At 43.9% G+C, this 60948-nt stretch overlaps 2 protein-coding genes across 2 annotated transcripts; one reads left to right on the forward strand and one right to left on the reverse strand.

Moving 5' to 3' along the window:
- Nucleotides 1-18671: 18671 nt before the first annotated feature.
- atp5pb (ATP synthase peripheral stalk-membrane subunit b) lies at nt 18672-30285 on the reverse strand. The gene is made up of 7 exons (XM_072278961.1): nt 29809-30285; nt 24729-24765; nt 24277-24422; nt 23271-23434; nt 22819-22944; nt 20256-20435; nt 18672-18884 (listed from the first exon to the last, which is right to left on the reverse strand). The coding sequence occupies exons 1-7, from the start codon at nt 30254-30256 to the stop codon at nt 18813-18815; spliced, it is 1173 nt and encodes a 390-aa protein (XP_072135062.1). The 5' UTR covers nt 30257-30285; the 3' UTR covers nt 18672-18812.
- Nucleotides 30126-52542, forward strand: LOC140210118 (methylosome protein WDR77-like). The gene is made up of 10 exons (XM_072278962.1): nt 30126-30291; nt 33366-33551; nt 37535-37676; nt 39871-39920; nt 42624-42694; nt 46335-46389; nt 47892-47963; nt 50492-50603; nt 51718-51786; nt 51882-52542. The coding sequence occupies exons 1-10, from the start codon at nt 30225-30227 to the stop codon at nt 52021-52023; spliced, it is 966 nt and encodes a 321-aa protein (XP_072135063.1). The 5' UTR covers nt 30126-30224; the 3' UTR covers nt 52024-52542.
- Nucleotides 52543-60948: the final 8406 nt, after the last annotated feature.

Raw genomic sequence — 60948 nt, forward strand, 5'->3', positions numbered from 1 at the left:
GGGCAACACATGTATATACAGGGAATGGAGGGATATGGCCAATGTACAGGCACATGGAATTTAGTTTAATTTAGCATCGTGGTCAGCACTGATATTTTGGGCTGAAAGGCCCGATCACATACTGTACTGTTCTGGGTTCTATGAACGTTTACCCATTGTATATCGGGAAAGCTAATCACCAGCTCCAATTTTGCCTCGACAGCAAGCTGAAGATGAAACAGACGACATCAGGCTTCTGAGCAGATCTATCTTCCACAGCATCCAGGTGAGTTTTGTCTGACTGTAACTTTAGTACCCATTCACCTGCCATTCCTTCTTCCTGTGACCGAGGCATCATCTGCTTCACGATGTTGGAATGACTGAGATTTTAGCTCCCTCACCCCATTTGTCTGCTCCACCCCAGGCTCAGGAGAGCTGCTGTTTCCTGCGCCATGTGCTGAGGTTCTACGTGGAGACCGTGTTCAAGCACCACACCCCATCCAGCACCCTCATCGAGAGGAGGACCAGCAGCCTGGCCAACTACTTCCTCAGCATGAAGATCCTGGTGCGACAGTGTGTAAGTACCGACAGCAACCCCCACGCTCTTTCGTATTCGGGGGCAGTGTCATATCTTCCATATCATGAAGGTTGCTGGAGTTGGGGATGGTGGAGAAGGCTGTCATAGATTGCAACAGAATATTGATAAGATGGGCTGAAAAGTGACAGATGGAGTTGAACCCATTCAAGTTTGAAGTGATGCACTTTGGAAGGTCGAACTTGAAGGCAGAATGCAAGGTGAGTGGCAGGAATTTTAGTTGTGCGGAGGCAGAGAGACATCTTGGAGCCCATGTCCATAAATCCCTCAAGGTTGCCATGCAAGCTGATGGAGTTGTTGAGAAGGCATCTGGTGTATTAGTTAGGGGATTGAGTTCAAGAGCTGTGAACTCTGTGATGCCGCACCTCAATAAAACTCTGGTCAGAACGCATTTGTGTTAACTTCAGGTTGTCTCATTATAGGAAGGATGTGGAAGCTTTAGAGAGGGCGCAGAGAGATTTATCAGGATACTGCCTGAATTAGAGAGCATGTCTTATGAGGAAATGTTGGGTGAGCTAAGATTGTTCTCTTTGCAGAGAAGGAGGATGAAAAGTGAATTCAAACTTCAAAGTAAATTTATTATCAAAGTACATTTATTTCACCATATGCAACCCTGAGATTCATCTTCTTATGGGCATCTATAGAATAATAGAATCAACAAAAGACTGCACCCAACAGAGCGGACAGATAACCAACGTGCAAAAGGTAGCAAACTGTGCAAACGGAAAAGAGAAAAAATAATAAATAGATAAATAAGCAATAAGTATTGAGAACATGAGATGAAGAATCCTTCAAAGTGAGTCCATAGGTTGTGGGAAGAGTTCAGTGATGGGGCGAGCGAAGTTGAGTGAAGTTACTGTACCTCCACCGGTTCAAGAGCCTGATGGCTGATTGGTAATAATTGTTCCTGAACCTGGTGGTGTGGGTGCTGAGGCTCCTGTACCTTCTTCCTGATGGTAGTAGTGACAGTGTTTTGTGTAGTTGTGCTCAATGAAGAGGGGGGTGTTTACCTATGACTTTACCATGACCTGATGGATGAGTACAAGATAATAAGAGGCATCGAACAAGTGGATAGCGTGAGACTTTTTCCCCGGGCAGAAATGGCAAATACGAGGGGGCATAATTTTGAGGTGACTGGAGGAAAGTACAGAGAAAAGTATGGAGTTAAGTTTTTAGCACGGACAGTGGTGGGTGTTTGGAACGTGCTGCCAGGAATGGTGCTAGAGGCAGATGCATTAGGGAAACTTAAGAAACAATTAGCTGGGCACGTATATGGGATCAAAAAATGTAGGGCTAAGTGGGAAGGAAGGGTTAGATTAATCTTGGAGTAAGTTAAAAGGTCGGCACAACATTGTGGGCTGAAGGGCCTGTACTGTTCTATGTTCTATGCTATATGTTGCTGTGATATTATTAGTATTGTCATTTTCGGGGTGCTTGCTGGTGGGCAGACCTTTCATTCACTCTCATCTTCACCGGGCAGCACGAGGAGATGAAATGTCATTGTGGAGAAGAAACTCGAGAGAAGATAAAACTGATCCACAACACCTTTGAAAAGGTTCGTTGCTGTCGCTTGTTCTCATCAAGATGGCAACGGCAGTTTTGTTTTGTAACTTGCAGTAATTTTATGTCTGACACTGAACTGTTTCTGTAATATCTCGACTTCACCGCAGCTTGTCCCCATTCCAAACTCACTCCTTCGGAACGCTCTGCTCTCCACTCCCTCCGCACTAATCCTAACCTTATTATTAAACCCGCCGATAAGGGGGGTGCTGTTGTAGTCTGGCGTACTGACCTCTACCTTGCCGAGGCACAGCGACAACTCGCGGATACCTCCTCTTATTTACCCCTCGATCGTGACCCCAGTAAGGAGCACCAGGCCATTGTCTCCCACACCATCACCGACTTTATCCGCTCAGGGGATCTTCCATCCACTGCTACGAACCTTATAGTTTCCACACCCCGCACTTCCCGTTTCTACCTCCTACCCAAGATCCACAAACCTGCCTGTCCTGGCCGACCTATTGTCTCAGTTTGCTCCTGCCCCACCGAACTCATTTCTGCATACCTCGACACTGTTTTATCACCCCTTGTTCAATCCCTTCCGACCTATGTTCGTGACACTTCTCACGCTCTTAAACTTTTCGATGATTTTAAATTCCCTGGCCCCCACCGCTTTATTTTCACCATGGATATCCAGTCCTTATATACTTCCATCCCCCATCAGGAAGGTCTCAAAGCTCTACGCTTCTTTTTGGATTCCAGACCTAATCAGTTCCCCTCTACCACCACTCTGCTCCGTCTAACGGAATTAGTCCTTACTCTTAATAATTTCTCCTTTGGCTCCTCCCACTTCCTCCAAACTAAAGATGTAGCTATGGGCACCCGTATGGGTCCTAGCTATGCCTGCCTTTTTGTTGGGTTTGTGGAACAATCTATGCTCCGTGCCTATTCTGGTATCTGTCCCCCACCTTTCCTTCGCTACATCGACGACTGCATTGGTGCTGCTTCCTGCACGCATGCAGAACTCGTTGACTTTATTAACTTTGCCTCCAACTTTCACCCTGCCCTCAAGTTTACCTGGTCCATTTCCGACACCTCCCTCTCCTTTCTAGATCTTTCTGTCTCTGTTTCTGGAGACAGTTTATCCACTGATGTCTACTATAAGCCTACTGGCTCTCACAGCTATCTGGACTATTTCTCTTTTCACCCTGTCTCTTGCAAAAACGCCATCCCCTTCTCGCAATTCCTCCGTCTCCGCCGCATCTGCTCTCAGGATGAGGCTTTTCATTCTAGGACGAGGGAGATGTCTTCCTTTTTTAAAGAAAGGGGCTTCCCTTCCTCCACTATCAACTCTGCTCTTAAACGCATCTCCCCCATTTCACGTACATCTGCTCTCACTCCATCCTCCCGCCACCCCACTAGGAATAGGGTTCCCCTGGTCCTCACCTGCCAACCCACCAGCCTCCGGGTCCAACATATTATTCTCCGTAACTTCCGCCACCTCCAACGGGATCCCACCACTAAGCACATCTTTCCCTTCCCACCTCTCTCTGCCTTCCGCAGGGATTGCTCCCTACACAACTCCCTTGTCCATTCGTCCCCCCCATCCCTCCCCACTGATCTCCCTCCTGGCACTTATCCGTGTAAGCGGAACAAGTGCTACACATGCCCTTACACTTCCTCCCTTACCACCATTCAGGGACCCAAACAGTCCTTCCAGGTGAGGCAACACTTGACCTGTGAGTCGACTGGGGTGATATACTGCGTCCGGTGCTCCCGATGTGGCCTTTTATATACTGGCGAGACCCGACGCAGACTGGGAGACCGCTTTGCTGAACATCTACGCTCTGTCCGCCAGAGGAAGCAGGATCTCCCAGTGGCCACACGTTTTAATTCCACATCCCATTCCCATTCTGACATGTCTATCCACGGCCTCCTCTACTGTAAAGATGAAGCCACACTCAGGTTGGAGGGACAAGACCTTATATTCCGTCTGGGTAGCCTCCAACCTGATGGCATGAACATCGACTTCTCTAACTTCCGCTAATGCCCCACCTCCCCCTCATACCCCATCTGTTACTCATTTTTATGCACACATTCTTTCTCTCACTCTCCTTTTTCTCCCTCTGTCCCTCTGAATATACCTCTTGCCCATCCTCTGGATCCCCCCTCCTTGTCTTTCTTCCCGGACCTCCTGTCCCATGATCCTCTCATATCCCCTTTGCCAATCACCTGTCCAGCTCTTGGCTCTATCCCTCCCCCTCCTGTCTTCTCCTATCATTTTGGATCTCCCCCTCCCCCTCCAACTTTCAAATCCCTTACTCACTCTTCCTTCAGTTAGTCCTGACGAAGGGTCTCGGCCTGAAACGTTGACTGCACCTCTTCCTACAGATGCTGCTTGGCCTGCTGCATTCACCAGAAACTTTGATGTGTGTTGCTTGAATTTCCAGCATCTGCAGAATTCCTGTTGTTTTTGTTTCTGTAATATAATGTCTGTCTGTGATAATACACAATTATGAGGGGTATAGATAGGGTAAATGCAAACAGGCTGAGGTTGGGTGAGACAAGAACAAGAGGTCATATATTAAGTGTGAAAGATGAAATATTTAAGGGGAACCTGAGGGGAATTCCTTCACTCAGAGGATAGTACAAGTGTGGAATGAGATACCAGCAGACATGCTGGATGGGGTTTCAGACATGCTGGATGGGGTTTCATTTCAACACTTAAGAGAGGTTTGGATAAGTACATGGATGGGAGGGGTATCGAGGGTTATGGTCCACAATGCAGACATCCCACCTCCCCTGGAAGTTCCAGGAGTCTCCCGCATATTAATAGTGGCTCCCTGATGCCCGCAAATTATATACAATATCCCGGAAATCAATTTTTTTGAGAGCGAGCGAGAGAGAGAAAGCAAGAGAGAGCAACCACGAGAGAGAGAGAGAGAGAGAGAGAGAGAGCAACAGTGCACCATGGCAGAGCGTTCCAAAAAAAGAAAATATAAAACGTATGTCACCCCAGTCTACACTAAAGTGTAACCCTGCTTAATAGGGGTCAAAAATAATGAAAGTATTGCTCGCTGCACTGTTTGCAACAGTGACTTTTCTATTGCCCATGGTGGGTTAAGACTGTAAAAGACATGCTGAGGTGAGTTTAACAGGTGTCGTTCATTCATTAGCATAGCTAATGTTATTTAAACTAGCTGGCCAGCTGCTAAGGAGCTACTCTATTGCAGACATCCCACCTCTCCCAGAAGTCTCCCGCAAATTGATGGTGCTACCTCCCTGAGATGAGTTTTTGCAGGGTGGGATGTCTGACATTGGGACAAGGCAGAATAACAGTGTAGCATGGACAGGATGGGCTGAAGGGCTATTTGCTGAAAATTAAAGAAAAAAAGTATTAAAAGAGAAAGGACACTAGTATGAATCTTTCACAACTCTTGGGAATGCCTCACACTGCTTCCCAACTAAATCAGTATTACTATTGAAGAAACTCAGCAACAGATTCGTACCCAGAAAGCTGTGACAATCAGCAAGGCAATAGAACACTGTAGTAAGGGGACAGGCTGCCTTGCCTGAGGTGACTAGAGTGTGCGTCCCGTACTAACCAACAGATCTGTCCACTTGCAGATGCAATTAAACGCTGCGGCTGTTAAAGCAATTGGTGAAATAGACATTCTGATCAATTGGATGCAACAGCACCACCACAACTAAGCCGAGATTTGGGCCAGCAATTGCCAAGATCCTCCCATGGAGCTCTTATGTCATCATTAGTTTGAAATAGTATTTTTGTAAGTTCTTCATTCCCCAGTCTTAAGGGTAGAATCAAATGTTTTACATGCGAATTATTTTATGTCCAGTTTTGCTACGTTACCTACAGTCTGCACATTGTGATGTGCTCAGTGTAATGGACAGCAAGCATTCTTTGAATGATCAGTAAGATGTTGAATTTTTAATGCAACATATTTGTGACATTGAAACATAAAATATACACAGCAGATGCTGGATATCTGAACTTAAATTGCAGAAAATGCAGAAAACTCTCTGCAGGTCAGTCCCAGCATCTGCGGAAAGAGAATCTAAGTTAATTCTTTAATGAACTGTGAAAGGGTTTTCGACCCTGCAGTTAACTCTTTCTACATTGGTCACATGTATTGATACTGAATGTGATGTATATTGATTTCTGCAGACACTCCTTATTGAATTAATGAGAACATGTTTAACACATTGTATCTCATGTCTACACATGAGTAGGTACCCAGTAAGTACATATTGTACTGCTTATTATCTGTCAGATTGTTGCAGTCAGTAACTGTCAGCATAAACATATCGTTTCAGACCTCAATATGTTACAGTTTGTGATATTCATATTGAAATAAAGTGAAGTTAATTTTTCAAATGTTGTGTTGGTTAGCATACTTTCAACAAGGCACTTTACATTTAGACACTGATTTAATATTGTCACATGTTTAATGGTTCAGTTGTTCAGTTTATTATCAGAGAATGTATACAGTATACAACTTGTAATTCTTACTCGTCCAGACATCCCAGAAACAGAAAAACTCCAAAGAATGAGTGACAGAAAACGTGGGTGCAGAGAAGGTTTACAAGGATGTTGCCGGGACTTGAGAAACTCAGTTACAGAGAAAGGTTGAATAGGTTAGGACTTTATTCCCTGGAGCGTAGAAGAATGAGGGGAGATTTGATAGAGGTATATAAAATTATGATGGGTATAGATAGAGTGAATACAAGCAGGCTTTTTCCACTGAGGCTGGGGGAGAAAAAACCAGAGGACATGGGTTAAGGGTGAAGGGGGAAAAGTTTAAAGAGAACATTAGACAGGGCTTCTTCACACAGAGAGTGGTGGGAGTGTGGAATCAGTTGCCAGATGAAGTGGTAAATGTGGGCTCACTTTTAACATTTAAGAAAAACTTGGACAGGTACATAGATGAGAGGTGTATGGAAGGATATGGTCCAGGTGCAGGTCAGCGGGACGAGGCAGAAAAATCGTTCGGCACAGACAAGAAGGGCCAAAAGGCCTGTTTCTGTGCTGTAATGTTCTATGGTTCAAACCCCAAAGCCCCCTTCCTCCCTCCCATGCACATGCAGCAGCAAAAACATCAACCCCCCCCACCACTTGCTCTAGCAAAAGCCACCCACCATGAAAGCAGTAGCAAAGCCCCCTGAGACCATGATCTAGACAGCATTGAAAACTTCTTCCCATCCCAACCCTTCGGCATCTCAGACAGGCTCTCTCTCTCTCTCTCTTTCTCTCACAAGCGAGGGAGAGAGTGATATCACTCCGTCAACAATGAAATCATGTGTACAATGTACAAATGCACAGGCTCCTTCCAGACAGTGACAGGAATTGAACCGGAGTCACCAGTGCTGTAAAAGTGTTATGCTAACCACAATGCTACAATGCCACTGACATTACCATGACAATTGCAGAAAATAAATATGTAGAAAATTGATGTTATAGGATGTAGAACACAGAATACTGCAGCAGAGTACAGGCCCTTTGGCCCATGATATTGCGCTGACCTTTTAACCTACTTCAAATTCAATCTAACCCTTCCCTCGTACATTAGACATGCTCTCTAATCCAGGCAATGTCCTGGTAAATCTCCTCTGCACCCTGTCTAAAACTTCCACATCTTTCCTATAATGATGCGACCAGAACTGAACACAGTACTCTAATTGTAGTCCAACCAAGGTCGGGTTTCAATTGTCACTGCTGTCTATAAGAAGCTTGCATGTTTTCCCCATGAGCGCAAGTTTTTGTTGTTTAGAAGATTTATGTAATTGAAAGTTCTTGCAACTTTCCCCTCTTTTTTCGAGACTATTTTAATGCAACAGCTGAGGGCAGCTTTTTCCAGATAGACAACACACACGATGCCGGAGGACCTCAGCAGGGAAATGGACAGTCAACGTTTCTGGTTGAGACCGTTCATCAGGACTGATAATCAGAGGGAAGGTAGGCAGTAGAAAGAGGTGGAGGAAGAGCTGGCAGGTGATGGGTGGATTCATGTGAGGAAGGTGATAGGCAGATGGGGGGGGAGAGTGAGAATAGTGATTGAGGCTGGTGGTGATGGGTGGATCCAGGTGTGGAGGAGTGATAGGCAAATGGATGTGGGGGGAGTGGGAATGAAGTCAGAGACTGAGAGGTGGATCTAGGTGGGGAGGAGTTATAGTCATATGGAGGAGGGGAGGTGAGAACAGCAACAGAGGCTGGGAGGTGGTGAGTGGAAGTGACAAAGGGCTGCAGATGGTGGGATCTGATAGGAGAGAAACCAAATGAGGGAGGTGAAGAGGGCAGATGGGATCTGAAGAGAGAGCAGAACTATAAATGTAAAACTGAGAATATAGAACTGTTCAGGTCAAGAACGGGCCCTTCAGCCCACAGTACTGTGCAGAACCAATTTAGCTAATGGCACAGTATTCCTTCAGTTTGCACATGGTCCCTATCACTCCATTCTCTGTATATTCATCCACCCATGAAAGAGCTTCTCAAACCTCCTCATCCGCCTCTACCTCCACCCGATAACATTTTCCAGGTCCTGACCCCTCCCTATGCAAAAAAAGACTTGCCCTGCCCACCTCCCCAGAACTTCTCCCCCTTCATCTTAAACACACACTCTCTAGTATTAGACTTTTCAACTCTGGGAAATAGATACCAGCTTTTCACTCTACCTGTGCCTTGTATAGTTTTATAAACTTCAATCAGATCACCCCTCAGCCCCCCATGCTCCAGAGGAAACAACCCAAGTTCATCCAACCCTCGCTCACAGTGCACGGTAGACGTGCGCTACAGATGGTTATCTGTGCTTCAAACTCTAGCATCTGTAGTCACATATGTCTCTCTGTGGACACCTTCAGGGCTTAAACATTACCCCTTCGCTCTTTTATACGGTAGGTGGAAGAAATGATTTGTTGAAGCAAATTATTTTCTCAATGCTCCACAATGGACAACGTGCATTCTCCTCAGAACTTTAAAATGTCGCCTTGGGTACAGAACCAAGTTTTGGAATGGCACAGTAGCATAGCGGTCAGCGTTAAGGCTTTACATGGCCAGCGACCACTCGTTGGATTTCAATTGTCACTGCTGTCTATAAGAAGTTTTCATGTTCTCCCCGTGAGCGCACGAGTTTCCTCCGGGTGCTCTGGTTTCCTCCCATATTCCAAGAGCCGTGGCCATGCTATGTTGGCACCGGAAGCACAGTGACACTGTATCCCCAGCACATCCCCGACCATGTTGGTCATTGACACCAACCATGTATGTTTCAATGCACATGTGACAAATAGAGCCAACCTAATTCACTGTTTACAATTCAGTGGAGGCATCTGCCATCTGAGAGAGTAAAAATAGATTATTTAAACAGAGGATACAGCAGTTCTCCTAGATGGATATAAAAATTCCCACAACACTACTTCAAAGACCAGTCAGGGCAGCAATCCAGGAGGGAAATATATTCTTCATGGGTTGTCACAGGAAGAAAGAAATACAGGAATGCGAACTGAAAGTGGGCAACGAAATAATTAAACAAACATGGAAGTTCAGTTAGTTGAGGAGCACGAACACACCTGATGGTAGGGCTGATGTTGAAATTAGAAGGATTGGGATTGCTGAATGCACTTTCAACCGTTTGAGAAAGATAATAAGAATAACATAATTTCTACGGGTACGAGACTCAGAGTGTTGCGATGCTATGCTCATTCCACACTAACGTACGGAAGCAAACATTGGACAATATCGAAGCAAACTGAAGGAAGACCCAACGCTGCAGAAATACGGTTTTTGAGAAGAATGATGCAAATATCAGGGAAGGACAGCGTAACAAATGAGGGAGTGTTGCGAACATTTGGAATAAGAGAAGAGCTGATATCATCAATCAGGAAATGGAAGCTGGGATTTCTGGGACGTGTATTGAGGAAAGAGAAGCTCAAACATCTTGCAGTGACGGAAAAACTGATGGAAGAAAAAGTCACAGTCAACAGCACATGATGCCCATGACCAACATCAAGGGATAGACACACAAAAGTTTTGAAGAGCTTAGTAGATCTCCTCTGATCGCCCATGTCATAGACAGCGCATAGAGATGATGATGTTGGTGATGATTCAGGAGCTGTGTAGGGACTCTGCTGGGCAAAAATCAACTGCTGTATTTTCCATATTGCAGTCCCAACACTTCAAAGAATTTCATCGTCTGCAGAGTATCTTCAGGTGTTGAGTTGCACTTTGGAAATACAGGACCTTTGGAAATCCCTTGCAGCGTGCGCACATTGTCATGGAAATCACATCTGCCCACAGCACCTCTTACAGGAAGGAAGAAACGAGTTTTATAATGTGCTGTGGGAAGGGTCATTGATAAATTCTCAAGGAAATGGGACATGGCCTTGACTGCTTACTGGCAATGTTGCAAGAATTAAAATATAAAAAGGCATATTATCTCTTGATGACGTAATACCTGCAGGAGAAAGATTTTGTAGTCACATGACAGGAACTTGCCTTGCCGCCATCGATGGAAGACACTGTTTTCCAACTTGCCAGGGACAAGGAACAGATTTGTCACTCAGCTATCCAAGAACACCTGACATAACCTCATAACTGGCTTACTAAACCTCACTGACAACTTTTTATTGCCATGGGTGTTTCTGCTGAATTATCAATGCAAATTTGTGACCTATCCCGTTGCTGTCACTCCCAAATGCAGGATGTTAACATTGGGAATGTCCCACATTTCTACAGTCCCAATCAGAATCAGGTTGAATATCACCAGCATGTCGTGAAATATGTAGTTTTGTGGAAGCAGTAAATTTTGATGCTTAATTTTTTTGAAAACTGTAAGTTACAATAGAAATATGTATGCAAAAAATTAATTAAGTAGTGCAAAAAAAGAAAATAGTGAAGTAGTGTTCATGGGTTTATTGTCCATTTGGAAATCTGATAGAGAAGGGCAAGAAGCTATTCCTAAAACATTGACTGTGTACCTTCAGGTTCCTGGACCTCCTCCTTGTTGAGAAGAGGGTATGTCCTGGGTGATGGGGGTCCTTAATGATGGATGCCACCTATGTGAGGCATTGCCTTTTGAAGATGTCCTTGATGCTGGGGGGAGGGAGCTGGCTGAGCTTGCCCCTCCATGTCAGGCGGTGATGCAACCAGTCAGAACACTCTCCATGTCAGATCTGTAGAAACTGACGAGTAACTTTGGTGACATACCAAGCCTTCTCAAGCTGCTAATGAAATACGTTAGCAGTTTATTTTAATTGCATCAGTATGTTGGGCCCAGGATAGATCCTCAGAGATGTTGACACCCAGGAACTTGAAATTGCTCACCCTTTCCACCGCTGATCCTTAGATGAGGACTGACATGTGCTCCCTTGACTTTCCCTTGCTGAAGAAGACAATCAATTCGTTAGTCTTTCTGACGTTGAGTGCAAGGTTTTGTTGCAACACAGCTCAACCAGCAGATCTACTCACTCCTTCTATCCCTCCTCATCATTGTCCGAAATTCTGCCAACAACAGTTACGTCATTGGTAAAGTTATAGATGGCTTCTGAGCTGTGCCTAGCCACACAGTTGTGGGAGTAGGTGTGCCGGGCTGGAATCCCAATTCTGATCCCTAGGGCCGCAGTCGGAGGCAAATTTCAACAGACTGGCAGAATGGTCAATGTCTGAGTAATATATCCCGAAGTTCAAGCATACTGGATGTTAATGGTGTGTCCTGCAATAAATTTGCTTTTGATATTTCAGGGGAATGGGTCTGCAAATCTCTGCAGATCAGCTGGTGTGGTCAAAGGCACAATGTCTGTGTGTCTGTGCCCACATCTGCCTCTGAATCTGAGTCTATTGGAGTCTGGAGTTTGAAGGATATGGACTGCCTTGGGGTTAGAACACTGTATGTCAGAGGGAGGGAAGAACAAGGATTGTCTTGTTGCATGTTGTGTTGAGTACTGTGCTCTGCCGAGCATTGTGGACATGATATCTTGGTGTAGAATGTGTGGCATCAGGTGCGGGCTGCCTTGGGTGCTCTGCTTGTATTTCACTGTACATTCCGATGTGTTTGTGATAAATAAACTTCAATCTTGAGTCTTTAATGAACAGAAGAAATTCTGCAGGTGCTGGAAATCTTCAGCAACTCACAAAATACTGAAGGAACACGGCAAGTCAGGCAGCCTCTATAGAGGGGCACAAATAGTCTATGTTTCAGTCAAGACCATTCATCAGTGGAGTTGTTAAGAAGTGAGGGGAAGCAAGTCCAGTGTGGACAATTAATGGATAAGTCCTTATCTAACTTCACTATTTAGATACAGGCAATACTGTACAATGTTAATAAGTGTACATTGAAAGTGAAATGTGCAGGAACTGGGTTAAAGGATGATATAATTTCAGGCACCGCTCCTATTTATTCATTATGCTAATTGTATGTATTCTTGGCAACTCCTTTGCTCCACTGCCCTTCCCTAATTGCCCTGGGGGGAAAGTGTTGAAGTGCTGAACTGGCTTTGAACAGCTGCACAAATACAGGAGATTGTGTAGGTGCTGTAAATCCAGAGTAACGCACACAAAATGCTGGAGGAACCCCACTGCCAGGTCTCTACATGATGCATCTACCCTGAAGGAGTTTAAATCTTTTCTTTGACTGGAGTTCAGTGAGGCTCTCTTTCACCGCTCCCCCTCGGTGATCTCTGCTGCCCTCAACTCTTCGACCATGTGTCACTACCACCTTCCAGCTTGTCTCCTCACCTTCCTCCTACCTTTTTATTCTGGCTTCATCCCCCTTCCTTTCCAGTCCTGATGAAGGGTCTCAGCCCAAAACGTTGGTTGTTTATTCTTCTCCTTTGGCGCTGCCTGACCTGCTGAGTTCCTTGAGCATTTTGTGTGTGTTACATTGAATGGCTGCAGCACTATTTCTCAGAGTTAGACCCACGGTTAGATGTTTCAGGTCAGGGTGGTGACCGACTTGGAGAGGAGCTGCAGCTAATTCTCTCTGCTGTGCCTGCTGGCCTTGTCGATTTCAGTGGTACATTTGAGGTGCTGTCACAGTGCTAGGTGAATCACGTCACTTATTCATTGAACCAGAGGGGATAACTTCACTCAGCTTCGCTCAAAGTCAAAGTAAATTTATTATCAAAGTAATGTATCCCGTCATATACAATCCTGAGTTTGATTTTCTTATGGGTAAACACGGTAAATCCAAGAAACACAATAAAATCAATGAAAGATCACATCGAACAGGACGGAAAAACAATCAGTGTGCAAAAAAAACGTGTAAATACAAAAGAGAACATAATAATAGCAACAATAAATACATACAAAATAAATATTGAGAACATGAGATGAAGGGTCCTTGAAAGTGAGTCCATTGGTTGTAGGAACATTTCAGTGAAGGGGACAAGTGAAGTTATCACCTCTGGTTCAAGAGCCTGACTGTTGATGGGTAATAACTATTCCTGAACCTGGTGGTGTGAGTCCTGAGGCTCCTGCACCTTCTTCCTGATGGAAGTATCAAGAAGAGAGTACAGCCTGGACGGTGGCGGTCCTTGCTGACGGATGCTGCTTTCCTGCAACAGCGCTCCATGTAGATGTGCTCAATGCTTTACCCGTGTTGGACCGGGCCGTACCCACTACTTTTTGTAGGATTCTCTGTTCAAGGGCATTGGTGTTTCCATACCAGGCTGTAATACAACCAGTCAATATACTCTCCACCACATACCCATAGAAGTTTGTCACAGTTTTAGATGAGTGATCGCAAACTCCTCGAGAAGTAGAGGTGCTGCTGTGCTTTCTTCATAATTGTAGTTGTGTGCTGGGCCGAGGACAGATCCTCTGAAGCCATAGCACCAAGGAATTTAAAGTTACGGATCCTCTCCAACTCAAATCTCCCGATGAGGACTGGCTCGTGGACCTCCAGCTTCCTCCTCCTGAAGTCAATGATCAGCTCCTTGGTCTTACTGCCATTATGAGTGTTATGGCACCACTCAGCCAGATTTTCAATCTCCCTCCCATATGCTGATTTGTCACCACCTTGGATTCAGTCCACAACAGTGGTGTCGTCAGCAAACTTGAAAATGGCATTGGAGCTGTGTTTAGCCTCACAGTCATAAGGGCAAGGTGAGTAGAGCAGGGGGCTAAGCACACAACCTTGAGGTTCACCTTGGCTGATGGAGACTGTGGAGATGTTTTTGCTAATCTGAATTGACTAGAGTCTGCAAGGGAGAAAACTGAGTATCCAGTTGCACAAGGAGGTATTGAGGCCAAGATCTTGAAGCTTATTGATTAGTTCTGAGGGGATGATGGCATCCAATGCTGACCAGTAATCGATAAGCAGCGTCCTGATATATGCATCTTTGCTGTCCTGATGTCCCAGGACCAAGCGAAGAACCAGTGAGATGGCATCTGCTGTGGACTTGTTGATGCAGTAGGCAAATTGGAGCAGATCCCAGCCGTTTCTCAGGCAGGAGTGAATATGTTTCACCACCAGACTCTCAAGAAACTCCATCACTGTGCATTGAACATTAGTCATTGAGGCAGGTTATTTTTTAAGCGTGTCGTACCAGATGTTCAACCATTCTTGTCTGGCACGTGGTGTCAGGATTAACCAGGTCACGTTATGAACATTCCTGACTCAACCCTTGTATTTTTTACGAGGCCGAGTGGCTAGCTCGACACTCAACCCAGCACGGATAGAAAGCTTGCTCGGAGGTGGCCCGACCCGGATTGGAACTTGGGAACTTTCGCTCCAGAGTCCGGCGCTGATCTCACTGCGCCACCAGTTGGCTCTTGTGGCAGATTACCATGTTCTTCTCAGGCGCCGGTATAATTGAAGCCTGCTTGAAGCAGGTGGGTACCCCAGACTGCCGAAGCGAGAGGTTAAAGATCTCAGTGAACACTCCAGCCAGCTGATCAGCATAGGTCTTTAGTACTTGGCCAGCTACCCCATCTGATCCTGATGCTTTTTGTGGGTTCACCCTCCTGAAGGCTGCTCGCATGTCGGTCTCAGAGACTGAAACCGCACGATCTTTGGAGCTGTGGGAGCGCATGATGGTTCCCACTGCTGCCTACAAGGAGTTTGTATGCTCTCCCTGTGACCACGTGGGTTTCCACCGGGTGCTCTGGTTTCCTCCCACAGTCCAAAGATGTTTCGGTTGGTACTTTAATTGGTCATTGTAAATTGTCCTGTGATTTGGCTAGGATTAAATTCAGGGCATTGCTGGCCAATTAACCATTACTGAACTTCTAGTGAAGTTTTCACTAAGATAGGATGGCCAATATCACAATTTTGAGACTAGAATCACAGAGCACAATAATGCAGAAGCAGGTCCTTTGGCCCACCTAGTCCATGACAAACTGTGAACGCAGCAGGCCAGGCAGCATCTGTAGGAAGAGGTACAGTCGACGTTTCAGGCCGAGACCCTTCGTCAGATTCACCACCCTCTGGCTAAAAAGGTTCCTACTCCTATTGTAAAGCTGTGTCTCGTGCTGAATCTGTGGAATTCGATGCCACAGATGGCTGTGGAGGACAAGTCATTTGGTGTATATAAAGCAGAAGTTGATATGTTCTTGATTAATCAGAACATCAAAGGTTATGGGAAGAATGCAGTAGAATGGGGTTGAGAGGGATAATGAATCAGTGAAGATGGAATGCGGAGCGGACTCTATGAGCTGAATGGCCTAAGTTTGTTCCTATGTCTTATGGTCTTCTGACATTGTTGCCTTTGGAAACTGCTGTAACAAAACTCATAAATGGCTTGGAGAGATGGCAACACACTATCATGGCAGAACATTCACCACTGTACTGGTTAAGATAAAGTCACGAGCAATACAGCATGGACACAGGCCCTTTGGCCCTGTCAGTTCATGCCAACCAGGGCACCCACCAACCTACTCCCAATTTCCTGCATTTGGCCAGTATCCTTCCAATCACCACCCTCCCAATGACGCATGCTCATCTAAAAACAGCTGTATATGTAAAAGGATGTGGTGGGGGAGATACACCGCTATCTAAGGAAATGTAAGTCGCTCCTTCCCTCCACTAACCTGCAGGTCACCCTTGGGCAAGGTTGTGCACCCACTTAGCCCCCATCAGGGTCATGTGAAGCCACGAGAGCAGGTGGTGGATGGTCATATGAGCAGCTGGTGTATATCACAAGTCCTGGTTACGTGACCACTGATGCCAGGCTGACAAACTCTGACGAGTATTGATAATGGCTGGGGTCACCCATCTTGTAAAGTCTGCCCCAGAAGGCGGCAATTGCAAAGCATTTCTGTGGTAAAATTTGCTAAGGTGAGACCATGATTGCCTGTATCATACGACAAGACTAATTGTTTTCTAAAACAAACATGTCCAAATGCTTAAACGATACTGCCTCAATCATTTCCTCTGGCACTTTGTTATGGCTACTCACCATCCTCAATGGGAAAATGTTTATCCTCAGCTCCCTTCTCACCCCTAATATAGTCTTGTGTTGGTTTGACTTTCCAAAATGCGTAATTTAGTGTCATCTATGAATTTACAGATTAGGCATGATGCATTTTTCAACTGTGTCGCATACCACTAGCCATCATTCCCAGGAGCAACCTTCAGCCCGCTCCCTCTGCATCCCACCTCCTGGACGACGTGCTGTGACTGGTGGAGATGCGAGAGCAGCAGTGACAGCTAGGATTCATTTGTAACCTCGGTGCCATGGCTAGTGCAGTGGTAAGCGCAACATTTTTACAATTCGGGGAGTCAAGAGTTTGGAGTTCAACTCCGGTGTCATCTGTAAGAAAGTTTTCACGTTCTCCACGTGAGTGTGTCTGTTCCTCAGGGAGCCCCAGTTTTCTCCCACAGTCCAAAGATGCAGTATGTTAGTTGGTCATGGTAAATTGTCCCGGGTGTATGCTAGGGTTAAATCGGTGGGTTGCTGGGTGGTGCAGCTCGTTGCGCTGGAAGGGCCTGTTCCTCACTGCATCCCTAAGTAAATAAACAAGCAAACATTTGAGATGACTCTGGGCCTGTACACGCTGGAGCGCAGGAGATTGATGGGGGATCTCATCGAAACGTATCGAATATTGAAAGGCCTTGATCGGGTGGACACATGGAGGATGTTTCCAAGTGGGAGAGTCTAGGCCCACATGACACAGCCCTGCAGAACAGAAATGAGGAGGAATTTCTTCATCCAGAGGATATTTAAAATGTAAATTTGGTATCACATGTCAAAAGCAGCAATTATTGCTCGTGGATTTTAAGTCAATCATTTTGAAGCAGGTGAATTAATATTCAGTTTTCTTTGATTTTACATGCTACACCATGGCCCTAGCAAGAACCTTACCATGGTATGGTTGTATAAATGTGCTGCAGTTTCCAGTACATTATTCACCCACTGGCAAAATGGCTCACATACAAATTCCCGTCTTACACCTCAACAGCTGAACAAAGAAACCAATGTCACAATAGTAAACACAAGAGATCCTGTAAATCCTGAACAACATGTATATAATGCTGGAGGAAATGTGTGCAGGTTTGGGCCCTTTAACTAAAAATGGATGTGCTGGCATTGCAGAGGGTATGGATGCTCACAAGAATGATCCCAGGGTTAACACAGGAGTGTTTGATGCCTCTGGGCCTGTACACATTGGAGTTTAGAAAAATGAGGGTTTCTTTAGCCAGAGGGCGGTGCATCAGTGGGATTAATTGCCACAGATGTCTGTGGAGGCCAAGTCATTGGGTATATTTAAAGTGGAAGTGAATAAGTTCTTGATTAGTAAGGGCATGAAAGGTTATGGGGAGACGGCAGGAGAATGAGGTTGAGAGGGAAAGTAACTTAGCCATGACCAAAGTAAGTAGCCATGATTCATGATGAATGGCCCAATTTCTGTTCCTATATCTCAAGGCTTTATGGTCAAACTCAGCAGGTCAGTCAGCATCTATGGAGGAGAAGAGTCAACGTTTCCGGCTGAAAGCCTTCATCAGGTCCTGATATATTATGAACTTAAGGTATAGGAGCAAAATTAGACCATTTGGCCCATCGAGTCTGTCCTGTCATTTCCATAAGATCATAAGACAAAGGAGCAGAAGTAGGCCATTTGGCCCATCGAGTCTGCTCTGCCATTTCATCATGGCTGATCCATTTTCCCTCAGTCCCAATCTCCTGCCTTCTCACCATAACCTTTGATGCCCTGGCTACTCAGATACCTATCAATCTCTGCCTTAAATACACCCAATGACTAGGCCTCCACAGCCACTTGTGGCAACAAATTCCACAGATTCACCATTTAACTACTTAGTCCCTCTATAGATGCTGTCTGAGCTGCTGAGTTCCTCCAGCATTATACTCAATGTCAAAATGGAATACCGAGGTTACATTGTAGGTGGGTTCAGAAACTGGATCTTGAACATTTTTATTAAGTTAGTCATCTGAACATGCCTTGTCACGGATATGAGAAGTTAAAAAAAACTGCAATGCAAAGGATCTTTAAGCAGAAACATTAACTGTTTCTCTCTCAACAGACGCTGATTAACCTGCTGAATGTTTCCAGCATTTTTTAATATTATAGATAGTTTACTGTTTGCAATTATTAATGGCAAATAAACAGTAATGAAAAACAGGAGCGATGTGAAGGTTTATCAGCACTGCATTTAATGTTTCTTCACAGGTTTTCAGAACATTTCAGTCAGTGCAGTTTGTTGGAATATTCGATCCTTTTCAAAGTTACACATAGAGAGTAAGTTAAGTGGATAGTAATTCTGGACTAAAGTTAGGCATTTGCCTGAGCAGTCTTTGACAGCACCTTCAGATCAGCGATGCACTTGGCAATGCTCTCCTTCTCCTAGGAAGAGATAGAGCAAGAGATTAGCAAAACTTTCATTCTTTTATGATACAGGAGGACTGTGTTCTAAAAGTCATAGAGAAGAACAGCACAGAAACAGGCCTTTTAGCCCATCTAGCCCATGCCGGACCATTTAAACTGCCTATTCCCATCGACCTGCACCTGGATCATAGCCCTCTATACCCCTACCATCCATGTACCTATCCAAACTTTGCTTAACCGTTGAAATCAAGCTTGCATGCACCACTTGCACTGGTAGCTTGTTCCACACTCTTGTGACCCTCCGAATGAAGTTTCCCTTCATGTTTCACCTTTTACCCTCAACTCATGACATCTGGCTGTAGTCCCACTCAACCCCAGTGGAAAAAACCTGTTTGCATCTATACCTCTCAATTTTGTATACCACTATCAAATTTCCTCTCAATCCTCTATGTTCTAAGGAATACAGGCCTCACCTATTCAATCTTATAACTCGGGTCCTCCGGACCCAGCAATACCCTTGTAAATTTTCTCTGTACTCTTCCAATCTTATTTACATCTTTCCTAAAGGAAGATTAGAAGACTAAAGACACGTTCTGTGCACTTGAACATTCCAGCCATTTGGTCAGCACAGGCTTTCAATACCTGACCACTGGGCCTGATGCCTCGCCAGTGTTCATCCTCTTGAAAGATGTTCTGAAACTGGCCTCTAGCCTGTCCCCGAGTTCAGCCAGATCCAAGATTACAGCTGTTGACCAGGGCTTTGTTCCCCACCAGTCATCTGCAGCTCATAGACAGCGAATAAAATCTGGTACTTTCACTGATGTGATTTACATACTGAATATGCATGAGGCAGTGGGTGCCTTATTCCAGTGAGACTCAATGGCCAGGAAGGCGGCTCTGCAACACCTTGTGGAGAGCAACGACGATGACAAGTCACAGAAATAGTCATGGTCATCTACAGCAACCAAGGAAGACCCCAGTTGTGTCGACTTCCTGAAACCACTTGACCTGGACTTCTGAGGTTGAGAGTTGAACTGCCCCAGTGCAACGGCTCTCCCACTTAAAAAACTCTCCCACGTTTCCTGTCATCATCAGAAACGATGGACTACTACTCAATGTATGTGGTAATTGAGATAATGTGTAATATCCCTATAGAAAATAAAGAATTCTATAATTGGCCCTTTTAATGCTCAAGTGGATTTGGCAATTTGTACATGGTTTCCAAAACCTACAGCTGTCCCGAGCTGAGATGGAACATAGCAGTGAAGGTGCATCAAGACACGGCTTTACACTCAACACCAGAGCTAGTGATTTGCTGCGGTTTCTACATGAATTCTTGGTGATGTGTACAACAATCACAGTGACATTTTGCCTCACAGCACCACCCACCTGCTGTGGCGTGATGCTCTGGATTACACTCTTCTCAACCCAGTTAACCATGTGTTCTTGAGCGAGCCGTCGCTGCAGTTGCTGGAGGCCGATTTGGTAATCCAGTCGCTTCTTCACTGCATCGTACACCATGTGTAGACGCTCGCGATAGTTAGTTTCCAGAATCATTTCAACATTATTCTGGAAACAAAAAAGCAGCAAATCAGCAGCTTGCAGGGGCATTTTTGCTTAATTGCATTTGTAACTTGACTCGCTAGCCATCATTACATGTTTTAATATATCTACTGTCAGGTAACCATCCCTCTGACCATTTAAATCATTACAGGACTTCGAGCTTGCCCTGAAGCCTAACCATCTCACTTTCATGGGTAGTTTCTGTAGTGAAATGCCTGTATATTGTCAGCAATAAATACTGAAACCTCAGTGGATCAGTCAGTATTGCAGACAAAGTTCCATGCTTGAACCAGTCATCGGAACTGGAAAATATTAGAAAATATATAGTGCAGGAAGGAAAAAGAGTCAAGAGAAAATTTGGGAAGTACAACAATTTGAAAATGGAAAAATTAAGATGAAAGCAAGGATTTTATAGTTATAAACACAAAAGATTCTACAGACGCTGGAAATTCAGAAAACAAAGCACAATTTTTTTTTGTAAGATGAATTAATGTAAAACTAAAGTTGTACTTTAATCATCTGTACTTTTATCACAATATGCGATGCATAGTCCCCACTTACTGGCAGAAAGCAGTACAGCAGTTAAACTAAAAGTTTATCACCTTTCTCATTTTTCATTGGCTAATTACTAGCACATTACCCAAATGATGTCATTAGGTAATCATTGATTAGTTTAATTTATCTAAGGAATTTCTCTTCGAGCCATGCCATAGAAACCATAGAAACTACAGCACAGAAACAGGCCTTTTGTCCCCTCTTGGCTGTGCCGAACCATTTTCTGCCTAGTCCCACTGACCTGCACACGGACCATATCCCTCCATACACCTCCCATCCATGTATCTGTCCAATTTATTCTTAAATGTTAAAAAAGAACCCACATTTACCACCTCATCTGGCAGCTCATTCCATACTACCACCCAGTAACCCCTGACAGCCCTGAATTAGCTCTAACCTAATCACAGGACAAGTTGCAATGACCAATTAACCCACCCGGTATGTTTTTGGATGGTGGGAAGAAACCAGAGTACCTGGGGGAAACCCAGATTCCAAAGGGTGGACGTACAGACTCCTTACAGGAAACGCCAGAATTGAATTCCAAACTCCAAAACGCACCGAACCGTTACGCTACTGTGGCACTCAGGACTAACTAGTATAAAGAAACGGTGAAACAGCAGCTTGTGGATGATCAGAACTAGACAAGGGAGAGATGATAGAAGCAGGTGGGGAGGGATAGAAAAGATGAAACAGGGGAGAGAACCTGGGGGGGGTGTGTGTGTGTGTGTGTGTGTGTGTGTGTGTGTGTGTGTGTGTGAGAGAGAGAGAGAGAGAGAGAGAGAGAGAGAGAGAGAGAGAAAGAAAGAAAGAAAAGAACACAGAAGGGTGTTGGATTCCTGAAAACGGACAATTCAATGTGTATTTTCTGTGGAGTGTCATAAGATGAGGGGATACCTGATAAAAAATTATAAAATTATGAGACAAAGATGGGATAGATAGTCCACGTCTCTGGTCAAGGAAGAAGTATCAAATACTCGAGGGCAAAACTTTAAGATGAGGGGGAGAAACATGTGTGAGGCAAGTTTTTTTAAATATACAGTGGTAGATTCCTGGAACGCACTCCTAGGTGTAGTGTCAGAACCTACCATGGTGATAGACAGATGTCTGAACAGGCAAGGAATGTATGGATAAGGATTATGTGTAGGCAGATGGAATCAGTTAAATTTGGCATCATAGTCAGCACAGACATTGTGGGCTGAAGGGCCTGTTCCTGAGCTATACTATTCCACGTTCTAAATTATCGCTCATAAATTACAGCAGAAAAACAATTAAAAAATTACACATACAAAATACTGGAGGAACTCAGCAGGTCGGGCAGCATCTATGGAAGTGAAAAAGCAGCAGACACTTCAGACCGAGACCCTTCTTCAGGACTGGAAAGAAAGGGGCAAGATGCCAGAATAATAAGGTTGGGAAGGTGATAGGTGTAGAGGAGTGAGTGGGGGGGGGGGGGGGATGAATTGAGAAGTTGGGAGGCGATAGGTGGAAAAAGTAAAAGGCTGAGGAAGAAGGAATCTGACAGAAAGGAGTGGAATGTGGGAGAAAGGGAAGGAAGCGGGACAACAAGGGAAGGTGATAGACAAGTGAGGAGAAGAGTAGAGGTGGTGGGGGGGAACGGGACAAGATGGGGAATTGAAGAACAGGGTGGGGGAACAATTACCAGAATTTGGGACAAATTCATGTTTATGCCATCAGGTTGGACGTACTCAGACAGAATACGAGGCACTGCTCCTCCAACCTGGGAATGGCCTCACCATGGCAATAGAGGAGGCCGTGGACCTCCAGAGAAAGAGCTACTAAGATAACTATTTTTTTATATATATATATATTTTACCCGCTTAGCATCGAAGAGGTGGTGCCGCCCTTCTATTCTCCACTGCTCCTTATTCTCCTGTTCAATGGCTTCTGTCAGACTGGCAACGGCAAGGTCTTTCACCTCTTGTGCCTTTTGAACTTTTTCCTATGATTGCAAAACAAAATTGAAAATAACGAATTTGCAGCTGAATCACTCAGATACATCAATGATTTTCCATCAAAAAGTCACGTTTAATCAGAATATTTATTTGAAATAATTTATTTGCTCAAAACTTCTCTACATAGTACACTTAAACCAGTGGCTAAATGCCACAGACTCATTTTAAATCGGAATCTGAAATGTTCTCAGTTTTCCAGGCTTTCACACAATTGGCAACTCATAGTTAGCTTCCATGGTAAAAAAAAAGTCACACAGAATGTTGCAAATATTGCCATCTTTGGATTAACTTCCTTTGTTAAATCTCAGAATACCTCATTCAACTTGTCAGCAAATTTTGCCACATCCTTCCCAAACTTCTTAATACCGTAGAGGATAACAATGCCAATGGAGATGGCAGAAAATGTCTCATGGTTAATGACATAAATTTCCTTTGACAGAAGGTAAGTCAACAGTCCAGTGCCAAGCATGTAAGGTCCTAAGGAGTAAAACAAATACGAAACATTAAGCGTCCAAAGATAGAATCCTGGTCAAACCTTGAAACATTACACAAATTGCTGGAGTGCACACAGAAATCAAGCCTCAAGTGCTTTTAAAAGTAGGTACTAATAACAAATATTTTAATACAATACTAAATATCTTAGCGTAACACACACATCAAATACACCTTATGGTTTTCAGTCAATCCTGCAGATGGCAGCAAACTTTAAAATATAAGCACAAGAGTTTCTGCAGATCCTGTACCAAGCGTCACTTCATAGACATAAATCAATGTATATAAGCTATCTAATATATTTGTATTTATTGTGTTTTTAAACAATTATTGCATTCTTTATCCTATTGGGCTTTTTTGTTGAACTGCATCAGAGCTCGGGCCCTAAATCTTGAATCTTTAGACGCTAAAAATCCAGAACAATACACACAAAATGCTGGAAGAACTCAGCAAGTCAGACAGCATCTGTGGAGGGAAATGAACAGCCACTATTTCAGGCCGAGTTCCTTCCCACTTCCTTTCCAGTCCTGATCAAGTGTCTCAGCCTGAAATGTCGACTTATTTCTCTCCATATAAGTTGCTTGACCTATTGAGTTCCTCCAGCACTTTGTGTGTGTTACTCATCAAAATGTACTTAATATATTAACACATCAGAAAACTTTGCTGACTCTATAGATAACATGCAGATAATATGCTTTTAGGTCAAGCAGTTTAAACTAATCGCTTTAATTTTGAGTATGTTTAGACATCATTAACAAATGAATACAGCAAATTTAAAAGCAGAAAAATAGACATTAGTGGAAACTGCAAAATTATTTTGTACTGACCTGTAACTCCAGTTTTGGGGTAAAGGAAATGGAAGAATTCCTCTGGAATCAGACCAAAGCGCACCTTGCCTCCTTCCTCAGGAAGGGGAGGCACTGGTGCCTGAGACGGACAGCTAGCATGGAAATTCCTGGAAACTGGCACCAAACTGGAAGAAGAATAAATTGAGCTCAGATTTTTCAGTGATGTTGGCAAATTGCCACAACTTTAGATGCGTTTATATCTTTCATTTTTGATGATTCCCAGATAGAATGGTAGCAATATACTTAAAACATTCCTCCTTCAAGAAATTTTTTTAAAAAATCACTATTTGAATTTCTCACAGCAGATTAGTATTGATTTAATACAAATTGATGGCAGAAGTGTGAAAATAATGAAAAAGAAAATACAATTACAGGAATGTAATGCGTTTATATAAACTCAGCTCAGGGGCCAAGATAGAGACGTAACTAACCTTGCACCAATAGGGGCAGATGTCTTCAATAAGGACCCTGAAACACAATTATACATAATCACTTGAGAATAAGTTATTAGTTGTAATGCAAATACTTCTAATACCTTTAGTGCTTCAATGTGGTGAGCATCCTATTAGCAAAAGGAAGTAACCTGAAAAAAGGCAGCCGTTGGCTGCTTCCTGTACTCCTCGGCTCTGGAAATTAAAGGACTTTCATGTACCGATTCCACAACTGTCTGTGTATGCGAATGACAAGTACACCAAAAACTTTATTCAAGCTCTCAGCTATTGGACGTCAATTCAACACTCCCTGAAGTTGCTTCATGCACAATTAACATACAGTAACAAGATACAACACCATCCTCTATATGTGAGAGTGCCACTATACACGCTTGTATATATCAGAACAATTTCCCCCAGTAACTAGGTTCTACATCTGTAATGTTTAATGCTCAGGAAGGGCAGGAGACACATGCCTATAGTCCACCTGGTCCCATCTTTCAAATGGAGACCAACTAGCTGCTTTTGACTTGAAAATATATTTGGGTTTTCACTGTAAAGAGAAGTTGCTTTCCAGAACAATCTCTCCCATTTAACAATATCAGTAGCCTTAACCAATGAGCTCATGATAGATTCATTCTCAATGTCAGCTGGCATCAATCGAAACTGCAGAGTTTAATGACATCAGTGGCAGTTGCAAATCTATTTTGTGCAGACCTGTAACTCCAGTTATTAAGGACCTCCATCATTCTAGACATACCCTTTTCTCATTGCTACCATCAAGGAGGTGGTACAGGAGCTTGAAGACACACACTGAATGTTTCAGGAACAGCTTCTTCCCCTCTGTCATCAGACAATGAAGCCACGAACACTTCCCCAGTATTCTTTTCCCCCTATCTGCACTACTTATTTAGGTTATTTTTACATCTACTTCTCATTATAATGTATAGTGTTTATTATTATGCATTACAATCTATTGCTGCTGCAAAAAAAATTTCATTATATACGTCAGTGATATTAGATCTGATTCTGATTCAGCTTTGGGGTAAAGGGAATGTAAAAATTCTTTTGGAATCAGACTAAAGAGCACCTTGCCTCCTTCCTCATCAAAACTCTTCACAACTTCTCACTGAAAAGTTCCTCGCTGAGTCAAACTAATTTACAGGACAAACAGGAATCTAACCTCCGTCACCTCTACTCCAGAGAAAACATCACCCACCCCCCCCCCCCGCCCGCCTCCCAATTTCTGTTACCAAACCAGTGTGCAAGCAATGCCTAAAAACATGCATATTATTGTCCATCCTTCACTTAAGCTACATCAACTGGGGAAGTCAGCTAAGGAATGGCAAATGGAGTTTAAACGAGGGCAGGGTTGTAGTCCAGAGATCTAGTGGTACTAAGTACGTGCTTCCCTGAAAATGGCCACACATATGGATAGGGTGGCGAAGGACAGATTTGCCACACTTGCATTTATCAGTCAGGCCTTTGACTACAAGAATTGAGACATCATGTTAAAGCTGTGCAAGATGTTAGAGAGACCACACAGAGTATCGTGCGCAGTTCTGATCATGCGGTTATAGAAAGGATGTCATTACACTAGGAATTGCACAATTAGTCTTTTTTTTTGCACATTGGTTACTTGACAATCTTTGTTGTTTTGTTTCATACAGGTGTTTTTCTCTTCACACTTCTAATTGGTTTTTGGCAAGCCACTCCTCCAGCTCGTGGCCACATCGATGGACCACGGCAAAGCCGTCTCGAATCTTGGTGCGAGGGCACGTTTGGACCAGGTGGAGTTTGTCCTGGGTTGGGGCACCACAGGGGCAAGTTGGGGTTTGTCGGATGCTCCCATCGGTGTAGTGATTGCGCTGTCTTGGCATGACGAATTCTGAGTCTAATTGCAACTGTCCAGCCTTTTCTAGTAGCTGTATTAAAGCCTGGGAGGAGCGAGGCAGAGTTGACCATCGGACCTCGGCCATTGGGGGGGGGGGGGGGTTGTGTGTTGGTGCGCCAGTACTGGTGCCATTCAGTGCAATCATCATGGGTTCTTTAAGATGTAGAAAAGATTTCATGATTTGAGTCGGGAATTTGGGGGGAGCTTTTTCAGTGAATTTACAAACTAGAACGATGTTGGATATATTTTGGATACGCTTGTAGAATTTTGCTAAAGCTGCTCTTCTACGGATGCCCGGGGATGCTATTCCGCTCACTGGACAGCTGTGGATTTTAGGGCTCCTGAGATTATTCTCATAGAAGTAGTGTACTGATGATGTTTGTGTGAGCACTTCTCTCCCAGGTGGGTGCACAATATTTGGCAACTGAGAAGCAGTGCTCAGCTCGATGTTTGTAGGACTGACTGGTAGCACCCCATTTGGTTCTTGATAGCTTCCTGATCACGGCCATTCTGGATTTTAGTTTATTTGCAACTTTTTGAAGGTGGATCTTGTTTGAGAGAGTTTGATCTGGGTGTGGATTCTTGAGTAACATTTTGTCATTTAGTTTGATATTGAGCTTAAGTTTGGTTCGTCGGTTGTCCAGATGAAATATGGAAGTTACTGTTTTGTTGACAGTAATAATTAAGTACCACTATCAGAAGCAAACAACAGGAATTCTGCAGATGCTGGAAATTCAAGCAACACACATAAAAGTGTACTATCAGAAGCAGTTGGATAGGGGAGTAGATACCTTGGATAAGGTGTTTTTTTTCCAATGGATCTGACATTGTTCGATTGGAAGGCTATGGCCCAGTCATCAGCATGTGCAAATTTAGCAGATTTGATTTCAGGGAGGTCACTGAGGTACAGATTGAACAAGGTTGGAGCCAGAACTGAGCCTTGGAGGACACCATTGCAGCATTTCGTAATGAATCTGGAGTCACTTCCCAGGTAGGTGAAGAAAGAACGGATGTCTGTCATTCTGTGGAGACGTAGGATCTCTTTACATGTGATGATTCGGGCCAGTTTTAACACTAACCCTTGGTTCCAAACGGCGTCCTATGCAGTGGATAAGTCGATTTAAATTGCTCCTGTTTTCTTTTTGAGTTCAAAGCCTGACTCGATGTACGATGTGAGGACAAGAACTTGTTCACTGGTATTGTGGTGTTGTCTGAAGCCAGCTTGTTCGATCAGTATTATCAGAGGTAATAATCTGGATAAAGTAATACACTGAAGAAGTTCTTAGGTACAGCAGAGGAGAGAAATTAGGCAGTAACTTGCTGGATCATCTGCAGGCTTTCCTGGTTTAGGTATCGTAATGATTTTGGCATATTGGGGTCTAGCTTTTTTGACGAGGGTTCATGTAGGTTTGCTGGAGTGAGTGAAGTTCATGTTTTCAACTGTACCCATCCATCTATTTCCCCTGGCACTGTGGATCGATTTGAGATCATTAGCTGTCGCCTGTTGTTTAAACTCTTGAAATAGGTTTTCTTTTTCTTTAGACCAACAAAGAATGTTGGTATTGCCTCTTTCGAGCCTATGAAATCGGTGGTGGGCCGTATTTTTCCGCACATATTGTCGACTTGCAAGGTGAAATGATCCTAGTTTGCTTTTCTGAAACTTTGTCTGCATTTTGGGATGGAGAGACGAGTGGGTGTTCAGGATCCAGCCATTATTAGCACGGATCTGTGCTGACTATGAAGAGGAAAACCACCAAGGAGTAACTGGTAGGGGTTCAAGTTGAATGTTGTTACAAAACAGGGGTCTAGTGTGTAAATTTGTACCCATCTAGCTGAGAAGAATGTCCCTTTATCTTTAGGATCATACGGTAGTTGAAGGTCATTATTAGATGCCCAGTGACTGATCGCTTCTCTGCCTGTGTTGTTTTCTGAGCATCCCCAATCTGTATGATGGCTGTTGAAGTCTCCGAGGAATATTGCTGGGTGTTTGAATTTTGTAACAGTGGATTTGGCCATTCCTTATTTGGAGGTTTATAGACATTTACTAGAGTTGGATTTTCTACTATTTGAACAGTAGTGTTGTGGATATTGTTATCTGGTGTGATGTTACAGCTAATAACCAGAATGGAAATGAGTGAGTTTTTTTGTTTAAATAGCTGTCCTGTATTTCTTGTGGTATACACCTGTTACTCTATTATATCCTGCTATCCTTTGTTATCTGTAGTTTCTCACAAGTAATATTGTATTGATTTTCCTGGAAATGTCTGAAAGTAAATGAATCTCAGCAGTATACAGTGACATGCATACTTTGATAATAATTTTACTTTGAAAAGAAAGTGCTGGAAAAATTAGGTTACAGAGAGAGTAATGTAGGAAGCAGAAGGTGAAGGTTGTTTCTCAGATTGAAGGCCAGTGACTCGTGGTGCCCTGCAGGACTGGTGTTGGAACTTTTGAAGGTTATCGTTCATCGGTTGAGGAAGTGGTCCAGGGAGTGGAAAATGGATTTCAATACAGATGAGCATAAGGTGTTGCATTTTAAATGTTATACCTACGTAAAAGTTGTACAATGAATGTTAGGGCACTTGGGAGTATAATGGAACAGTGGGGCCTAGCAAAACAAATGATGCATTTCTACTCAAACAACAGGAATTCTGCAGATGCTGGAAATTCAAGCAACACACATCAAAGTTGCTGGTGAACGCAGCAGGCCAGGCAGCATCTCTAGGAAGAGGTACAGTCGACGTTTCAGGGAAGGGTCTCAGCCTAAAACGTCCACTGTACCTCTTCCTAGAGATGCTGCCTGGCCTGCTGCGTTCACCAGCAACTTTGATGTGTGTTGCATGCATTTCTACCGCTAGGCCCCTCTGTTCCACCCTTAGAGCCACCCAGTTCTCTCCGACCCGCAGTCTAGGGTCCTGCATCCATACCCAGCTCTCCTCATCCGATCACCTTACCACCTAATCCCTCCACTGGCGGAGCGGATCCGGTCCCCGGCGTTTTTCCCTCGGCCCCCGATTCTCCCTATCCCGGCACCCCAATTCTCAAGGCCCATTACCACCCCATTCCACACCCACCCAGGCCCTGCACTCATCTCTCTTTCTCCAACATCCTCCATCTCCGGTCTGCCCACCGGCCCGTGCCCTTCAGTGACCGACACCCGTCCTACTAGGCCGGACTGAGCCTTACCAGAGGCGAGCGCGGCGCGGGCCAGCATGTTGCGGCTCCGGTGAGCGAGGCGGAGCTCCGGCGGGTGGGTGGGGGTGAGCTGAGGGGTGGCGGGTGAGCTGAAGCCGCCGCTTCTTCCCCGGTCTCTGACGGGCAGCGCAAAATGGCGGACTCGGACTGGGACCGGGACTGGGCGCGGGGCAGGCCGGGAGCTTGCGGGGCGGACTGGTGCTGGGAGCGGGGCAGGCCGGGAGCCTGCGGGGCGGACTGGTGCTTGGACTGGGACAGGCCGGGAGCTTGCGGGGCAGACTGCTGGGAGCGGGGCAGGCCGGGAGCTTGCGGGGCGGACTGGGGCTAGGTGCGCGGCCGGCCGGGAGCCCGTGGGGCTTCTCGCGAGAGCGGCCGGAGTCAGGCGAGAGTAGTGGCGGCGGCGGGGAATGGAGAACCGGTGCGGTGCAGCGGGCCGCATGGAGCGGGAACTGGAAACCGTGCAATACCGGGCTGGTGAGTGGACCGGGGCCGAGAGGTTGGGGGGGGGGGGGGTGCTTGAAGTGGTGAAATCGTTTCATTTTCACCCCGAACCTTTCTGGCTTTTCCAAGCCTGAATGGTTGAAGCCGCAGTTCTGAATAGTCTCGATGCTTGTTGCTCGACAGCAATCAGAGACAAAAATCACTGTTTCTTGTGGAACATAAGCACACGCAACTCGCTCTGTTATAAAAACAGTTCGCTGTAAGCACCGTGTATTGTCTAACGGCCATACAGTACATGCGGCTAACACTTGTTAGAAACTGTTCGACAATGTCCATAAGACCTAGAAGAATGAGGCCATTCGGACCATCGAGTTTATTCCATCATGGCTGATTTATTATCCCTCTCAACCCCATTCTCCTGCCTTCTCCCCTAAGCTTTGATGCCCGGACTAATCAGGAACATTCGTTTTAAATATACCCAACGAATTGGCTTCCACAACCGTCTGTGGCAATGAATTCCACAGAATCATCACCCTAAGGAAATTCTGTTCTAAAAAGATGTCCCTCTATTCTGAGGCTGTGCCCTCTGGCCCTAGACTCCCCCCCACACCCCCCCCCACACCCCCCCCCACACCCCCCCCACACCCCCCCCCACACCCCCCCCACACCCCCCCCACACCCCCCCCACACACACCCCCCCCACACACACCCCCCCCACACACACCCCCCCCACACCCCCCCCCACACACCCCCCCCCACACACCCCCCCCACACCCCCCCCCACACCCCCCCCCACACACACCCCCCCACACACACCCCCCCCCACACCCCCCCCCCCCACACACACACACACACACACACACACACACACACACACACAACAGGAAACATCCTCTCCACATCCACTCTATCCAAGCCTTTCAATATTCAATGGGTTTTACCTCATTGTTTTAAACTCCAGTACTCAACCATCAGAGGCTCCTCATAGGTTAACCCTTACGTTCCCAGAATCATTCTGTCCCTATTAGGCGGCATAGTGTCCCAAATAAGCACAGGTAGTCATCGGCTGTTATCTCGATTAGTTTTTGTTCTTGAAGAGTTGTCCCAAGTAAGTGGCTGCCCCAGTTGACCGATGGTTTCATTAACGGGAATACACTGTATATAGGTTTCAAAAGTTGTATTCAATTAATGAGATTCAGCATCACCAGCATTTGTTGTCCATCACTGATTGCTTTTATGTGGATGATTACAACACAGGGGCAGGCTGTTCAGTCTGACAAGCTCACAGCAGTGTTTAGAATCTGATTTATTTATCAATGTACATAAAAGCCAGATGACAGGGTGCAGGTGTGGTTGGCATCCGGCTGTCTCAAAGGACAATGGGTGATGAATATCAACATCACGAGCCTGGGCGGAAAGTATGGAGGTCTTGGGATGTCCAGATGTCAAGATCCCCCTCTCGGCCTCACCAGTGTCGTCCAAAAGAAAGCTTATGAAGCAATACATTTGGCTGCTGGAGCTGCCGGAAGGATGTTCAATGACATCCAGCCACCTTTGGGGCTCCACTCCGGATTTGCAGTATGGGTTTACTCCCGTAGCCTTTGTCTGTCCCGAGGCTGCCCACAAGGCAGTGGAGCTACTTACCCATAGCTGGGGATCTGGTTCATGAGCGCCAGGGTGTGTCCACACGCCGGTGGGCCTGTGCAGGTGCCGGACCTCCACCCTGTCCTCGGTAGTTCAACCTGAATCCAAAAGGAGTTCAGTTTCCGTGTGTCGCCTGCAAGGAGGCACTACACAAGGCTTGAAGTTGGAGAGTCTATGTACTGGCAGCAAGAGACTTAAACATTCGGCTCTCCTTTTTGCGAGACCGCTCGCCAGCGGTAGAAGCTAAAAGTGAGAGCGATAAGCACTACCCACTACACTACCACACTAGACATGTCACAACAGCCATTTTGACACCAAAGGGTGGAGATGCGTCTCTACAAAAGGTGTAAAATGTTCCTTCCTTCCTAGCCTGTGGGTCATCCTTGGGCAAGGTGTAGCACCTGCTTAGTCCCCCCGATCAGGGTCACGTAAAGCCAGGGGGGCAGCTGGTGCATATCACATCCTGGTTATGCAACCACTGATGCCAGGCAGACAATCTCTGATGAGCTGTGGGCATGCCAGGTCGTTGTCTTGTTTATGCTGTACATGAGCCTCTGCCCATCTTTTCCCATTTAAATCTATTGCTGTGACCATTGCAGCATAGGATATGGGAGCAGAAATTGGCCATTTGGCCCATGGAGTCTACTCCGCCATTTCGTCATGGATGATCCATTTCCCGCTCAGCCTCAATCTTCTGCCTTCTCCCTGTATCCCTTCATGCCCTGACTAATCAAGAATCTGTCAACCTCTACCTTAAATATACCCAATGAATTGGCCTCCACAGCTGTCTGTGGCAAGGAGTTGCACAGATTCACCACTCTCTGGCTAAAGAAATTCCTCCTCATCTGCATTCTAAATGGAGGTCCCTCTATTCTGAGGCTGTGTCTTCCCCACTATAGGAAACACCTTCTCCACATCCACTGTATTGAGGCCTTTCCACATGCAATAGGTTTCAGTGGGATTCCCCCACTCATTCTTCTGAATTCAAGTGGGTAGAGATTCAGAGCCATCAAACACTCCTCATATGATAAGGCTTTCAATCCTGGAATCATTTTTGTGAACCTCCTTTGAACCCTGTCCAATCCCCAACACCTTTTTCCACCAGACCGTGGGTTAGTTTGTTGTCATATAAGCCAGCATACACTGAGCTTCCTTGTGCTTTTGTCCTATCTCTCCTCCTTGATGTGATGGTGTCAGTTCTATCACAAAGGATTCTCCAGATGCTGGAAATCTTGAGCAACACACAAAAATGCTGGAGGAACTCAGCAATCAGGCAGCATTTATGAAGACAAAACAGTCAATGTTTTGGGTTGAGACACTTCTCGTGTTAAAACATTGTGCACTAAATCTTATTCTCTTTTTTTAGGTGATATCTCCTCACTGGCTTTTTGTTGCATAGTGATTGACTCATCTGTCTTAATTCCAAAATATAATTCAGTTGCTTTGTCTGCTTGTGGTTACAGATGGAGCTCTGTTACTTGGAGCCTCGACGTTATCTGGGCGCAGTTGGTTAGGGTCTGTCTGGGTGTTCAAGGACCCATTTAAAGCTCCGAATGAGAAGTTCTGCGCGGTGGGCATGCAAAGCCCAGCTGGCGTGGTGGATGCATGTTGGGTTACTGGCAGAGAAATTCTGGTTGCATCTGATTTAGGTAAGGATCGGTGTTAATATTTCACTCAGTGTTAGAAATAATGGGATTGTTTGGATTTCAGTGGAAAATTTTTGTCTGCTGCTTTTCAGAGTAACCCTATTTTTCTGATCTTTGCTGTGGTATTTGTTGCCTTTCAAGCTTCAATTGAATCACAAAAGAATACTGAAATAGACATCTGTTAAACATATAAATAACTTATTTTCCTTGGCAATGGTGTAAACGATGTATATTACATCATTTAAGGAACTGTACTTCTAAAGTGAAGAGTACGACAACAGTGCCTATAAAAAGTATTCATCCTCCCCCCCCCCCCCCCAGATGTTCTATCGTTTTCTATTGTTTTGCAACCTTGAATCACAGTGGATTTAATTTGGCTTTTTTTGACACTGATGGACAGAAAATTCGTTCGTGTCAAAGTGAAAACAGATCTCTACAAAGTGATCTAAATTAATTACAAATATAAAACACAAAATAATTGATTGCATTAGTATTTGCCCCCTTTAATATGACACACCAAATCATCCTTGGTGCAGCCAATTGGTTTTAGAAATCACGTAATTAGTTACCACAAAATACTCTGCAGATGCTGGGGTCAAAACAACATGTAATTAGTTACATGCAGATCCGTTTTTGGAGACCTGTGTGCATTCAAGGTGTTTCAATTGATGGTAGTAAAAGATACACCTGTATCTGGAAGGTCCAGTTGCTGGTGAGTCAGTATCCTGGCAAACACTGGACCATGAGGACTAAAGAACACTCCAAGGAACTCCACAAAAAGCTAATTGAAAAGCACAAGTCAGGAGATGGATACAAGAAAACTTCCAAGTCACTGAATATCCCTTGGGGTACAGTTAGGTCAGTCATCAAGAAATGGAAAGAATATGGCGCAGCTGTAAATCTGTCTACAACAGGCCATCCTCAAAAACTGAGTGACTGTGCAAGAATGGGACTAGTGAGAGAGGCCACTAAGAAACCTATGACAACTCTGGAGGAGTGACAGACTAGTGGCTGAGATGGGAGAGACTGCACATACAACTGTTGCCTGGGTGTTTCATCAGTTGCAGCTTTATGGGGGAGTTGCAAAAGAAAGCCACTGTTGAAAAAAAACACATGAAATCTTAGCTAGAGTTTGCCAGAAGGCATGTGGAAGACTCTGAAATCAGCTGGAAGAAGGTTCCCTGGTCTGATGAAACCAAAATTGAGCTTTTTGGCATAAGCCAAACACCGCACATCATCAAAGACACGGCATCCCTACTGTGAAGCATGGTGGTGGCTGCATCATGCTGTGGGGATGCTTCACTGTGAAGGTAGAGGGTAAAATGAATGCAGCAAAATACAGGGAAATCCTGGAGGAAAACCTGATGCAGTCTGCAAGAGGACTGCAACTTGGGAGAAGATTTGTTTTCCAGCAAGACAATGACCCTAAGCATAAAGCCAAGTTACACAGGAATGGTTTTAAAACAGCAAAGTTAATGTCCTGGAGTGGCCAAGTCAGAATCCAGACCTCAATCCAATTGAGAATTTGTGGCTGGGGAGAAAAGGGCTGTTCACTTGCAATCTGACAGAGCTTCAGCAGTTTTATAAAGAAGAATAGGGAAATATTGCAGTGCCCAGATGTGCAAAGTTGATAGAGACCTATCCACACAGACTCAAGGCTGTAATTGCTGCCAAAGGTGCATCTATTAAATACTGACTTGTGGAGGGGGGTGAATATTTATGGAATCAATTCTTTTGTGTTTTATATTTCTAATTAATTTAGAGCACTTTGTTGAGATCTCTGTTCACCTTGACAGGAAATTGTCTTTTTCTGTTGATCAGTTTCAAAAAAGCCAAATTAAATCCACTGTGATACTGTGATTCAGTATTGTAAAACAATAAAACATGAAAACTTCCGGGGGGGGGGGTGGTGAATACTTTTTATAGGCTCTGTATTTAAGGGCATCAAAATTTAACAGAGAGAGGGTAGGAGAGATGGTAGGAGAAAGGGATTGAGAGGGATAATGAATCAGCCATGATGGAATGGTGAAGCAGCCTCGATAGGCCAGATGCCCTAGAACTGCTCCTGTATTTTATGGTCTTGTAGTTTTGGACACTTTAGTGTAAGTTGGCAGTTTATGGAAGCTATAGAAATCTTGTAAAAATGTAAATAATGGAGTCATATTTATGGAGAACAGAAGCCTGACTCATCTGTGGATGGTTGTCTGCAGTACTCCTTTTTCCCAGCATTTAGATCTTATCCCTCTAAACCAGGGGTTCCCAACTTCTTCTGTGCCATGGACTCCTACCATTAACCACGGGGTCTGCGGACCCCAGGTTGGGAATCCCTGCTCTAAACCTTTCTCCTCCATGCACCCATCAAAATGTCACACCCACCTCCTATCGCTTCACCCGGCAGCACATTCCGTATACCCACCATCCTCTGTATGCAGAAATTTATCCCTCACATCCCTTTTAAATCATTCCTCTGTCATCTTAAACCTGTGCCCTCTGCTTTTAGACTCTTCCACCATGGGAAAACTCAGTGGCATTCAATGCCCCTCATGATTTTATAAACCTGTGTAAGGTCACCCCTCAGTAGCCTTCAGTCAAGCAGAAACAGTCCATCCTATCCAGTTTCCCCTCACAACTCAAGCCCTCCAGTTCCAGTAACATCCTCATGAATCTTTTCTACTCCCTTTCCAGGTTAATGACATCCTTCCTGTACCTTGGCAATCAAAACCGCACACTCTATTCCAAGTGCAGTCTCACCAATATAACTTGACATCCCAACAGAATACTCAAAATCCCTGACTGATGAAAGCCAGCATACCAAATGCTGCCTTCACAACCCTATCTACCCCTGTCTCTACATTCAAAGTTCAAAGTGCATTTCTTTGTGTGTATCCATTATAAAACCTTGAGGTTTGTCTCCTTACAGGCTGCCACAAAACAAAGAACCCATTAATATAGAGGACTATCAAACGCCTAATGTGCAGAGGGAAAAAGACACAACTCATGCAAACAACCAAAACAAGCAAATAGCCTTCAGAACTGAGGTTCGTGAAAGAGAGTCTGTCCACAGACACGAAGCCACCGCCTCAGAGCAGAGCCGAGTAAATGTTACAGAGCAGGGAGCTGAACCAGCTTGTCCCTCACCTCCAGACCTTATCAGTCTAGCCCGGCGCTTAAATCATCCAAACAGTGGGTTCTTTCAGGGAGCTACGTAACTGTACCTCTACATCTCTCTGCACCAACACTTCTCAGGGCCCTATTATTTCCTTGGTAAGGCCCATGCTGGTTTAACTTGCCAAAGTGCATTATCTCACAATGGAAAGCTTGTCTTCCATACTATTTTGTAAAGATCAAGTCATTACACAGTTGTGAGGTAGAACAAGGTAAAACAATATGAAAATGTAGAATAAAATGTAACAGCACAGGGAAAGTTCAGTGCAAAGAAACAAAGTGCAAGATCATAACAAGGTAGATGGTGAGTTAAGAATTCATTTTATCATTCAAGGGGTCCCCTCAAGGGTCGTATAATAGCCCGATAGAAACTGTCCTTGAGCCTGGCGGGTTGTGCTTTCAGGCTTTTGTATCATCTGCCAGATGGGGGTGGATGAAGTCTGAATATGCTGGCAGTAAGAAATATAGACATAGAGGGGAGAAGAGAGAATGGGCAGGGTGGATGGGGTCTTTAAATATACTGGCTACTTTACTGAGGCAGTGAGAATCAAAGACGGGGTCTGTAGAGCGAGGCTGATTTTCATGATGTGCTGAGCTGTGTCGACAACTCTGCAGTTTGGAACATATGGTCCATAATGATCACAATTCAGTCAGACCAGGGCAATAGCAAGCTGAAGTGATTTCATTTCATACTGACTGGACATTGTTCAATTTCACAAAGGAGGCCACTTTAAGTTGTCACAGGGTTTACTTCAGACATAACATTAATCCAGCCCTCATGTTAATTTAACTCTTTGCGAATGGTTTTACTTGCTCTGCAGGTGCTGTGGAGCTGTGGGAGGTGGCAGAAAGTGAAGGACAGATGGTGAGCAAGTTCTGTAAATACGAACACGATGATGTCGTTACGAAAGTGAGTGTGCTCGCAGGTGAAACACAAGCGGTCAGCAGCAGTCTCGATTGCAGGTTTGTAATATCACCCTCCTTGAATCATCCGGCCTTGCTTTCCTCGGTCTGTTTCCTGATGACTTAGTCACCCGTCATTGCCACACTTGGTGAATAATGAATGCCCGTGGGCGCAATATTCACTCATCCTGAGGTCTTTCTTGACTCTACAACCTGAGAATGTCTATGTTTCTGCAGTCTGATCTCTTACTTTTCTCCATATTTAATCATTTCATTTCAGGCTCTGAGCTCTCTGTTCTACTTCCTAGCTGTTCTACTGTTCCTCTGTTGTACTGCCCCAGTTTGATTGAATTAGAGTCATCTTGGAAGGTATATTCCAAAAGGCAGAGATTTTGGATACAGTTCAGCACATCGCAGAAACCAGCCTCCTTTCCCCTCCATGTACTCTTGTCTATATTTCTCACTAAGGACCTTCATCATCCAGGACAAGCCCTTTTCTCATTATTACCATTGGGGAGGTGGGGACAGGAGCCTGAAGACCCACACGCAGTATTTCAGGAACAGCTTCCCTCTGCCGTCAGATTTTTGAATGGACTTATGAACCCATGTACGCTACCTCACTTATTTTTTACTTGTTTTGCTTTCTTTTTGCACTACTTGGTTAATTTATATAATTCTTTATTGTAATTTATAGTTCTTTTATTACGTACTGCTTCCACAAAGCAACACATTTCACAACATATGCCAGTGATATTAAACCTGATTTAGATTCTGCCTCAATAAAGCAGCCAGCATAATCAAAGATTCCATCCACCCCTGACATTTTCTCTTGGAGTCATAGAGCAAGTACTTTGGCCAAATGAGTCCATGCCAACCACAGTGCTCACTCTGCTAGTCCTATAACTTTCCTCCGATATAATTTGCTCTATAGAGCTTCCTTCTTTATTCAAGTTTTTCATCACCTGCATTAATTTCTCCCTGTGTCTAAGCATTTTCTCCCTTATTTGATAATTCCACTGTAAAGCACCATAATCATTTCTCACTTTGAGGCACTATATAAATGGAAGTAGTTGTTGCTGTTTATTTCCAGCTTTTATTTAAGACATGTTTCATCAGTAAGAGTCATCTGAATTTGTTTTTGGAGGAGCGATGCAGACATCATTCCATTTTAAACTTTGTATATTATTCTTTACGATTGTTGAATGTTTTCCTTGTTTCATGTTGCACCCTGACCAAAACACGACAGCAAATTCCTAATAAATAGAGCATAGATTGTAGAACGTAGAGCATAAGAACAGGCCCGTTGGTCCACGATGCTGCCAAATTAATTAAATCAGTAATCAAATGGCTAGCTAAACTAATCCCTTCTACCTTCACAAAGTCCATATCCTTAAATTTTCCTCACATTCATGTGTCTATCTAAACACCTCTTAAAAGCCCATAATGTTTTTGCCTATACCACCCTAACTAGTGCTTTCCAGACATCCATCACTTTGTGTGCATAAAAAAAATTGCCCCTCACTGCTCCTTTGAATTACTCCCTCTCATTTTAAATGCGCACCCTCTGGTATTAGACATTTCAACCCTGGGGAGAAAGATACTGTCTGTCTACTATATTACTATATTTACGCTCTATTCTTGGTTGGTGCAGCTGTAATGAAACCAAATTTCCCTCGGGATTAATAAAGTATATCTATCTATCTACTCTATCTATGCCCCTCATAATCTTATAAACTTCTGTCAGATCTCCCCTCAACCTCTGCCGCTCCCAGGAAAACAACCCAAGTTTGTAAATGTATATGGCTAATAAAGTTGATCCTTGATTCCGTAAGGGAAGTCGGACTGCACATATGATAACCAAGCACGTGGTGTGATTTAAAGTAACTGCTTTTGCAGGGCCTGAGAGAACAAGCTCTTACATGTGCATTCATGTCTCAGTAAAGCAGCCAGCATAATCAAAGATTGCATCCACCCCTGACATTCTCTCTTTTCCCCTCCACCTCTCTCAGAGTCATAGAGCAATACAGCAATACTCCCCTCCCACTCTGTGCATATCCCTGTAATAATAAAACATGTACATTAAGAAATCAGAAAATGAGTGTTTAATACGGTATATCAAAGATCATAAATGATAAACAAGTCGTGAAATCTCCACCATGTAACCATGAACTAAGGCTATGATTAAATGCTGAAAACAGTCTGAATTACCTAAATTTAGCTTAACCTGTAATAACCAGGCACTTTGATTTATTAGCGTGAAGGTTTGGGACCTAGAACAGAAGACGGTGCTGAAATCTTACCAAGGTGAGCAGTAATGGGTATGAGATGAACTGGTCTGTCATTCTCGAGCAGTTCCTAGCCTTGTCTCAACCGTGCATTTAATTTGAATACAGTGCGTGCTGACATCTCTATGACAGAAGCTGTTTTGTTACCAATTATGAATGTTAATTTGAGATGCCAGAAACATTGTTGTACATAATTGTCATAAGACTTCTAACATCTGCAGTTTCTTCGGTCTTGTATGTGATCAAATACTGTAGATTCGATTTAATTGGGACAGTCGCTTATTTGGGACAACTCTTAAAGAACAAAAAACAATCGAGAAAGTAACCAGAATTCCCTTTGTTTATTTGGGGCAGTATGCCACTTAATTGGGACAGGATGCTGTTGCCAAACAGTTTCTAACTAGCATCAGTCACGTGCACTTGTGTTGCTATTAGACACTACACCGTGCTTAGAGTGAACTGATTTTAACTCGCCTCATTTGCATGTGCTTATCTTCCATTTGGGCCAATGAACACCGATTCAAAAAGCAGGAATTTTTGACAATTTTGTTTTTTATTATGACTTTTAAAAGAAAATCACACCCTTGCCAAGATGCAGGAAGTCAATGAAGGCATTCCATTATCTGTGCTGATTTTTTTAAATTTACAGTCAGCCAAAAGAACATGGATAATTTTGAAAAAAAATCAGGCAGGGTCTAAAAACAATAACATTTTTATTGTTGCTTTTGATTTCCAGTTAGATTAAAATTAATTCTTAAAAGAATTCACATCTTGTTCATTTGGAAGGGGATATTTCCATTACATTGAAGGTAACATGTCCTACACTGGATGAATTTCTCTGTTGATAACTATTAAAAATTAATGCAGTACACAGATTTTTAGTACTGCAGCAGTTAATTTGTTCTGTATTTCATTTAAATGCATAACTTGTTACTTAGGTAAACAGTAGTTTGTCTTTTTTATGTTTTAAATTATTTCCATGCTACTTCATTTAAATGGGGCAGCCACTGAATTGGGCCAAAATATGCTGGTCCTGATGTATTCCAATGAACTGGAATCCACTGTATCTGAAATACAGACAGGAAATTCATGGAAGAGTATGTCATGTGTTATCTGTGGAGAAAGAAACTGAGTTGATGTTTCAGGCCCAAAAAACCTTGTCATTGGTCATTAGAACTGGGAGCTTTCACCCTGAAATGTTGACTTTGTATTTATTACCGCAATGTAACGTAACCTCCTGAGTGTTTTCAACCATTTCTGTTTCTATTTCAATTCCTGATTTTGAAAAGATTAGTGCTGCATTGAGTGGTAGGATGTGGTTATTCTTTGAAGCGAGATTGGGGGTATATGTGAACTAAAGTGATTTCCCTGAGAGAGAAGAGTTGGAAGCTGTTAACTTCACACAGTACGGAGGCTCAATCAGCCAATATAAACCATGCAAAAAAGTTTACAGTTTACTGTAACAGTAACACATTGAGCATAAACTTCCTCACAGTGGAATTGCTTTCCATCGTTAAGTGATGCTGGGGTGTAGAGATGTGCAATTTTTTAATGTTTGTCTTGATTATAAACAACGCGTTATGTAGTACGTTAATTGCTTCTAAAGGCTTTGTAACCAGTTGTTGACTGGAGTCATTGTTCTCATTTGTACCAATTGTCTAAAGTGACATTGCTCACTGATGCTTTACCATGTTGTACACAATATATTATTCATTGCCTAAATGACAGCTATGGTTTTTTTTTAACTACAGGTCTGGGTCCTTTTATGAAACCTTAAGACGTAGGAGCAAACTTTCAGCCCATCGAGTCTGTTCAATCATTCCATCATGGCTGATTTATTATCTCTCTCAACTCAGTTCTCCTGCCTTCTCCCCATAACCTTTGACGCCCTTACTAATTAAGGACTTACCGTCCTCTGCTTTAAATATACCTGATGGCTTGGCCTCAACAGCCGTTGTAGCACTGAATTCCAGATTCACCACTCTCTGACTAAAGAAATTCCTCTTCATTTCTGTTCTCAAGGGATGCCTTTCTACACTGTGTCCTTTAGTGCCAGAATCCCCCACTCCAAGAAACATCCTCTCCACATCCACTCTATCTAGGCCTCTCAATATTCTATAGGTTTGAATAGGATCTCCCCTCATTCTCCTAAATGTCAGCAAGTACAGGCCTAGAGCCATCAAACCTTCCTCATACATTATCCCTTTCATTCCTGGGATCATTCCTTTTCTATGAGGTCATAGATTAAGGGTGAAAGTTGAAGTGTTTAAGAGAACATGGGGAGGGATTTCTTCAGTCAGATGGTGATGACAGTTTTGGACGAGCTGCCAGTGGAAAGTGGTAGATGCTGGTTCATTTTCAATATGTAAGAGAAGTACCTGGATGAGAAGGTTGGGAGGGCTGCGGTACCTGGATGAGAAGGTTGGGAGGTCTAGATCGATGCGACTAGGCAGAATAGTAGTTCAGCAGGGACTAGATGGGCTGAAGGGCTGTAATGCTCTATGACTATAATGGAGTACTTTCATAAGGTGGGGAGAGGGAATTCAAACTTAGTTGTAAGTTTGTGAAAACTAATTACTGAATTATAAAGGAAAAGAGAGATGTTAGTTTGAGCAAAAGTTTTTACATGATCAGATCGTGAGCAAAAGCAACTATATTTAATATTATTGACAATGATCTGCTTTGGTCTGGAATTAACTCTTTGGCGGTTTTGTAATTGCAGCTCATTCGGGTTCTGTGATGTGTGTGGCTGCTTGCCCTAGTAATGTGAATCTCTTCCTGTCGTGTGCTCAGGTATTTACTCATTAACTATAAAATCAATCTGTGCTTATGCAGAAATGTTCCCTTACAGTGCATGGTACGTAATTAATACAGATTTCTTTCATAACACAACAGAAGTAGAATTTTATTTAAATTCACAACAAACTCTGTGCTCTGAGCTTCTTCTCTATGCTTATAGGTGTAAACAATCAGAGAATTTGATCTTTCTTTTCCTAGCTATACTGAATAGAATTACACTCAACGTACAGTTGCTCATTAATGCAAATATCTAAATAGCCAATCATGTGGCAGCAACTGAATGCATAAAAGTACACAGACATGGTCAAGATGTTAAGTTTTCTAATATTGTAAAGTGAAATTGGTTTTGACATTTTTTGGTTTTTGAAGATATGCAATACCTACACTGTTATCTCCTCTCTTTTTGGCAGAGACTAATTTTACTGTAGTATCTCCTGTCCTGGTTGATGTCAGTAACTTAGCTTTGATTTGGTTCTCCCCAGTAATGGCCATTTACATTTAAGAAACATTTATAAATAGAGTCAAACTAAGATATTAAATAATTGCTCCAAATTTCCACCTGCATTTCTATATAAGTGCAAGTGTATCGAGGGTTTAAAAATAGGTATATGGGGGCAATAAATTACTTTTTGCCTCTGACATCCCCCCAGTACTTCCCTCAAATTTTAAGGTGATTGGAGGAAAGTATAAGGGGTTGTCGGAGATAGTTTTTTTTTACATAGAATGTGGTGGATGCCTGGAACAGCCTGCCAGTGGTGGTGATATACAGTGCCTAGAAAAAGTATTCAGCCCCTTGGAGGTTTTCGTGTTTTATTGTTTTACAACATTGAATCACACTAGATTTAATTTGACTCTTTTGACACTGATCAACAGAAAAGACTCTTTGGCGTCAAAAGGAAAACAAGTTTCTACAAATTGGTTGAAGTTTATTACAATTAAACACAAAGTAATTGATTGCATAATTACTCACCCCCTTCAATTCAGTATTTAGTAGACGCACCTTTGGCAGCAATTACAGCCTTGAGTCTGTGTGGATAAATCTCTCAGATTGCATGGGGACCGTGAGTGAACGTCACTTTTCAAGTCCAGCCACAAATTCTCAATTGGATTGAAGTCTGGACTCTGACTCGACTACTCCAGGACTTTTAATTTTGTTGTTTTTAAGCCATTTCTGTGTAGCTTTGGCTTTATGCTTGGGGTCATTGTCTTGCTGGAAAATAAATCTTCTCCTAAGTTGCAGTTCTCTTGCAGACTGCATCAGGTTTTCCTCCAGGATCTCCCTGTATTTTGCTGCATTCATTTTACCTTCTACCTTCACAAGACTTCCAGGGCCTGCTGCAATGAAGCATCCCCACAGCATGATGTAGTCACCACCATGCTTCACGGTAGGATGGTGTGTTTTTGATTATGCCAAACATAGCGTCTAGTCTGATGACCAAAAAGCTCAATTTTGGTTTCATCAGATCATAGAACCTTATTCCAGCTGATTTCAGAGTCTCCTACATGCCTTCTGGCAAATTCTAGCTAAGATTTCATGAGTCTTTTTCAAGTGGCTTTCTCTTTGTCACTCTCTCATAAAGGTGCGACTGGTGAAGCACCCAGGCAAATTGTTGTTGTATGTATGGTCTCTCCCATCTCAGCCACTGAAGCTTGTAACTCTTTCAGAGTTGTCATAGGTCTCCTGGTGGCTTCCCTCACTAGTCCCCTTCTTGCACAGTCACTCAGTTTTTGAGGACAGCCTGCTCTAGGCAGATTTTTTGCTGTGCCATATTCTTTCCATTTCTTGGTGATTGTATGAACTGTACTTCGAGGGATGTTGTATCCATCTCTTGACTTTTCGTGGAGTTTCTTGAAGTGTTCTTTTGTCTTCATGGTGTAGTTTTTGACAGGATACTGACTCACCAGCAGTTAGAACTTCCAGATGCAGGTGTATTTTTACTATAATCAATTGAAGCACCTTGATTGCACACAGATCTCCAACGTAACTAATTATGTGACTTCTAAAACCAACTGGCTGCACCAGGGATGATTTGGTGTGTCATATTAAAGGGGGTGAATACTAATGCAATCGATTATTTTGTGTTATATTTGTAATTAATTTAGATCACTTTGTAGAGATCTGTTTTCACTTTGACGCGAAAGAACTTTTCTGTTGATCAGTGTCAAAAAAAAGTCAAGTTAAATCCAGTGATTCAACGTTGTGAAACAATAAAACATTAAAACTTCTGGCGGGGGGGCAGGAGTGAATACTCTTTATAGGCACTGTAAGCAGATATATTGGGTGTCTTTAAAAACCTCTTAGGTACTGGATGATAGAAAAGCAGAGGGCTATATAGTAGGGGAGGGTTAAATTGAGTAGGTTAAATCTTAAAGGGTCAGCTAAAAGATTGGCACAACTCTCTGGGCCAAAGGGCCTGTGCTATGCTGTAATGTTCTGTGAGTTAAATTGGCTGCTTTTTTTTCCTAAAATAAAGTATTCCTTTTAAAGAGAAAACATTTTGACAACCATTATAGTTTTTTATAGCTTCCTGAAATCTCACTTCTTTATGTAAAACCTGTCCATTTGAGTCGATGAAAAATCTGCTGGAGGAATCAGCAGGTTGTGCAGCATCTCTGGGAGGAAAGGAATTGTTGGTGTTTCGGGTTGAAGCCCTACATCAGAAACCTGGATGATCGACCATCCCCTCTCCCTCAACATTCGCTGCTCAACCTGCCACGTCCCTCCAGCAGATTGTGTACTGCTGTAGATTCCAACATTTGCTGTCTTGTCTCAGCATGAATTGTTAGCATGAAAATTTTGGCAGGAGTTGAGAATGAATCATAATTTTTGTTGATGGAAATTATCATTAATATTTTGATGTCTGGTGTCATGTCTGAGAGTTATTAGTCATAATGAAGTGTTTGTAATGCTCTTGTAATATGATTGATAATACAAACTTACTGTTTTCTGATTTACCATTAGGTTTCAGTGTACATACTGGATCTTGATTATCTATAAAGAGATTTGATGTGAAATCCATATGATATGTTCAATAATAAAACAAAGTTATTGTAGCAGCATTTGATCCAAATCTAGCAGAACAACTGTGTTACCTGTTTGTGACCCCAGGTGGAGCTGCTACACTGTGTGACAAGTCCACTGCTCCAAAGAGTTGAATTCCCTATTTCGATCTTTTATTAATAATTAGCAAACATACAATTAGGCATTATTGAGTATTATCCCAGCGGTTAGCAAAGATATGATCTCCGTGGTCCCAAGCTACAAACTGCCACGAAATAAACATGAATACATAACTTATCCCCTTTGCTTTTACCACATCCTCACTGGTGTGATTAGTTACCATAATACACATAATAAACTCACAGCAGAAAGTACATGGCTCATCAAGATATCAATAACGTTTGTTAAAAGTTCATTGTTTCTTAGTGCTTGAAGCTATGGTTGGTACAATAAATGCTATATAGAATTGTGTTAATATTAGTTTACATATCTAATGCACACCCTATACAGCATCATTAGAGGGGTAGATCTTGATCCTTCAGTTGGTCAGCATTGACTGGCGAAATAATTGATAACTTAGCAAATGCTTTAAGTAAAGCTATCCCTCTTTCTCAATTGACTTTCCTTTTTCAGGACAGGAGACTTTTACTGTGGGACAGAAGAAATTCCAAACCAGCTTTGCGGATCGGTGTGTACCTCGCTTCCTTTTCGTAATGTTTGTGTTTGATCAATAATAATCTCAATCTCAAGCTTTCTGGGTGCATTTCATATTAGTTCGTAATGTATAAAGGACGGATAGTGTTATATTATCTAGGTGTACATTCAAAGACTGGATTCCCATCTTCCAGTATTTCCATTGAAACTATTAACACAAGCGTTAAGAAAATATTGCATATCACTTGTTAATGGTGGTTGTCCATTGTATCCAACAACAACAGAAGACCTACCAGGGAGAAGCCACAGCAAGCAGGTCTCTGAGTCTATCTCTGTGGTTTACAAGGAAGGGGAGAAGAAGAGGCGAGCTGTAGTGATAAGGGGTTTGTTGGTTAGGGTAACAGCAAGGGTAACAGTGGACGACAGTGAGATTCCTCGATAGTTTGATCCCTCTCAGATGTCAGGGTCAGAGATATCTCAATCGAGTCCACAGCATTCTCAAGTGAGAGAGTGAGCAGCAGCCAGAGGTCATGGTCCACATCAGTACCAATGTCATGGGTAGGATGGGTGATGAAGTCCTGCAAAGTGAGTTTAGGGAGTTGGGTGCAAAGTAAAAGGACAGGACCTCCAAGGTTGTGATCTCAGGATTGCGACCCATATTACATGTTAGTGAGGCCAGATGTAGGAAGAGCATAAGGTTGTGATAGTAAGCGATCATATTGACTGGGAGCCCCATTCTGTAAAAGGACTAGAGGAGAAAGAGTTTGTCAAGTGTGTTCAGGAAAGTTTCCTTAATCAGTACACAGAAGTCCCAATGAAAGTGTGTGTAATACTGCAGCTCTTGTTAGGGAATTGGGCAGGTGGCAAAAGTTTGAGTATCTTATGGTCTTGTCATGCCCTTCCCTCTCCACAAAGCATTGTAGAACCATCTTCCTGGCTATTGGATCTCACTGTTGATCTCGTGCCCAGTACACTGGAGTTTTCTTTGCATGCTAGGACAGGCATGACTCCATCTCACTGGGTTATGAGGCCCCTTGGCTATCCTCAGCTGGTTTAGCCCACCTGTTGAAGCAGTGTACCGGAGCGTGGCTGGTCTCGCACGCAAACAGGTGAGATCTGAGTGTCCAGTGAGGCCAAATGTTGAGTGAGCTGCCCCAGTACGGACAGGACAAGAATAGACACCTCCACCAGAGGTACAACCCCTTCCTGGACACCCCATACATCCACCTGGTTAACATATGTACTATTTTCCACAACTGGGGACTGAGGGAATTATAGGATCAGAAATTCACAAACTGCAATGGACCCTGATGCATTTGGAACTTGGATTTACAGAATCAAGACCAAATATCATTGGTACAGGGTAAAGGTGAAGGATGGAAGACTGGATTAGTCCTTGACAAGCTTGGCTATTAAATGAGTGAAAAGTTCTGATATCCTGACTAGGAGCAGGTTGTGTAATTTCAACGCATTTGTCGAAATGTAAGTCTAACTGTAATCGAACATTGTTTTACTGAGCATTGTATCTGGTTTCAGACACGGGATTATCACACTGCTGTCCAACCACTGTTACATGGCATCCACAGAACGAAAAAGTCTTTGCCTTTGGTAAGGTGATTCCACATCATTAGTTCGTGTTTATTTTTCAACCTTACTCATGTAAGCCTGGAGTTAATCAGGAGGAGGCAGCACGTTGGAGGTTTAATGGAAGTGATGTATTGGTAATCCAATCACAGTGATCAGAAACCCTGAAATGTATTTTTTACCTATCCCCACCATTAAGCATATCTATAAGGAGTGCTGCCAAAAGAAAGGAGCATGGCCTTCCAGGCCATGTTCTCTTTTCACTGCTGCCATCAGGTAGGAGGTACAGAAGCCTTCGGTCCCACACCACCAGGTCCAGAAACAGTTATTTTCCTACAGTCATCAGGCTCCTGAACCAGCGTGGATAACTTCACTCACCTCAACTGTGAATTGATTCCACAGCTTATAGACTCACTTTCAAGGACTTTACAACTCATGCTCTCCGCATTATTTATTTATTATTTACATATAATTATTTCAATACATATGCCGGTGATAATAAACCTGATTCTGATTTTATTTGCACAGATTATCTTTTGCACATCAGTTGTTTGTCAGTCTCTGTGTGTGGTTTTTCATTGATTCTATTGTATTTTGCTGTTCTGTGAATGCCTGCAAGAAAATGAATCTCAGGGTAGTTGATGTACTTCAATAATTTTTTTGAAATCTATGAATATTCATTTAAACGTGTACTTTAATTTTCATTCCTATTTTTGTTATTTTGGTACTATTAAATTCATTCTCGATGCATAAGTGAGAAGGATTGAATCATCAATTGAAACCATTTGTAATTTTCAGAATAAGTTCACCATTTGTTTGTCTCTGGTAGATTCCATGTATGTTATCCACTCCTTATTGAAGTAGGTATTTGTTGCATTACTTCAGATGGTTTGGAAGAGTCAAATACATTGGTGGGTTTTAGTCCTATAATCTCCTTGGAAACCGGCGTTCCCCTGCTCTTGATGATTGTCCATGTCCGTGTTGGGCCAGTCCGTGTATTTTATTTATTTATTGAGATACAGCGTGGAACAAGCCCTTCTGGACCTTCAGGTCACACTGCCCAGCAACCCCCAACCCTAGTCTAATCATGGGACAGTTTACAATGACTAATTAACCTACCAACTGGTACGTATTTGGACTGTGGGAGGAAACCGGAGCACCCGGAGGAAACCCACACAGTCGTTGGGAGAACGTACAAACTCCTTACAGACAGCGGCAGGAATTGAGCCCAGGTCGCTGTTACTGTAAAGCATTGTGCTAGCCACTACACTTCAGCTTCTTTGAAGAACGTTGGGTGTTTTAGTACAATCCAGTGGTTTTGTGAGTACATTGCTCACTGAAACGTTGGACTTAACCAGCTGTTGAGAGGTGAAGTTTGAACTCTAGGGCTCTGTATAGTAGTTCAGTAACTTAACCATGATAAACACATTGCAGGTTATAGTCATAGAGACACATTGCATAGAAACAGGCCACTCAGTCCACCAAGTCCATGCTGACCAGTGAGCATCCATCCTTACATTGTGTTGCTACGTTACTCTCCGTGAACACTTGGGTTCCATCAGGTGATCTTTACCACAGTCCAAAGATGTACCAGTTAGTGGGTTAATTGGTCATTGCAAATTGTCCTGTGATTAGGCTAGGAATAATAGGTGGGCTTCTGGGTGGTACAGCATGTTGGGGCCGGAAGGGGCCTGTTTGTTCCATGCTATATCTAAATAAATAAAATGAAGTAATAATAAAATATAATGCTGGGAACATGAGTTATAGAGACTCGCTGAAAATGAATCTGTAGGTCGTAGAATCAGTTCAGAGATGTCTTTGTTCCTATAACTTCTGCAGGCCTCTCAGACTTTGCACTCCCTGACTGTTATTTTCGTGATGTATTGAAATACGGATTTTATATTGCATAAACGTTGATCTGCTGTCATAGAATCTCTTCCATCACTAATACTTCAGGCAGCATTTTGAATCCAAAATAATTTATTTATTTAGAGATACGGTGCTGAACAGACCCTTGTAGCCCAAGGAGCTGCACCACCCAGCAGTCCACCTGTTTAACACAGACAATTTACAATGACAGATTAACCTACTAACTGGTACCCGTTTGGACTGTGGGAGGACACCAGAGCACTCGTGGAGAGAACATACAGACTCCTTACAGACATCACTGGAGTTGAACTCCAGAACGCCCTGAGCTGTAATAGCAACACTAACCGCTACACTGCTATGGCATTTATATATAATTATTGTAGAACATAAGAAATAGAAATGGGAATAGGCCATGTACCCTCTCAGGTGTGCTATGCTATTAATTCATATAAAAAGCATTGCCCCCTCAGTTAATGAGCTGGTCTGCACCTCATATACTATCTCAATAAAATCCTCATCTATTTTAACTAAAAGAAAGCAAAATAAAGTTTAGGTTATTCCATGGGTTTAGAGTATTTAACCTTCAAGTGATGTAATAATTTTCCTCTTGTAGATCTGAGTGAGAACTAGTTGTGAACAATTCTATAGTTACTTATTCTAAATCGATGTGTTTAATTTAACAGGGACTGAAAATGGATTTGTGGGCGTGAAAACCTTACAGAATCGGGTGGATTCCATTCAGCGCTCTGAGGTGCATTCGCGGACTGTGTCTGGCCTACAGTATTCCTCACACAGGTGGTTACCCTGATAAAGTATTCAGTGGCTGTTTAATAGCTCATAAGGTGAACATTACAGCACCTGTACTTGTTCCTTTGTGTTGGTGCAAGATAGGCTGGAGATATTGGTATATTTGGATTCTAGCAATCCTTATTGTAAAATCTGAGTGTTTTGATCGTACTCATCATGGAAATTTCTGATCTTTGAGATATCACTATTGTGATGTACTTACTCCTTAAAAGGTTCAGAATGCACACATTTTAATCAAATTTGGTTACGCAAAAAATGTTTTAGTTTCCAGTTCTGGCCTAAACCACTTTAACTATTGGATATTGAAAGACCAAGAAAGAGTGGACATGGAGAGGATGTTTCCAATAGTGGGAGAGTCTAGGACGAGAGGGTACAGCCTCAGAATATAAGGACTTCCTTTTAGAAGAGAGGTAAGGAGGAATTTATTTAGCTAGAGGATGTTAATTGTGTGGAATTCATTGCCACAATCAGCTGTGGAGGCCAAGTCCTTGGGTATATTTAAAGCAAAGGCTGATAGGTTCTTGATTAATAAGGCCATCAAAGGTTACAGGTACATAGAAGGCAGGAGAATGGGGTTGAGAAGGATAATAAATCAGCCATGATGGAATGCTAAGCAAACTCGATGGGTCGAATGACCTAATTCTGCTGCCATGTTTTAGGTCTTTTGCTCTCCATGGTAGATGTGTTAAAATTTGCTAGAATCTTTAGTGATGTACCAAATCTAATCATTTGGTAATTTAGTCCAGGGGTCCCCAACCTTTTTTGCACCACAGACCGATTTAATATTGACACAATATCCTTGTGGAATGAGGTTGGGGGGGTGGGGAGGTGTTCAAGTTCAACAGTGCGTGACAGGGAATGAGGAAAGGTGCAGCTGACTCATATTGTTTTATATCGCCAAATCATCGTTTTCTTGCAGGCTGGTAGCACATGCTCTGCAGCCCAGTGGTTGGGGACCACTGGTTTAGTCTACCGAATTGATTGTTCCATAAGGAGGCCTTTACAGCAAATGTTAAGTAGATAGTCTCCAGTAAATGTCTAAGTGAGATGTGAAGTGGAAACACCTTGAGAGTGAGTGATGTTTCATCTCTTGACTTTGCAGCTCTCCGCTTTTGGCTTCAGTCAGTGAGGATTGTACTCTGGCTGTTGTTGACGCAAACCTCTCGGAAGTGTAAGTGACTTGATGAATCTGTGCAGAAATCTGTTGCTTTAACTGGTTGCTCATTAATCATCAAAATTGATCCATTTATTTTAAATTGTTTCTAGGTTTAGGAACAAATCGCATAAGGACTTTGTTCGTAGTGTATCCTGGTCGCCCCTCAATTCCAATCTACTGAGCACAGCTGGCTGGGACCATCAAGTTCTACATCACACTGTCAGTTTAGAAAAAGAAATAGACACAGCTTGAGGAAGAAGTGGCAATCTAATGCCTAGAGGCTTAATTTTCTACCATTTCTATAACCATGCTACAAGTTTGAAACTGCCTTGAACAATCACACGTAGCCACGCCTGAGCATCAAACCAACTTCAGAGAAAGGAGGGGGAGGTGAGGAGAGCAATAAATAATTCTCAGCACTCCAAATTTCTGATTTGGAAAGTTAACCGACCTCCCACCACATTCTGCACCTCTCCCCCCGCCCCCCCAATCAAGTTCCAATAACGTGTGTGGTCTGTGTGACAGTGTATTAGTAAGTCATCCAAATGTTTTATCTTTTTGGTAGATGGGCAGAGTGTTATAGAAATGGGAAAACGTTTGATGAAAATGTCACGGTTGAGAAATAGGAAGCCAAGGGGACTTGTGATCCTGATTCTGTGGCTTGAGAAATATGTTGGTGGACTGGAGCTGCTGGAATCCTGTGATTCCTCTGTCTGTGTCACATCATTCAGAACAAACAAGAAAAGGATTAAAGGGACATTTATTAAAACATTTATTTGTCTGTTTTTTTCTCCATTGTTTTATGTGGAGGCTGTCCCTGGGTAATGAACGTCTGATTTTATAAACACCCATACAAAGGAGCTGCAATAATATTAAATTCGCATCTCTGATGTACTGGCATATGTTCCTTCCATGGATCCATTTAATTAGTCTCCCCTCTCTCTCTACTTTTAGAAATCATTCTTTCTTATCAGTCTTGTATGGGCCGAGCAGAGTCCTGGGGTTTAGGCAGTTTATATGTTCGATATGTACCATGTCGTATGATATGGGTGATCACAGTCTTTCCATGACCATGACTGTACTTTGCAAATTTTTCTACAGGAGTGGTTTGCCATTGCCTTCTTCTGGGCAGTGTCTTTATCAGACAGGTGAGCCCAGCCATTATCAATACTCTTGAAAGATAGTCTGCCTGGAATCAGTGGTCGTATAACCGGGACTTGTGATGTGCACCAGCTCCTCATACGACCATCCACCACCTGCTCCCATGGCTTCAGGTGACCCTGATCAGAGGCTAAGCAGGTGCTTGCCCAGGAGTGACCTGCAGGCTAGCAGAAGGAAGGAGTGCCACCCCACCAGTCAGTGGTGGCAGTAACACTGAAATATTTCCAAATCAGGATGGTGTGTTGAGTTGAGCAGCATGCAGGCAGTGAAATATGTCGTCTGTGTTTACAACCTGAGTATTGCTGAGGGCAGCCCGCAAGTGTTGCCGCACATTCTGGCGCTCTTACTGCACGCCCACAATGCTCGGCAGAACAACACAAGCAACAAAAACAGCAATACGACAACAATAAAACAAGCCCCTTTCCTCCCAGTGACTCTCTCGTGTGTGTGTACACACACACACACACACACACACACAGTTCTCCAACTCCAGGACAGGCTGCCTGTGGGCCTCCAGCCTCCGGTGGAGTTGCGGACTCACAGACTTGGGCCTCTGACCTCCCCAGTAGACCTGCAGACCCAGGGCTTTGGCCATTGAGCTCGGTCTTCAACCTATACAGTATACGCACTGGTGTAATGAAAAAAATTACTTGCAGCACTATTCACAAGAAAAGCAAACAGCCCGGGCCATTCCCGGGAAGATATTGAGGTGTGTACACTCAGTGCCATGACAGCAGAATGTGTGTGTTTAATGTGTGCTCTCCATCATAGCTTGCCACTTCTGTGGTGTGAATGTCACCTGCCACTTATCAGTCTGTGCCAGGGGGGTGCTTTACAGAAACATGGCTCACACCCAACATTTTGGACACAACTTTACAGCTGATGGCTTCACCATTCTCCACAAAGACAACAGCTCAGTCTTAAAGGTGAAGGAGGTGGAATATGCTTTATGATTAACTCATCGTGGTGCACAATGTGGTAGTTTTGTCTCGGACCTGCTCACCTGATTTGGAACATCTAGCGGACAAATGCTGTACACTTTATCTGCCGAGGAAGTTTTCCACCATCATCCTGGTAGCAGTGTACATTCCATCTCAGGCCAACGTCCACATGTGGAGGAGCACAACAGCATGATCAGCAGTCGTCCCTATCATTGTGGGGGATTTCAACCTGGCCAGCTTAAAGAAATCTTTGAACTATCATCAGCTGAAGCAGAGGAGCCAACATACTTGACCACTGTTATACCGCTGAGAACATTTACTGTGCCATCCCACGCTCACACTTTGGAAAGTATATTCTTCTGGCTGTATTTCTATTCTCAGTGTATAGGCAGAGACTTAACGGCCACAGCACTAGAGGTGAGGACCAAAATGTTCTGGTCAAAGGAGGTGAAGGAGTGCATTTACCCATCTTGATTCCCAAACCAAGAACCAAGAACTAGAAGGCCCAGGTTTAAAGCAAGAGTGGAAAGATTTAATGGGACCTTAGGGGCAATTTTTTCACAGAAAGGGAGGTGGGTATATGATACAAGTTGCCAAAGCAAATGGCTGAGATAGGTACAAGAACATAATTTTAAAAGACATTTGAACAGCTAGGTAGATTGGAAGGGTTTGGTGGGATATGGGTCAAATGTGGACAAATGGAATTAGCTTTTAGAGAGCTTGCTTGGCATGGATGAATTGGGCTAAAGGGACATTACTATGCTCAATGAGTCTGTCCCAAAGGTTGGTAGGTCAAGTTGAGCAGACTGGGACTTAATTCATTTGAGAAGAGGAGACTGGGTGGGGCGGGGTGGGGGGAAGAATCTTAAAGAGGTATATAAAATCATGAGGAACATGGATGGGTGAATACACACAGACTGTTTACTAGGGTTCTGAAATCAAGGACTAGAGGGCCTAGGATTAAGAGAGGAATTAGTTAATAGGAACTGGAGAGACATTTTTTCCACAGAAATGTGTGTATAATATGAACTACCAAATGACCACTGTAAATCAAAGTTCAAAGTAAGTTTATTATCAAAGCACATACATGTCATCATATACAACCCTGAGATTTTTTTTTGTGGGCATACTCAATGAATCTTTGGAATATTAACCATAACAGAATCAATGAAAGACCACCCAACTAGGACGTTCCATCAGAGTGCAGAAGACAACAAACTGCAAATAGAAAAAGAAAAAATAATAATAAATAAATAAGCAATAAATATTGAGAACATGAGATGAGGAGTCCTTGGAAAATGAGTCCATAGGTTGTGGAAACAGTTCAGTAATGGGGCAAGTGAAGTTATCCCCTTTGGTTCAGAAGCCTGATGGTTATGAGGTAATAGCTGAACCTGGAGGTGTGAGTCCTGAGACTCCTTTACCTTCGTCCTGATGGCAGCAGAGATTACGCCCTGTGTGATGGGATTCCCTGATGATGGATGCTGCTTTCCTGACACAACATTTCATGTAGATGTGCTCAATGGTGGGAGGGCTTTATCGATGATGCAGGTGCATGATAGATAATGTGGAAGGATTGCTGAGAATGTGCGGAGAATCAACTGGGATTGGTGTAAGTGGTTGATATGGTCTTCAGCCAAAGGACTCGATAATTCCATGGTGTATTACACTATGGCTGAGACTCCAACAAAGTGCACATAACCCCTTCAGGATGTTACTGCCATTGACAGGAGATGAATAGACCTATATCTGTGAACTGAAAGCTGATGCAAGGAGTTTTGTGTCAGAAACAGAAGCGATATACGAGTTCACTCCCTCTCTGCCATTTCATTTTGGTTCACCTGAAAGTGAGGGTGGGGAGATTTACTACCCCCCCCCAAAAGATCTGCTCCAGTGAAAGGCTTAGAGCCGACTTGGAGAGGATATAATGTTACTTACAGATACAGCAAGCAAGCGAGTTATGCCACCCAGCAATCTGCTGATTTAACCCTTGCCTAATCACAGGACAATTTACACCGACTAATTAACCTACTAGCTGGTTATTATTTCGACCGTGGGAGGAAACCCATGTGCACACAAAAAGGGATGTACAAACTTGCTTTGAGAAGACACCAGAAATAAACTCCAAACTTTGACCACCAAGCTGTAATAGTGTCATGCTAACCACTAAGTTATTGCAGGCCCCAATGTTTCCAATAATGGGACAGTTAGGACCAGAGGACACAGGCTCGGAATAGGACATCCCTTTTGAATAGAGATGAGGGGGAATTCCTTTAGCCAGAGGATGGTGAATATGGGAAATTCATTGCCACAGGCAGCTGTAGAAGCCAAGTCATTGGATATATTTAAGACCATAAGACAAAGGAGCAGAAGTCGGCCATTCGACCCATCGAGTCTGCTCTGCCATTTTATCATGAGCTGACCCATTCTCCCATTTAGTCCCACTCCCCCGCCTTCTCACCATAACCTTTGATGCCCTGGCTACTCAGATACCTATCAATCTCTGCCTTAAATATACCCAATGACTTGGCCTCCACTGCCGCCCATGGCAACAAATTCCATAAATTCACCACCCCCGGCTAAAAAAATTTTGTCGCATCTCTGTTCTGAATGGGCGCCCTTCAATCCTTAAGTCATGCCCTCTCGTACTTGACTCCCCCATCATGGGAAACAACTTTGCCACATCCACTCTGTCCATGCCTTTCAATATTCGAAATGTTTCTATGAGGTCTCCCCTCATTCTTCTAAACTCCAAGGAATACAGTCCAAGAGCGGACAAACGTTCCTCATCTGTTAACTCTCTCATTCCCAGAATCATTCTAGTGAATCTTCTCTGTACCCTCTCCAACGTCAGCACATCCTTTTTTAAATAAGGAGACCAAAACTGCCCACAGTACTCCAAGTGAGGTCTCACCAGCGCCTTACAGAGCCTCAACATCACTGCTCCTATACTCTATTCCTCTAGAAATGAATGCCAACATTGCATTCGCCTTCTTCACATCAACTCAATCTGGAGGTTAACCCTAAGGGTATCCCATACGAGGACTCCCAAGTCCAGTTGCATCTCAGAACTTTGAATTCTCTCCCCAGAATTTAAAGCAGAGGTTGCTTGGCTCTTGATTAGTAAGGGTGTCAAAGGTAATGAGGACAACGCAGCAGAATGGGATTGAGAGGGATAACAAATCTGCCAAAATGAAATGGTGGAGCAGGCTTGATGGACTGAATGGCCTCATTCTGCTCCTATGTCATATGAACAGTGAAAGTGCTAAGTCACACCGGGTTACCTGTTCAGCAGTGGTTACAGTGAATCTGCTATTCAATGGCTTCTTTTAAATTTGTATTTATTTGGTGTCATTAATAAACTACAATGTGGAAGATCAGCAACCAATAGAAACCGCAGTACCATACCAGGCAGCAAGCAGAGCCAGCTAGCTGGCAAGGATCTGTAAGTACCTTCAAACCTCCCATTCCCATGGAGAACTGAGCTTAGTGATCACAAATCTTCTCTTTCTGCAGTGTTACAATCAGTGTAAGCTGAAGTAATAACCACTTTACATGAAAAAAACTTTTTAAATTTCTATTTACTTAGAGTTACTTCCTTAGAAGTTTGCTAAGATTCAGCATGACATCTAAAACTTTGACAAACTCCTATGTGTGTGTGGTGGAGAGTACATTGACTGTCTGCATCAGAGCCTGGTATGAAAACACCAGTGCCCTTGAACTGAAATTCCTACTAAAAGTAGTGGATACAGCCCAGTCCATCATGGACTCACTCTCCACCATTGAGCACACCTATTTGAAACACTGTTGCAGGAAAGTAGCATCCATCATCAGGGACCCCCACCACCCAGGACATGCTCTCTTCTCACTGCTGCCATCAGGAAGAATGTACAGGAGCCTTGGGACTTACACCACCAGGTTCAGGAAGCTACTACCCATCAGCCATCAGGATCTTGACCAGGGGGGATAACTTCACTTGTCCCATCACTAAACTGTTCCCACAACCTGTGGACTCATTTTCAAGGACTCTTCATCTCATGTTCTTGATATACATATAGTTTATTATTTATTTATTTTGGTATTTGCATGGCTTGTTGGCTTTTGCACACTGGCTGAATGGCCAAATCAGGGTGGTCTTTCATTGATTCTATTATGGTTATTGTTAGAAACATAGAAAACCTACAGCATAATACAGGCCCATTGACCCAAAAAGCTGTGCCAAACGTGTCCTTACCTGAGAAATTACCTAAGGTTACCCATAGCCCTCTCTTTTTCTGAGCTCCATATACCTGTCCAGGAGTCTCTTAAAAGACCCTATCGTATCCAACTCCACCACTATCGCTGGCAGCCCATTCCACGCATTCACCACTCTCTGTGTAGAAAAACTTACCCCTGACATCTCCTCTGTACCTACTTCCAAGCACATTAAAACTATGCCCTCTCATGCCATTTCAGCCCTGGAAAAAACCTCTATCCACACGAACAATGCCTCTCATTATCTTGTACACCTCTATCAGGTCACCTCTCATCCTCTGTCACTCAAAGGAAAAAAGACCGAATTCACTCAACCTATGGCATGCTCCCCATTCCAGGCAACATCCTTGTAAATCTCCTTTGCACCCTTTCTATGGTTTCCACATCCTTCCTATAGTGAGGTGACCAGAACTGAGCACAGTACTCCAAGCGGGGTCTGACCAGGGACCTATTTTCTGTGGATTTATTGAGTATGCCTTGAAGACAATGAATCTCAGGGTTGTATATGGTGACATAAATTTACTTTGAACTTTGAGCTTTTAATAGGCCCTTCCAGCCCAACGAGCCCATGTTGTCCAATGTCACCCATGTGACCAATTAACCTTCAAATCGGGACATCATTGAAATGAAAATTCTTAAGCATATTTCTCCAAACTTGAGGGATAGCCATAGGCACTCGCATGGGCCCCAGCTATGCCTGCGTCTTCATGGGCTATATAGATTAGCCTATGTTCGAAGCTTTCCCCGGTTATTGTCCCCAACTCTTCCTCCGCTACATTGATGACTGCATTGGTGCTGCATCATGCACCCATGCTGACCTCGTCAATTTTTTCCATTTTTGCCTCTAACTTCCACCCCACCCTTAAATTCACTTGGTTCATCTCTGACAGCTCCTTCCCCTTTCTCAATCTCTGGAGACAAACTGTTAACCAACATCTTTTATAAACCTCCCAATTCCCACCTCTTCACACCCTATCTCCTGTAAAAATGCTGTTGTGGGCACACTGATACGCAACGAGTGAAAGCAACACACTGAGTCCAGCAGGGTCTGGTTGAACTGTTTACTGTTTCAATCCACGCACGCTTAAGTGCCCGCTCCCAGCATCCCCCGCTCTTTGCGGGGCGGAAGTGATGTCGGCTTCCAGGCCAAGGTCTGCCCTGCATTCAGAACCCACTCGGTTGCCGCTGGCTGCGGGCTCGCCCGCGACTGCTGGAGCCGGTTCGCTTGGCGCGTGGGTGAGCAACCACATGACCCCCCCACCCCCCCAAGAACCGGCGCTAGGAGGTGCAGAGTCCACAGCCTGCACACTATCAGTTCTTTTAGGTGGCCGGCCTCGTCGTTGTGGGGGTGGTACCGCAACCAGGTGTTCAAGGTCTAGATGCGCCAGTTTGAGACGGTCAGTGGTAAAAGTCTCTTCACGACTGCCGATGTCGAGAACGCAGGTCGCTTCATTATGGCGCACCACCTTGTAGGGTTCTTCGTATGGTTGCTGCAGGGGTGATCTGTGCAGGCCTCGGCGAACGAACACATACTTGCTCTGTTGTAGGTCCTTGGGCACGAAAGAGGGTGTTGTTCCATGATGGGACATCGGGACTGGGGCAAGTGTTCCAAGCCGGTCCCGGAGTTTAGTTAGGACCGCCATAGGTGTGCCCTCCTGGCCACGGGGTGCTGGCACAAACTCACCAGGAACTGTGAGCGGGGCACCGTAAACCAGTTCGGTCGATGATGTGGCCAGGTCCTCCTTGGGTGCCGTGCGGATGCCGAGCAGCACCCGGGGAGTTCGTCAACCCAGTCTGGCCCTCGGAGGCGTGCCATCAGGGCTGACTTCAAGTGCCTGTGGAAACATTCCACCAGGCCGTTAGACTGCAGGTGGTAAGCAGTCGTTCAGTGGAGCTGGGCTCTGAGGAGTTGTGCCGGTGCAGACCACAAAGCTGATGTGAACTGCGCACCCCTGTCTGAAGTGACGTGGGCTGGGAGTCCGAATCATGCCACCAGGTGGTAAGCAGGACTCTGACGCATGTCTCCGTGGCCATGTCAGTGTTAGTGGGTGGGATAGCTTCTGGCCACCTCGTGAACCTGTCCACCATGATGAACAGGTATCTCACTCCTGTCGAAACCGGCAGCGGGCCGACGATGTCCACGTGGACATGTTCAAACCTCCTATGTGTCGGCTGGAAGGGTTACAGTGGGGCCCTCACGTGCCTCTGGATTTTGGAGGTTTGCCAGTGTATTCATGTCCTGGCCCAGTGCCTGAACTCCTTGCGTAGGCCGTGCCACACAAACCTGTCTGCGATCAGCTCGATGGTCACCTAGATGGAGGGTGGGCTAAACCATGCAAGGCATCCAAAACGCAGCGCTTCCAAGCAGACAGGACAATGGGCCAAGGTTGCCCGGAGGACACATCGCAAAGGAGCTCATTACCTGCGGGCCCAATGGATATGTCTTCGAGGTGGAGTCCTGAGACTGCGGTTCGGTACGCCGGCATCTCGCTGTCCAGTCGTTGCGCCTTAGATAACGCCGCATAATCCAACCCCGGAGACAGAGAGTGCACTGATCGGACGGAGGTGCGTGGCAGCGCCTTGGCTACCACATTGTTCTTCCCGGAGATGTGCTTGATCGTGGTGGTAAACTCCGAGATGTACGACAGGTGGCGTTGCTGACGGCCCAACCACGGGTCCGACACTTTGGCAAACGTGAAAGTGAGGGGCTTGTGGTTCGTTGAGAAAAACTGTGGCGTGATGATAGATGGGAACTCCGATAACACTCTGGCGAACTCGTTGTTGGAATTAGTGACGGAGTCCAGGTGCAGGGCCTCACCAA

Source organism: Mobula birostris, chromosome 14 (genome assembly GCF_030028105.1).
Source record: "Mobula birostris isolate sMobBir1 chromosome 14, sMobBir1.hap1, whole genome shotgun sequence".
NCBI lineage: Eukaryota > Metazoa > Chordata > Chondrichthyes > Myliobatiformes > Myliobatidae > Mobula > Mobula birostris.

Excerpts from the sequence above, each read along its gene's own strand:
- LOC140210118 (XM_072278962.1), top strand. The coding sequence starts at position 30,225 with ATGGAGAACCGGTGCGGTGCAGCGGGCCGCATGGAGCGGGAACTGGAA. Across the intron at positions 33,552-37,534 it reads TCTGGTTGCATCTGATTTAG|GTGCTGTGGAGCTGTGGGAG; the intron begins GTAAGGATCGGT and ends CTTGCTCTGCAG. Across the intron at positions 47,964-50,491 it reads CGAAAAAGTCTTTGCCTTTG|GGACTGAAAATGGATTTGTG; the intron begins GTAAGGTGATTC and ends TTAATTTAACAG.
- atp5pb (XM_072278961.1), bottom strand. The coding sequence starts at position 30,256 with ATGCGGCCCGCTGCACCGCACCGGTTCTCCATTCCCCGCCGCCGCCAC. Across the intron at positions 24,423-24,728 it reads TCTGCCCCTATTGGTGCAAG|TTTGGTGCCAGTTTCCAGGA; the intron begins GTTAGTTACGTC and ends TTCTTCTTCCAG. Across the intron at positions 23,435-24,276 it reads CCCCAAAACTGGAGTTACAG|GACCTTACATGCTTGGCACT; the intron begins GTCAGTACAAAA and ends TTTACTCCTTAG.